The sequence below is a fragment of the Coffea eugenioides genome, chromosome 5, assembly GCF_003713205.1.
Source record: "Coffea eugenioides isolate CCC68of chromosome 5, Ceug_1.0, whole genome shotgun sequence".
NCBI lineage: Eukaryota > Viridiplantae > Streptophyta > Magnoliopsida > Gentianales > Rubiaceae > Coffea > Coffea eugenioides.
In genome coordinates, this window is record NC_040039.1 from 52527177 (window position 1) to 52590270 (window position 63094).

The 63094-nt window shown below is 36.2% G+C and overlaps 2 protein-coding genes across 2 annotated transcripts in view; one reads left to right on the forward strand and one right to left on the reverse strand.

Moving 5' to 3' along the window:
- LOC113770651 (protein FORGETTER 1) overlaps positions 1-23767 on the reverse strand; it is a 25302-nt gene extending 1535 nt beyond the window's left edge. The window contains 32 exon segments of the mRNA XM_027315178.1: positions 694-805; positions 1744-1872; positions 4873-4975; positions 5093-5146; positions 5872-5990; positions 6084-6161; positions 6228-6351; positions 6431-6542; positions 8097-8217; positions 8301-8388; positions 8496-8591; positions 8885-8991; positions 9144-9279; positions 9364-9461; positions 9606-9699; positions 9830-10002; positions 10082-10152; positions 10256-10381; positions 10507-10606; positions 10689-10832; positions 10929-11057; positions 12016-12097; positions 12178-12238; positions 12807-12939; positions 18189-18266; positions 18463-18644; positions 20934-21010; positions 21174-21304; positions 21382-21555; positions 21697-21762; positions 22969-23307; positions 23310-23767. Coding sequence (XP_027170979.1) covers positions 694-805; positions 1744-1872; positions 4873-4975; positions 5093-5146; positions 5872-5990; positions 6084-6161; positions 6228-6351; positions 6431-6542; positions 8097-8217; positions 8301-8388; positions 8496-8591; positions 8885-8991; positions 9144-9279; positions 9364-9461; positions 9606-9699; positions 9830-10002; positions 10082-10152; positions 10256-10381; positions 10507-10606; positions 10689-10832; positions 10929-11057; positions 12016-12097; positions 12178-12238; positions 12807-12939; positions 18189-18266; positions 18463-18644; positions 20934-21010; positions 21174-21304; positions 21382-21555; positions 21697-21762; positions 22969-23307; positions 23310-23441 — 3769 coding nt within the window. The 5' untranslated portion in view covers positions 23442-23767.
- A 7939-nt stretch (positions 23768-31706) lies between these two features.
- On the forward strand, positions 31707-59697 carry LOC113770055 (nuclear-pore anchor). Its single transcript, XM_027314407.1, has 48 exons — positions 31707-32158; positions 32286-32432; positions 32859-32957; positions 34261-34389; positions 34473-34565; positions 34653-34718; positions 35507-35596; positions 35688-35765; positions 37160-37269; positions 37616-37736; positions 37865-37957; positions 39540-39588; positions 41144-41247; positions 41319-41387; positions 42115-42258; positions 42461-42565; positions 42652-42765; positions 42891-42969; positions 44859-44902; positions 44994-45067; positions 45725-45827; positions 45927-46061; positions 48077-48175; positions 48274-48315; positions 48455-48508; positions 48726-48905; positions 49029-49076; positions 49607-49657; positions 50085-50168; positions 50240-50314; positions 50392-50576; positions 50864-50966; positions 51658-51774; positions 52768-52860; positions 53093-53251; positions 53331-53384; positions 54108-54221; positions 54453-54530; positions 54633-54782; positions 54866-54937; positions 55597-55752; positions 55861-55914; positions 56121-56208; positions 56398-56501; positions 56587-56715; positions 56941-57045; positions 57682-57856; positions 57988-59697. Exons 1-48 carry the CDS (start codon positions 31853-31855, stop codon positions 59337-59339), a joined length of 6273 nt encoding a protein of 2090 aa, XP_027170208.1. The 5' UTR covers positions 31707-31852; the 3' UTR covers positions 59340-59697.
- The last annotated feature ends 3397 nt before the right edge of the window (positions 59698-63094 follow it).

The following is a 63094-nucleotide window of genomic DNA, read 5'->3' on the forward strand; positions in this document are numbered from 1 at the left end:
AATTACAGAGTGCCATCATATAAAATACTTGACTCCAGCAAAATATGGTAGACATTGCAGATAGAAAGCTAGTATTTGAAAAAAGTAGATTTATGATATTTCAAATTGAGTGCTAATAGTTTCTTTATTTTCAGGTGCAACTCGAGATAACAAGGAAACTAAAAAAATAAACCCGAGACTCTGCAGTTGGGTATCAGCCATCCTTTACGCAACTTTTTGGATACTTTCCAAATACCCAATCTGAGACTAAAGCCAGATGGCTTACTGATTATCAGAACCATAATGAAACATATAAAATGATCTATGGCTTGATAAAAGAAACAAAGAATGACAAAAGTAGAAACTATAAATTCAAATTTCTCAACGAAATCACATACAGAGAGCCGAGTGGTGTTTGATGATACTAAACTAAATTCAGAAGGGGAAAGCATCACATCATCCCCTGACATCCTATAGAAACCCTACCAAATCCAAAATTTATTCATATGACTCATTTGGTAATACAAGTGACAATTCACAAAAGCATCAAAGCTTGAAAAATGTGCAAAACTATTAATATTGCAGTTCATAGAAAATAACAGGATTAATGAAATACAAGTTTTTGCATGGTTTCAAAGATGCGCTAAAGCTTTCTCATTTCACATACTTTCATTAGCACAAAATACAAATCAGAGACAGATGAAGAGAACAGACCTTGAAGCACAGACTCAACTGCAGCATTTGGGATTAGTAATCCAACAATCCGCTGATTGTCAGTGGTAGTTTCAATCCGGACAACTCTGATCCGTTTATGGCTTTGCCGGGCCTGGAGAGAAATGTAATGGGGCTTCACTCACTGGATATGTCTTTCCTCTTTAATCACGTGTTTAAAAAAGGAACAGAAAAATGAAGGGCCACATTTTTGCTTAAATTTAGAGTCACAAGCAGCTTATTGCTTCAGAAGATGTATACACGCCCTATGAGCCTACCCAAAACACAGAGAGAGAGAGAGAGAGGGAGAGAGAGAAGCACTCAGCCAAAGAAACAGAGAATTAGGCAACTGACAATCTAAATTAAAAAGCATAGATGCTAACAAATTTAAACAGAATAATGCATGCAGCTCAGAACCGAAAACAATGAAAATGAGAATTCCTTTCCTAGGCCCCTAACTCTATCTTAGTGCTGGTAATTACAGGAAGAAAAAAATGTCAAGGATCAAGGGGAGACTAGGATGAGCTCTTGTGTAACTAGTCTGCAATACTCAGAAGCTTTCATCAACTATAACTAGGCTGCAAACTAATCGACGCTCAGTCAAAGCTCGACTCAAGCTCGAACTGGCTTGCCGAGCCAATCAAGTCGAGCTGAGTACGGAGATATTCAGCTCTTTAGCTCGTCAAGCCAGCTTGAATTGATATATTTTTAATATTCTTTATAATTAGTAGTGAACTTACATATATATCCCCAATATTTTTATTGTTTCAAAAGGTCAATCGTCTATTTTATGTACTTTAAAAAACATGAAAATCATTATTTTTTATTTTTATTTGAGCTCAATTAGGCTTGAACTTGAGCTTGACTAGGCTTGAATTTGAGTTCGAGCTCGAGTTCTACATTGAGAGCTTTTCAAGTTTGAACTCGAGTTCAAGCTTGGTGGAATTCAGTCAAGCTCGGCTTGATTAAGCCAAAGGTCAACTCGACTCAACTCAACTCAGCTCATTTGCAGCCCTAAATTTAACATGCCCTGAAAATCATGAAAAAGAATACCTGCTTGGAGAGAGCCTTCTCAATAGTTCCCCAGATGGGAAGAATAAGGCCACCCAACACATTTACCTCCTGCAATCTTCTGCCCACTGTACAGAAGCTCCCAAGCTTACAATTGGGTCCATGCATACACTGAACAGAAAAGTTGCAGAGACTCATATTAGAACTGTAACCAGTATATGTGCACACAAGACACGCATTACATAAAACAAGTACATAATACATATGCATATACACATTATGTGCTAGTGTAAAAAGATTTTTACATTCATAGAGTAGGAAAGATTAATCAAACATATATGTTTACAAATATATTATAGAACAACATGAGAAGTCATATTTGGAGCAGCAAATCATGCAACTGTTATGAACCACACCCTTAATGATCATAAGAAGAACTTGAAGTATATGAACCAAAAAATCACATGTAGGCTTTCCAAATACTTATGCATAGGATCTTCTTCTTCTGAAAGACTCACCAGATTACTAAAAGAAGCTGAAGTCCTATCCTTTAAGATGCTGCATGGCACAGCTTGAAAGTTGCCATTTCGGAATTAACGTTCACAGGGTACTGTAGCAGTGTGCTGCTTTAGTTATTCCAGGACTGTTTTACCAGTTCCTTGGTTATTCAATTACTTAAATGATTATTTCCTTTCCATAGTTGACTCAAGATCCTAAACTTACTTGCATTCCTATTATATTTGTTTATTGAAGAGCAAGAAATTACTAGTCTAGAATGAGGATTGGGCATTAAACATCTAGCCTTCTGGCAAATGAAATCCTCTTCTTTGACTTCATCTCATCGAACTTCAGCGCTGGTGCTAATTAGCCCCCAAATCAAGGTTTCTATTGGTTTTGCCTGAAAACCTAGACTTCGTTCATGAATTGAAGTACCCCCTTTTCACAGCTTTTGGTATCAAAGTGATCCACAGATTGTTAAACTTACATGCAGCATGGGTTAAGAGAGATAGAAGGACGTCTTGAGTGGATATCCAAACAGTTGGATATGCTCATGCATTTAGAAGCCAGGGAACTTCAGGATAAGAAGCAATTCAGCTATAACATATCAGAAACACTTGAAGGTAGTCTGAAAGTGAATTATGAGTCTACCAGTGATAAGTAATCACGAATTATCCACCAATCTATGACGTTTAACCGCATGATGGTCCAAGTGTTAGATCTGGAGATTCTACAACAATCATCAAAGCCTCTACATAAAAATCTTCACCAAGTCTATGACACAAGACCAAAGACAGCTCAACCAGTTGGATCTAAAAATGTTCTATGGTTCCAGATACAAAGCTAGACTATCACAATCCAAAAACAAGTTTGTCCTTCTGAACATTCATTCACTTCAAAATTATTCTCAATTTCCACTATTAGAAGTGAATAGATGTCTTCCTCACCAGTCAGTGCTTTTTAGCTGATAAAAATTTGAGTTATGGAGATTGTAACGATTTGAAATGGAGAAACTTCATGGAGGATACAAAAGTTCAACATTCAAACACGTCGATTTTACTCATTTCAAGGAGCTGTATGGTGTCCTTTGATGTTGACAGAGCATCCCAAGAAATACTTTTACCGCTTGGTTCAGCACTTCAAAGACACAATGAGGGAGTTTGGAACAACTCCAGTACTTCGCTACTGGCAGATTTTAAAGTAGAAGAAGGCATGAAAAAGCCTGTCAGGGCATCCTTTTGATCATGGAAAGCATACAAAACTCAGGGACAAGTTTTCCTCCAACCAGAGGAGAATTGATGCAGCATTTACGAATTAAAAGTTTCTATTCCCAAGTTTCTATATTCCAGGTTCTGTTGTAGAGTGGCCTTTAGTACTATAGGACTTAAATGATTATTTCCTTTCCTTGATTTAGGATCTTAGATTTATTTAGTTTCCTTTTATAGTGATTCTTGGAGAGCAAGAATTCCAATCAGTCCATAGTGGGGGTGGACAACCAGAGATCTAGCTTTCTTTTGTATTTTAATGAAATTATCTCCCATGAGTTGATCTCGTAGAACTTTAGATTTGGAGAAAAGTTTAATTTTTCATTCTAATTACTTTATTATTATTGCTATTCCCCAATGGGTCAGGTATTATCTAAACCCAACTAAGATTCATCATGTTTGTTTTGGGTTTTGGGTCCAAATTTTCAAACCCAAACCCTACTCAGATCCAGACCCTGTGAAAGAGATATGGGTCTAGGTATGGTCTGATTTTCCATGATTCAGATCCAAACCCAAATCCAAGTCCTACCCAAACCCATACAAATAAAAATGTTGAGCACGTGCAAGTTTAAATGTCAAATACAAATTAAAATTTTCAAGCAAATAGAATTACTTGATAATATTTCATGTTGTTCGTTCTTTATTACACCCAACATTCTTGATTTTTTTTTGGTTATTTGAAATTAGTAATTAGATTGTATTTTTGTTATCTTTGAATTCCATATGTTTTTATTGTTTTTTAACTTAATATTCAAAAAATTCACGTGGATGCCCATTGGGGTACCTAGACTCGGGAGGCTGGATCTAGATTTTCTTTTCCAAACCCATAAGGGTCTGGATCTGGGCCGATCCATTGACATGCATATGTATCACTTTTGAGTCACCGTTTCTGCAAGAAGGTTATCATCAATTTCAAGCGGACAAGTTTAGATCATATTGGGTGAGTAGGCATTGCTCCGTTGTCGAATTGATTTTACTTACTTGAGTTCTAACTACAAACTCTTCAGTTGTCACAGTGAAGTAATCCCAATCAACCAATACGGCGTAAATATCCACTTGTGAAAATACATGAGTTCCTCAAAAAAGAGGTAATTTTGGAAATTTATTGATTGTTACTAAGTGTGGTTCCTAGCACAGATGCACAGATGTACTCTTAGTGCTAGATATGGTCCATCCCAAATTCAACAATCAGAAGCAACTCCAATCTATTACTTACACACACAACCATCTAACAAGCAAAGGACTTCTGACAGTTATCAAATAATGGATGTTCTCCTTCATGTACTGGTCATATCACTTGTACCAATATCACCAAATCCTTTAATCAAACAAGAAAACAATAACAGATAACCAGCATGATAACTGTTCTGAAGACAAATATACAGTAACAAGGTCGGAATTTGATTACCTGCTTGGATGAAACATCATATTCATCTTCCCAACCAGTACAAGCCTTCTCTGATGAAGAAATCTTCCGGTACTTATCCTTTAACTCTGTAAGTGGCATCTCCCTGGAAGATGAAAGAACCAACAAGAGAGGGAGCAAGAAGAGAGAAGAGATATGCAGCTGATAATAAGAAATGTATATTGATCTGGAAAGTTATCGAAGAGAAAATTATTATTGTTACCTTAATGCCTCCCCAACAGCAGGACGGAAGATTTTATACAAACCAGAGGCAGAACTGAAACACAATAACAAGGCCATCAAATTGAGTTTCACTATGTCATTTTGATGGAGGATGTAAGTAAAGAAAAAATAAAGCCTTAATAAATAACCATAATCAGATTCTGAATAAATAAAAGGGCACCAAGGACTACAACTGCAAAGTGCTACATCGAAAAAAAATCAGACAAAACAAAGGCCTGGCCTTTTCCTAATCACACATTAAGTTCCCCCTGGGTTGAAGTGATCCCACGTGTATGCAACTCAAATAAATGGAGCAATCTAGTGGGCACACCTAATGGTAACTACCACAAAAATTTGTAACTTGTCCAGAAGCTTTAGTTATAAAAAAATTTCTTCTACTTAACACCAAATACAGCTGCAATCAAGCTGATCTGAGCACTCTTTTGATGATTTTGACAATTTTGTTTGCTCGATTTGAATCTGCCTTGGGCTCAATTATGAACCTGTCAAATTTGTGATACATTCATAAGGTGAAGTTCAAATTTTAACTATATCTACCAAGCTAGGGGAAGGCTTGAAAGTTTCTAGCTCTTTTCCTTTCTTGGATGTCTACATTGTAAAGGACACGCACTTACAAACCCAAACTTTCGTCTGTAAGCTACATTAACCCAAAATCGGTTAAGGAAATATGTGACAACTTGATTCAGAAAATGATGGACCACAATTATCAACCAAAAGTTAAGGAAATCCATAACTTCATAACAATGGGTCAAGGCGTACCCTTCCAATGCTAATAGAAAGTGTCGTCTTCCCAACCACTCCCTCTTAGATTCATAAAATCCATTGTTAGTCAGACCACATCCATCCTGTTGTCTCTCTTCCAGCAGTTTAGACGCAGACTGCAGTAAGACAAAATAAGACAATCAAACAAAATTCATATTGTATTTCAGAGAAGTATGCAGTATAAAATGGTTTCTGTATAAAAGTACTACCTCCCATGTGATCCCACGATCTAATGTAAAAGTAAACAATATAGTAGACGCCCCCGACATACTGTCAACATGAACAGTCTGCAAGATTATGGATGTTAAGACATGGTTAACGTTAAGCAATAATACTAGTAGGAGGAGGATAACCTTTGGATGCCCTTGTAACTCAACAGCATTGGCTTTCATATCAACAATGCCAGAGTCCAAATGTCCCTCAACACGTGCATTCTGAATGAGAAGATCAAGGATGCTAGCAAATAACTCAAACAGCCTGTACCCGCATCAAATTTACACCATTATAACAGCACATAAGGACATCGTGTTCCCAACTTGACCAGTCAACTACAAACCTATTTTGGATCTCAGGTGGAAGGCCTAAAAGGCGGTTGAGGAAGCGCCCAACATCATGCATATCTGAATCAACTATACGCCCAGAAATCTTCGCGCCATCCTTTCCATTACCTTAAAGCAAATGCAAGATATAACACTTCAAAAGGTTCTCACTGCCTACCTTACAAATTTTCTCATATTGATTAACTAAATAACTTAATAATTCAAAGAAAAAGGATAGAATAAGGTAGTGGGATAGACCAAAGATGAAAGAAACTCCTAGACTCAGACAACAGTTTGCTTAAACATTATAATTGATTTCTCTGCCGGAAAAAAAATGTGCACACAAACACAGAAAAAATTTCCATAAGAGGATTCTTAACAGGAAAAAAGAGGAATGTTAACAGTCTCAGATGCTGTAGTTCCTAACAAATGTCACCACATCATAGCCTGAGGAATTAGTTGCCAACTTTTGCTCCATTACAGCTTCTGGTAGTAAAAGAAAAGCTTTCCTGCAATTTTCCCCCATTGGACGCTAAAGTGCTTTCCAGGATTGCTTATGTTCTCCATTTCGTTCCATATTTTCATCAGTGGTAAATGATAATAGATACTTGGCAAATAAGCCACCTATAGACTCTTTCCATATCACACTTTCTTCAAATCATACTCTCTCTGTCTAACATGAAATCTCATACAAAACCGTGAATTTTTGCCACATTAAGTTGTCTTCTTCTATATCAGTGTCAGAAAACCTCCACAATATTGCTCATCCTAGATGTATTGGTATAGTTTCAAATCATGCATGCATCCTCCAAAAAATCACGTAGTTCTATAACCCAATGATTGCTCCTTTCCTCAAGTCAGCTGCAGTAGCAATAACCACATAAATCTATGGAAAATGATCTCTAAAGGTTTTTTTCCATATAAAAAATTCCCCAAACCTTTTCCCAGTAAACTGCCAAGCTTGTACACTCTGCAACTCTAAGTTTCCAAATCATCCTTCACTTCCCTGCACATCGCCATACCTTAAATAAATCAGCTGTTTTTGCTCCCCAAATACCACATTTTGAATCCATACCTACTCCCTGCACATCCCCAAATACAGTGTTTTAAGAAAAAAACACAGTAACAACCACCTCCCTTCCCTGAAATGACCTCATGGAACACCCTTGCTTTCCTGATACTCTCAATTATTAATAGGAGATTCAACCCTTATACAATTAACCAGATAGCACTTCTTTCCAACCCATTCCTGTAAGAATCTAGATTAAAGTCGCATAGCTTTTGCCTGCTAATTGCAGGAAGACTGAATTTTTTTTCTTTTGTTTATTATGAAATAAAAAAGTTTCTTCCCAGATGAAAGCGGAGCAGACAAGCAGCATCCTATTGGTCTTCCCATGAAATCCAACCAACAAAGAAACCTCGAACCTTCAAGGATCGGTTTTTTAACCAGGTATGGAATATATCATCAAAACCTAACATGACGACATGAACCACAACAGAGGGGTGCCTGGTTTACCAATTCATTTTCATCCCACTTAAGGAATGGAAACTCACTTGCTACTTGTGCAGAGACCGAAAAACAAACAAGACAAAGGAGAAGACCTGTTTGTTATGGTAGAAGTAGGTGAAAGTTTCATGCTTATTTGCAACCAATTTGACAGGGCTATAGGGCTGAAATCTTACCAAGAACTGAGTCTCTTATTATTCCAACAGAAACAAGAGCAGCTTTCCCCTGCAAAACAAAATCTTGGATTGCATCTGGTTTTCCAGACGAGCATCCAGGTGGTACAACTGGCAAAGAGTCCTGAAAAGCAGAAAAAAAATTCAATAGTTACTTGAAATTTCCAACTACCCCAAAATAATACTATGAAATAAACTACAAAAAACCTGCTCCATGATTCCTCTGTACAGCATCATCAGAGCTCTCTTTCCATATGCACTATCATAATTATAAGCACTTAGAGTTGGGCCAGCCCTATGAATTTTCAGCAGCATCAGTGCTAATAGTTTGATAGAAACATGTATCCAACATATTAGTTTCTTAGCCTATTAAACATCCGTTAAGGACAAAACAAGAGTTACCTGCGGTCTCCCTGAGTAAGTGCTCCAAGAGATTCCAGTCTCTTGGCAACAATGGATGCAAACCTCCGTTCACCACCAAGATTCGTAAACAGTAGCCTGAAAGGTAAAAGGGGAAGTGGCTACCAGATAGTTCTTGTACGTGAAAGGAAACCAATTTGAAAGGGAAATGGAAAAGAATGAAGACTTGAAAGCACAAAAAGAATTAGAGGCCATGTTAAACCATGCATCATACACCACATTGGCCATGCCATTGCGGTATATCAAACTGGTGCAGTCATTCACCATGTTGTTTGGTGCTGTTGAGCAATGCACTATGCACATTTAAGCAAACTGTGTAGCTATACGGAGTGCTATCATACTGCGAGTTAGATTTAGAATCTGATATGTACCTATACTCAGGTGCAGAAGCTTGATTTGATCGGTGAGTCCTGCCAAACTGTTGAATTGCACGGTCAGCACTCCATGGTAGTTCCAAAGTTAAATGGACCCTTCGTTTCTGTTGGAAAAAAGACCAACAGGCTTGTACACATGAAGACAAAAGAACAAGCAAAATTCAACTGAAGATAATGAACCATGATGTGGTTCAGTGATAGCAGAATTCTAATACTGGAAAATGTCCACAGAATCAATGAAAACTTGAAAATGAACCTGATTTAGGGCCCTTCTATCTGCTTGCAAAGAAACACCAGCTGACCCAGCTTCTGAAATAATAGCCACCAACTTTTTCCCATTCATAAACAGTTGCTTCTCATGCATATTAACCATTTCCATTGTGACATCCTTACTGAAGTAATATAAATTCACATAGAACCAATTCAGCAACCACAAGATGAAAAGCACTGAAAAGCAAAACCAAATCAATACTGACGTGTTTCGAGCCTGATAAGTAACACCCTTTCCACCAGAGGCCCTAATAAGCATGCCACGCCTTCCTGTAATTTCGGCAACTTTATCAGGGCCACCAAGCTGCATAAGAATTAGAGGTCACAGGAAGAACTGAAGGACAAGATGAAGAGAAAATTAACCCAAAAAAGGAAAAGGACAGAAGATAAGAGTGGATGAACTCATGGTGTTGGTTATACCAATGGGAATTAGCATCTTTTATCTAACCTGATCAATAATATCATCCAATGGATTATTTGGAAGATCCAAAGAACGAATTAATTCCAATATCTTTGTTCTACGCTCCACAGCTCCCTCATACCTGAAATCATTTTTATCAGCACGTTGAAAAACCTATAATATCGGGAAATAAAAAAATACAAGATATTGTTTACATGCAAGGGAAACAAAGAGAAAATGGATATTTGGAGTCATTTCACAAACATGAAAACCTTTTCAGCAGTTCTGCAAGATAGGCGTGTCTTGCTTGGAGATATTCCTCTGTTTTTTCCTTGCATGAATGACAAGACCAATCACTGGAAACTGTTTCCATAACAGGTGGAACTAAGCAGGCAGGATGCACAAGCTGGCCACAACAGGAACACTGTAGCAACTTCTTCCTTTCCTACAACAAAAATGAGGATGGCTATGTAGCATAAGAAGAGACATTATTGAGATAAAGAAGAGAATGAATGAATGTACACCTCTTCTGAATTGCAGATATCACAGATCTGAAACTCATCATCAGATTCAGTAGATTCTTCTTCAGAGTCAACTACAATAGTAATCATGAATCAGTCATACGAAATATAGCGTATGAACAATAAAGTAAGCACAATGCATAGAATATGAAATATGTAACATTTTAATTAGCTTACTTTCTGATTCTTCGCTTTCAGCATCACTTGCAGATTGCCACTTAGCAACTTTCCTTACTCTCCCTCTGAAAGAAACTCCAGGAGTTGCTGAATGCCTCTTCCTTTGGAGCTCCTTCACACTTTCCTCTAACATCATTAAAAGTCAATCGCATAGGCAACAAAAGGTGCAAAATATTCCAATAACCTATTGAAGCAAGCAACATTTTGTAAAGATCTGATAAACAATAGCCGTACAGAAATACTATTCATACCTGGGAGTGGTTCAGGCTTTTCAGGTAATGGATAATTTTCTTCCACAAATTTTAGCAACAACTCTCGAGGCCCAGAAATAAAATCATCAAGTTCAAGACCCTGTATAAGCACATATTTGAACAATGGGAAAATCGTGAACATGGTCAGGCTAATTGTAAATTGCATTGAAGAAATGACGCACATATTTTGAAACGGCTTCTTCAGTTCGAGCCTCTCCAGTACTCTGCAGGCCTATGACCACACACTTCTTCTCTGCTAATGCTTGCTTAGCTAGTCTTACCACCGCAGGCACCTTAGCTGACATACACACGTGCCTAAAGAAACGCTATGACAATGCAGAAACTTTCCTTCAACAAAAGTCCACAAGTGAAACTAATCTTTATGAACTATATTATTAGCCAAAATTCAAGATACTCAGTACCTGATGGTTTGCCCAATATAATCTCCATAATTGACTTGAGTTGGGCTTCTCAGTAGTCAGAAAGGCACTAGCTGACATCAATTCCACTCTCAGCTCTGCCCAGAACTCAGCCGCTTTCTTATACATTTCCTAGGAAAGTGACAAGTGAGAAAACCAAGGTCATGCAAAGCCTAGTCAAAGAACAAAAAGACCTTCTTCATACAAAGAAAAGCTATTTTCAGTTGGTGATGTTTGTTCACACAGATCACGAAATGTCCATTGGTCGTTAAAAATTATCCATACTAATCTGCACATGTCAAAAGCATGGTCACATAATTGGGTAAAGAAGCAGCAACTATGACTGAAATAATCAGTGTTTTTCATGAATTTCTTCCAACAACAATAAGGGTAACATAGAAGGAAAGTATAAGCTTTAAAGAGATTCCAAAGACATTTCAAAAATTGTTAATTTGTATCGTCCCATACATATAATATCAGTTGAACTGGCACTTTTTGTAATTAGCAGATGTAATTGCACTCCATTTAGTGGATCAGGTGGAACTTCCAGTGAATTTACATATGGAATAAAATTGTCCCTCCAAATACACATCTATACAAGTCTTGCCTCCTCAAGTCCAAGTGTCTGTGAAAAGAAAGGCCAGATCCAAGTTGTTCAAGAATTTCAAGTGCCCTGTCATCTTAAAGGCCGGTGACAATAATTGGTCTTCTATGTGGTTTAATAACAGTGATAGACAATAGACCTTTATATAGTATCATTAAGCATCTGGCAACAGAATAATCCTAGTCTCAGTCAAGCTCCAGTGTTAAGACACCAGAAAAACTCCCCATGCATCAAGGACAGACTGAATAGTAGGTATGACAAGCAATAAATGTGACCTTCCCGTTGAGCAAAATATAGCTACCAAGGAAATGAAATTACCAGCTAAACTGTTCAGTAGAGATAATCATATAATTTACTTTCAATATTTAGCAGCAAAGGCATAGGGTTACCATTCTGATATCAAGATGGCAAAATAGTACTACTAAGCAACATTAACATGTAGGATGTAAACGAAGGGCTCTAATTCTGCTGAAAAATGCACAGTACCATCATTTTCGCCTCTAATGGTACTTCAACAACTTCAATCTCGGCACCGTTGTAGCTCAGTGTACGACAAACATACATACCCCTAGAAAGTTTACAACAAGGAATCAAATCCCCTCGTAGTTTGAAATGTAAGTCATCCACAAGAAAATTTGAAGTCCAAACCTTGCTTTCATGTCCATTGCAACAAGCTCAAGTGCCCCAACTCCCCCTTTCTCCATAGCACCTGAACAGAAACCAACTGAAACTTCAGCAAATATTACACATGCATGAAGGATTGTACATTATTAGCACGAGCTTTTTCCTATATTAAAAAATTTCTCTAATAGCTGATATCTAAATTATGGCCTTTCTCATCCCTTGGAAAGTGACTAATTTACGTGCTTCCAATTTCACAAATCTTCCAATATGAAATACAGAGACATCGCAAATGATCCCTCAAAACTTCAAGGATGCAGTCTAGAATCAATCGGTAAATGTGAAGGGTTAATCTTTACCACCATATAATGTGATGTAGACAGACGACAACTTAACATTTATAAGCTAAATAAACGACAAAACTTAGAGAAGGGATCCGGTTTTGATGACTCCAATGGATGATTTGACGAACTCCAATGGATCAACTACTTGTGTGACTTGAACATGAATCATTGGATCCTATGTTCGCATCATAATGCTTTGACTACAACATTCCATCGATCCCTCTCTGTGCATATCTTCAATCACAAGCAGTTCGATAATATACAGCATAGGATTCTTTAAAAATTGTCTGTTTCAGCAAACAAAAATCGCACCTAGAAAATCACGGAAGCTAAGAAAAGAAGTTCCAGCTCCCCAAAGACCCAAGCGAACCATATAGCCCATATTGCGAGGTTCTGAAGCACCGGTTGCTGAACAATAAATGACACGAGCTTGAAGAAGCCGAGCCTGTAATATATGGTTAAGACAACAAATTAGAAGTCAATTTAGCTCTAGTGGCTCATTAGAGAATCTTTACACTGACAATGTATTTAAAAAAATTATCTAATAATTTTTGTGCCCGAGGTGCACAAATTATTGTCTGCAGCAGGAAACATTCATGATTACACGTGGGTGATAATACACCTGAATTAGCGAGAGCAAATTCTCTAAAATGCAGATAACCAGGAGATGAAGCATTGTAGACATGCAATCTTAATATCTCATGAGATGCAAAAGAGAAGACAAACATAAAAGTAGTCCCACTGGTTCTCTTTGTTAGATCTTTCAATTCCCCTTTGGATGGCAACCTAGAGAAAAAATATCTTTCATATTTGAAATCACAATGATAAAGTACAAATTACTTCACTACATTAATAGAAATCAAGGTTGCATTGCTAGATTTCAGTCTTTAGTAATTGTAAACCTGGAGCCAATAAAAAATGGATTTAAAAACAAAAATCAAATCTCATATACTGGGAATAGGGGATCAACATGATCATGATTAAAGAAACAGAAAAATAATTTAAAGCATCACAACTTCTTTTTAAATCCATTATTAACAATTCAGCACCACTTCTCCAACAAAAAATCAATTAGCGGAAGTTTGAGAAACCCACTTGCACATCAAAGATTCTGTTAGATTATTTTAACACCAGTACTCCTGGAATGCTCGATGTGTGTACAATTATCATCTTAATCAACATGAAGACAGCAGCTGTTTTAAGTTCAATAAGTGAAACCCAAATTGGAAGTGAGAATTGAGAGCAAAGAATCAACTCTGGTGCATAGTCTGTTTTGTTTTCCAGGAAGGCGAAATCGAAATGGAAATGAGATGCAAGATGGAAAGTGATGTATTGAAGTACACCTGATTAGGAGGTTATTGAATAGTGGAAGCCTGGCTATGGAAAGAGTAAAATGGAGGCAGTTATGTAGGGTTGGGAAGTTTGGCAAATAACATGTGGATGTATGATGCTGAATCTTGAAATGGTATATTTGGAATAATAAATAATGACACAATTTTGTAACACCAAACCCATGGCTCATGCATTATATGTAGAGAGAGATTTTTTCCCTTCTTCTGGATGGTACTCGAAAGACTGCACGTAGCAAAAGAAACGACATGCAACCAAATTTGGATCCTCTTTAGTTTAAATTGAATGGAGCCTGGCAGCATTCAACACCCCCATTGGCATTTAAACCAATACTAAAGTCAGCTAGTAAACTAATGTTTCCCTCCTCCACACATCACATAAATGATTATCTCTAGCTCCTTTTACACCTATTACCGTTTGTGTTCTAGTATTCCATCTAGTCCACTTACTATTAGAAGCATTGTCCATCTTTTCTGCAAAGGAACCAATTTCAAATATGACCTTGAGTAAAGCATATAATATGTAGATAAACTGATTCAAAGAGAAAAGAGGGAACAAAAAACATATAAAATAATTCTTTAAGTTGTTACTTGAACTTTCAATGAAAAATCTACTACAGTTTGTTATGACTTCGCAAGACCCAAAAAGTATAATGTGGCAAGCGTCACTTCTCAAACAAGAACATCAACATAGAAATTTTGTAACTTGCCTCGCACCTTAAAACCAGCACCTCCATATTCATAAGTTCGAAACCCCTAAGCTCAGTCTTCTTACTAAAATTTCTTATAATTCGAAATGCTGGTGAAAATATCTTCTAATCTAAAGTATTTAACTCAATGCAACTCGTTAAGAGAACTTTCACACAATATGAAAGTTTGCAAGTGTCAGCTTCTAATCATGAATGCAAATCAGTTAGATAAGGCTTCTAAGATGCTCAACCTGAAACTGCTGCTTTAGTTCATTGTCGATTTGACCTAATTTATCAGTTCCAAACCTGACCTTCAACATTAGCTATCATCAGTAGCATTTAACAACCATGCTCTTAGCAACTGCACCCAGCAATCAGTCATCTTCAAACCTAACTGAAGTAACCTCATCGCAATTCAGGACTTAAAGTGCAATGGCTTTAACTACCTCCATGTATCTGCAGAAGTTGTTTCAACTTTTCTACTTACAGCTGATAGTAGCTAACCCATGTGGCTTCAGAACAAGTGAGGAGAAACAATTATACGCCAAAAATAACAATATAATAAGTGTAAAATATAGAAAAGCGCCCTGCAATTAAGCAAACCTACAGAAAAGCCCCCTAGAGTTTCAAAACATACACTCCGGTACCTCGTGGTCTGAACTAATTTAAAAAAGCTACAGAAATCATCTAAATTAACGGGTTTGAAATACACACGCCTCTTTTGCGAGTATTTGTACAGAAAAAGCCCCCTATGGTTATAAATCATACAATCTGGTACCTCATGGTTTGAACTAAAGTGAAAAATCAACAAAAAACATTTAAATTAACGAGTTTAAGGGTGCTTTACCAGGAAACATAGGCTCCATTTGGATTAGCTATTTTTGGGGGTGTTTTTAAAAAAAAATTACTGTAGCAGACTTTTTAGAGTATATTTTGGAATATTTTTAGAATATATTTTGGAATATTTAAGAGTAGTAGAGTTTTTAGAATATATTTAGGATATTTTTTAAACATTAAAAAAAATTAAGACTACTTTTTAGAGCACCTTTTAGAATACTTTTTAAAAATTTTTAGATATTTTGTCCTCAGACTTGACAATGACAATTGACAATGACACACAGCACTAGCTGGTGATGGAAATGGGCGTACGGTACAACTCCAGAAATTCATGGCTGTGGTCTACACTGGGCCCGCCACCGTTCTGGTCCAACGCCAAACGGGTTAACCACGCCTCCTTCTTTCTTCTTTTTTGTTTTGTCCGATTTCTTCTAATACTACTTACTACCATTCTTGTTCACGGTTCCCGTTTCATGCCAGTGACCCTACCCACTCTACAGCTACCACCATGTATTTCCTATGGCTCAGTTTTGAGTCCTATGACACCTGCCCATATTATTTATTTATTTATAATAATAGAAAAAAAAAAAAAGACACCGTCAATTCAACTGCTCCCCCTCTCTGATCACACCGGCCACCACCAGAGCAGGAAGGAAGGGGGTTGGGGAAGGGAGGGGGGCAAGGGAGGAGGGAGGAGGAGAGAGTACGGAGGGGCTACAGTGGATAGTGATAAAAAATATTAATAAATTTTAAAATTACTTTAAAATATATTACAAAACAAAAAACACTACATGTATAATGAAAAGTTTTTGAAATACACTAATAATGTTGTAGTAGTATAATGTTTCAAAAACATCATTAAAATTTAAAAGTACCTAATCCATACTACTCCGAAAGTTTTGGTAAGCACGCTAAAATACTACTAGGTTTGTTTGGATAGAGTATTATTTGGAATAATTACTGTAACACTTTTTATGATGTGATGTACGTGAAATACAAAAATGATTGAACATACAAAAGGGTTAGTTGAAAAATGTGTTTATAATATAAGTAAAATATTATTTAAAAAATTTTGATATTCAAACAAACCCAGCTAGCTAGTAAATAATTTTTTTAATCAAACTTTTAGCTGATATACCTATTAAACACCTTAGAACTCATAAAATTCTCAAAAACAACCCAAAACTCCCAAATGCAACTCACCTTTTTTTTATACACAAAATAAATAAATAAAAGCTCCTAAATAAACTCGCCTTATTTCTATACAAAAAATGAATAAACAAAAATAAAATAACACCCTCATCTCTTCCTCCACCACAACCCCCACCTCTTGCCACCACCATTCTCCACCTTCCACTGCCATCTTCCCTTCCATCACCACCCCCTTCCTCTCCTTCTTCCTCCTCTCCCTTCTCCCTCCCCTCCCCTACACCCTGCTCCCTCTCCTCCCCTCATGGCCACTTACCCGCATCCTCTCTCCTTCCAGCGACCATAGCTAGTCACGGGAGAGAGGGAAAGGGGTGCCGAGAAGGGGTCACGACCAGATTGCCCGTTCCCCACAACCTCTCCCCTCTCTCATGTGACAGATCTGGTCACGGGAAGGAGGTAAGGAGATGTGGAAAGGGGGCCGCAACAAGAGGGGGTGGGGGTGCAGGGGAGGGAAAGGAGGAAGAGGAGGGGGAAGAGAGTGAAGGAAAAGGGAAAGGAATGGGGGTTGTGATGGAGGGGAGGGTGGCAGCAGAAGGTGGAGAATGGTGGTGGCAGCAATAGGTAACCATAGGGACCTTTTCTGTAGGTTGGCCTAACCTCAAGGTTTTCTGTAGGTTTGCTTAAGCATGATAGTTGTTAGAAGGTCTTTTTTTGCTTATATATATTAGGGTAATTGTGTCATTTCGTCCACCTCCATTAGTTTTGACGATTTCCGTTGCTGTTTCGGTAAGGAGATGTGGAAAGGGGGCAGCAACGAGAGAGGGTGGGAGTGCAGGGGAGGGAAAGGAGGAAGAGGAGGGGGAAGAGAGAGAAGGAAAAAGGAAAGGAATGGGGGTTGTGATGGAGGGGAGGGTGGCAGCAGAAGGTGGAGAATGGTGGTGGCAGCAATAGGTAACCATAGGGACCTTTTCTGTAGGTTGGCCTAACCTCAAGGGGTTTTTCTGTAGGTTTGCTTAAGCAGGATAGTTGTTAGAAGGTCTTTTTTTGCTTATACATATTAGGGTAATTGTGTCATTTTGTCCACCTCCATTAGTTTTGACGATTTCCGTTGCCGTTTCAAATTAGTTCAGACCACAAGGGGCTGGAACATATGGTTGGCTTTTCCATAGCACAGCTTAATCACAGGGGAATTTTCCGTATTTACCCTAGTAATAATAAACAGCTTTCAAGCAAGCGAAACCTAAAACTGGGAACAAGGATAGGCAGCGAATGTTATGCATTATATACTGCAAAGATGAGAAATCTAAAACTTCAAAGTAGCTCAATTAAAAGCAGCTGGCAGAAATTGCATGTAGGTACAAGGAAGAACACTCCGTATAACATCTTCTGCTTTTAAACAAGAAGATCTGAACCACAAGAAGCAGAAAAGAAGGGTGTGGGATATTTGGGTGGATATGTATGTGTTTTTTGCAAGCATTGTGAACATGTGTGACAGACTGCGCCACAGAGAAATACAGCTTGCAGTGCCGGAATTTCCTTTTTGACCAAGACATAGGACAATATAATTACAAAGCCAATATCTACAGTATATAGAGTTTGATTATAAAAGGTTAGCACATAAACCATTGCAAGAAATACATGATTTCAGTCACTTAGTTTCAAGGATAAACCTGAATCTCGAGAACAGCCTCCCCCGTGCGTGTTGGCTGGCCTCCTGCTTCAGGGACCAAATTTTTCGCTTTGTGACACTGCAATAAGGTGGTTAAACCAGATAGCATAAGACAAACCGGACATGACATTTTTATCTTGCATGATTCACAACAACTGCCCCACATTTATGTCCTGAATATGCAACAATTGTACACTAACTAAAACTAAGATAAGCATATAAACTTCAAACTGGAAACATTCATTTTTTTCTGCATTACATGGAATGCTTTGTACCTCATCAAAAATAATCAGACCATCATAGTCTGGTCCACACCATTGTACAAGCTGCTGCAAACGAGTACGACCTTTTTCCGATGATGCAATGAGGCTGCTGTATGTCAAGAATACAACTCCTTCCCTAATGCCAACAGACTTTGAATCAAGCTTAGAGTAAGGCAGCTTGTTCAAGGCGTGCACTACAAAAGTCAAATGAATGAAACTTAGCTTAGAAATACTTAAAATGTCAGCCAAAAACAGAAAAAAGGATCATCTTGAGACTTCTTCCTACTTATCAAGTATGGGACAACATCACAAAACCGATTAAGTTTGCAGGTCAATAAACTTAGTCTCCGAGCAGCATAGAAGAGCGATAAAAATCCGTTACAATTCAGATACATAAGTTGTGCATTTATATAAATAGATAAATTCATATATACATACATTATAGGCCAGCAACTGCCTTAAAGCATGTTGATCAGGTAAGTGGTCCATGTTTTTGGAACATGTGAGATCTAGAAGGAAACCCTACTAAGCCAACTCAATGTGCTATCTTGATCGAGCAAATTGACCTTGGAAGCAAGACTGCATCAATGACTCTAGCAGCCTTGACATGCCCCATTCCAACTTAATGAACTTCTCTACCGTTCAGTCCTCATGCAACAGATAGTAAAGCAGTGCCAGATACACTCGTAACTCCCATCATATGAAACGGGTTCACTTCTGGCAATACATGGTAGATGTGCAATAACTTTTCTATCCCCAAAAGCTAGTTCAGTCAATTCCAGGTAAAGGCCTGCATGTTCCCCAAGGGAAGAGGTCCATGAATATCTTAGAAAGGGGCACGAAAGGGGCGTGAAAATCATATGAAACGGGTTCACTTCTGGCAAGATATGGTAGATGTGCGATAGCTTTTTATTCCCCAAAAGCTAGTTCAGTCAATTCCAGGTAAAGGCCTGCATCTTCCCCATGGGAAGAGGGGCATGAATATCTTAGAAAGGGGCACGAAATGGCCGCAGCCACCCTCACCCCCCCTCTCTCCTCCCCTTTCTCCCTCCTCTCACCACAGTCACACAGCCAACCCCTCCCTACTCCTTTCCCTTCCCCTCCTCCTCCTTCCCCCTCTTTCCCCCACCACCCCCTCCTCTCTCTTCCCCCTGCCGCCCCTCCTCCTCCCTCAGTCTGGTCGCTCGACAGGATCTGATCTGAGGGGGAGGGCGAGTGGGGGCAAGGGAAAAAGAGAGGAGGGGGTGGCGAAGGAAAGGGGAAGGAAGGGAGGGGGATAAGAGTAAGTGGTGGGGTGGCAGCAGGTGGAAGTGGAAGGGCAAAGAAGGCAGTGGAAGTGGAGATGGCAGATGGAGTGGAAATGATTAGGGAGGTGGTGGTGGAAGAGGGAACGGGGTGTGTGTTTTTGGGCATTTTGGGGTCACTTAATGTGTTTTAACAACTGTTGCTAAAATTTTAACAAAACTTAGTCTACTAAAAACAGGCAAAAAACACACCTACCAAACGCACCCTGAGAAACCACCACAGCTTTCTACTTAACAGAGTTCACAAACTTTGAATTAAAAATAAAAAAAAAGGTCTATTTAAGTGTAATGTTTCTATAAGTTGCCTTTTACGGAAGGCATTAGACTAGTGTAGCACAAACTTTTAAAGTTATGCAAGAGCATAAAGAGGAGGCAGATAAAATTAGTCATAAATCAGGACTACTGATACAACACCCTCAAAAAAAAATCTACATAAGTCCAACCTTAAAGTAGAACCCCAATACTATTATCTGAGCAATCAAACAAAAATGAATATAGTATAATTCCAAACCATTACAGTAACTCAAGAACTGTAACCCATAAACAGCACTTCTGTGCCGGAATCAATTCTTTAAAAGTTGATATAAAAATTCAGCAGATGTTTTGTTTCCTATGATCAAATGGATGCCCTAACAAGAATTTCAAATTCTTTTTTTTTTCTTGGCATCTTTAATAAATAACATAAACTAAAGAAATTCCAATTCAAGCTTAATTCCTGCAAGCTGAATAAAGCACTGAAATCTATCGGAAGATGTTCCAGTATTTAAAAAAAAAAAAACTGCCTCTTCCAGAGGAATACACTGATAGATTAAATTCAGCCTTTTTTGACATCTATTGTGTCTTTTCGATGGGGCTTCTCCACATCAAACCATACACCCTCACAATCTGCAATGACCTAAAGTTGCATCAATGACAAAGCATCTCACTGCTAACAAATTTTCATTCAGAACTGAATTGTGTATCTTCAAAGATGCTCTCAGCACTGGCAAACTGACCAAATGCATCTTTAGATTGACAACTACCCCCATTAAGCATGATACAAAGTGGTGGGGGAATGGCCTAAAGGCAGAATTATATCTTCAAAATCCAGAGTTTCAGGTTATAACTAGCAGGATTATAACTAGCACATTCTTTGCTTCCAAAAAAAAAAGAACTGATACTATGACAGTAACTTCCTACCTTCAACGCAGGATGCCCCCACATCGTCTAAGTCTCTCCTTGCATCGAATTTCAAGTCTGAACCAACAGAAATCCACCTGTATGCAATCATTTGAAACAGGGACTACACCGTGTGAGTTTCAACTATATGGCAGCATTGACTATCCACTGATGAGATTATAAAACAGGGAAAAAAATGAACACAATCTACAGCACATTGAGGCATGATATGTGAAAGAATTGCTTAAAATAAAAGCTTACAGTGCCTTCCTTCTCTGGTGGTGCCAATTCTCCCATATTAACCCAGCTACTGTCCTCCCTTTGCCCACTCCAGCACCATCTCCAACAAAAAAGCCTGCCCTGGAGCCACTTGGAAGGTGCTGAAGATGTCTCTGTTATGAAATTACCATTATATGGCAGGTGACATTTAAATGAAATTTTGATTCCAAATGATGAACTGACAACAAACCTGACAGGCATAAACCAAAGTCTCAATCTGCAAACATGATAATGCTTTTGAGTTTTCCAGGTCATCCTTGATTGTGAGATCATAAGTTGGTTCAGGAGGCTGAACTGCAGATAATGATGATGTCTCCACCACAGGATCAGGATGGGGTGGACCAATTGACAGTTTTGGAGGCCGCTGCACAGAACTCAAAGTTGAAAGAATATTGAAAATGGAAATCTTAAGACTGTTCTTCCTAGTTTCCAAATACCAAAACATACAGGTGAATGCTAAAATGATTGAGGCACAAAGACGTATGAGAAGGATGAGAATAATTACATAGTCGGTGAATGTTTCCCCAACCATACCACCTTCATCTTCTTCTCGTTCCACCTCAATTGCAACCTGAAAGGTTTTACCATGGAAAGGAGATAACAAAGTATGAAAATCTTCAACTCTCCAATTTTAAAACATTCTCCATGCATAGACTATGCAGTGTCACTTCTATGGAAGTAAACGGTATCTCATTTTACATTCCAATTAAACCCTAACCTAGGGCATAAACTAATGACCTTTTCTTTCATTCTTTCCAGTGGCCTATCAGCCATAATCTAGAATGACAACATTTAACAACAAGAGGGAATACATTTTTTCAAGTGCAAACTAGCTGGCAGATCATTCCCGAAGACCTTTTCATGCCAAATCTGCAACTACTTGGGTGGCATACCAAGCTAACAACTTTTTGATTTAAGCCACTGGTCTAAACTAATGAACCAAGTCGTTACTCTCATTGCATCCAAGTAATAGAAACTATTCAAATTGTCAAAAAGCATTCAACATGGGAAGCATTGGGAGTTGCAAATACAACCACAACCACCTTGCTAGTCCTGATCCAAGCAGTTCAAAATCAGACCTAAGCAAGAAATGTAGAATTCTAGAGGTTGCTCCATGGGCTCTAGATGTGTTTCCCACCCTTTATGGACATAGCATAAAGACCTCTTAGCATTTAGTTCCTACGTTTGAGGTTAGCTACCATTCTGATACCATGACAAATGAAGCGGCCAACTTGGTGCTACTCTTCAACTTAACTTCAGTAGCAATTTATCTAAAGGTCTTATTGAAACATGTTTACTAAATTCAAGCATTGCTTAGGTATCCCAAGACAGACACTTTAACACCTTTCTAGCTCTGTCACATTTTACAAGCAAAATTCTCTCCATATAGATAAAAAGCATCAAAGATATACTAGGCAATACAAATAATGAGAAGGTAATATGTGATTAAATGGCTGCAACATGTCTCCTAAATTGCTAAACTTACAAGCACTAAGTTCAAATGGACTTGGATGCACTAGAGTTAAACAATGAATATATTCGGAGCATGTGTTTATCTAGATTTCATATCAACGTGTTGGAAAATGATATGGGGAGCAAAATTAGGCTGAAGCAAAGGTCTAGCATCTGGAAATTAAAATACGGGTGCTTCAGAGTGGAATAGTAACATCACACATCAGCATCAGTTTTGTACTCCACACCATCTGCTCATCGCTGTTGCCAGAGAACCAACAAAGTTTCAAAATGCCAGAGAAAATAGGAGAGGAAAAAATAAAACCTCGTTGACTTCTTCAGGGGGGGGCGGTGTAGGCAAAGGAGGAGCGCCCGGGAGAGGCGGAGCAAAGAACTGCCTAATCTTGGAGAGATCAACAGCAAGGTCGACCCCGCATTGAGGGCAATTGAAGCGGGAAAGACCGTGGGGGACGTTGAGTATGGCTTTGCAGTGAGCGCAGGGGAGCTGGATCTTTGTGGGATCAATGCCGTGGGCAGCGGCAGCGCGCTGCTGTTGCTGTTGCTGTGTAGTTCGCAACAGCTCCGGGGGCAGCATCTGCGGCAAATTGCACTTAGGGCATACGAACTCGGTCAGGCCGGCACCCACCGTTAAGATCATCTTGCATCACCCGCGCACCGCACTTGACAACCGGCGTCATTGGCACCAGCCTGGATGACAGGCAACGGTGGTAGGGATGGCGGAGGGGGAGGCGGAGGGGGGGAAGGAATTAGGGGAGGCGGCCCGGACGGCTGCCCCATTTCCCAATCTTTCAGCTAGTGCTCTAAACTGCAATTGATTCAGTAATCACTATCAAATAAAAGGCTCGCGATTAGCAATAATCATACGCGTTACTAATCCACGGCAGACGCCAAAAAATGGTGAAGAAGGTACTAGGATTGGATTTTGGGTTGTTGAAGCTCCCGGTACTGTATCAATTATGATAACTGAACCAGGACCAGACCAGTGGACTCCAGTTTAACGCGGACAGAGGGCCACGCCCATACGAGACCGAGCTGTTGTTTGGGTTGGAGCGAGCGGCAAAACGGGAAAATCATACGCGGCGCTAATGTCGTATGGACAAAATTTTTGATCTTCGGGTATCATGTTCAAAATCAGGCGCCAGACCTCGTAACTCCCAGTGCTTCTGCATCTCCATCTTTTTTTTTTTTTTAGCAAATTGTACAAAATATCACTAAACTATTTACTTTGATAGCTTTTGATTACTTAAACTTATTTTAAGCCAAAAATATCACTTAACTCTTAGAGCAGTAATTTTTATGTCATTCCATCCAAATTTAGGGCTCCGTTTGGCACCTGAGTTTTTTTTAAGTTTGTCTAAAATTTTACTGGAGATCACTGTAGAAATTATAGAAAAACTTTTGGCTCCGTTTGGATTAGCTGTTTTTTGAGTTGTTTTTTAAAAATAGCATCGTAGCATTTCGTTTTTGAAATACAAGTCCGTTTGGATTAGTTGTTTTTGGGGTTTTTTTTCAAAAACTATATGAAAGATTTTTACTGTAAATGTTTTTTGGATTATTTTTAGAGGTATTTTTAAAACATATTTTTGAGTATTTTTATAATTTATAATTTTTATATTTTTATATTTGTATACATTTATGCATTTATAATACATTTATAAATATTTATAAATAAATATATTTATATATTTATATAAAAATATATAAATGTATTATATTATATATAACACATAATATAAATATATTTATAAATGTATATTATTATAAATGTATAAATTATAAATGAATATTATATAAATGTATAAATTAATATATTATAAATATATCTTAATATTATGTATAAATGTATTAATATAATTAATATAAATGTATAAATGTATTAATATTATGTATAAATGTAAAATTAATATTATGTATATTAATATAAATGTATAAATGTATTATATTATATACAATACATAATATAAATGTATATTATAAATATACATTAATATATATTATGCATAAATGTACATTTATTTAAATGTATAATATATATAATATATTATATATATTATATATTATATAATTTATATAATATATAATATTTATATAAATATATACAAATATTTTTTAAATAAAATAAAATATTTATAATATGTATAAATAAATATTTAATAATTAAATATTTAATATATATAATATACATTAATATTAATTATAAATATTATAATATTATAAATACGGTGTTTATATAATATTTCAATTTGTAATATTTATTGTATATTTCATTATATAAATATTTACATAATATATAATTTATAAATAAATAATATATAATTTTCAATTTGTATAATATACATAATACTGTATATATATAATATAATATATTATACATAACCGGAGATTCAGGGCTTTTTCCCGGCGGAGATTGAAATGAGAGAAATGAGAGGGAAAATTGGGAACAAAGAAATGACCCCGATGCGATCTGGTCTCGCGACTAGATCGGCCAGAGGGGAAGGGGAAGGGTGGTGGGGGAAAGGGAGAAAGGGAAAAAAAAAAAACTGGCACCGGAAGACGGTGATCGGCACGGGAACCGGCGACGGTGGTGGTGGTGGGTTGGGGTGGGGGAGGAAGAAGAAAAAAATGGGAAGGCAATTTATTTTTTTTTGTACTTTGGGTATTTTGAAATGTGTAGGTAAAAAAATTTCTTAAATTTTTGATAAAAAACTAGTATAAGACAAACTTGAGTAAAAACTCAAGTTCCAAATAGGCCCTAGGTGTTTCTAACAGACGAAGGGTCGTGCACATGACATGTACCAAGATTTTTGAAGGGAAATGCCTTAAAAAAATCTTTGTGGGGCAATTTTAATAGATAAAAAATATTTGGGGTCAATATGATTACTTCAAAAATTAGGGACTTTAATCAAATTATGAACAATTCCCTAACCCATGCTATCACACCAAAGGCCAAAACTATGACAAGTACCATTACCAAATACCAATCACTAGCAAATTCCCATTTGGCAAATGAGTTATTTTAGGCATTGTAAGATGTGTATTTTTAAAATTTTGTAGAGTTTTTTTATATTATCATAACTAAAGATGTTAAAAAATTTGTAGGAGAAAATTTTGACAAAAAATTTGTTTGCCAAACAGGACCTAAGTCTGAACAACACCAATCGTACACCAAAATGTACTTACTTATCAAAGGGGAGAACAACGAGTAAGCATCAATTACACAAGAAATGGAACTTGAAGATGGCTCCGAGTCATTGACTATAGCCTCACCATCATTGCCTCCACTACTCAATAGAGTTGATTTCGTCAAAGGAAATGAGATCTCAAAGCCAAATCTCTTCAAAAACAGGTTCTCGTGATTCACAACTAGCAAGTTTTAGTCCCTCTTCTGTGCTTGCTCTTTTAAAATATTGGGCACATCATTTCTCTCTTGATTTCTCAACCATGGCTTTTCAAGTCGTCGGTATTCCCCATCATACGACCTTATGCTAAAAAATGTTATTATCGGACTCTATTTAGATTGTTACATTGTTGTCTCTTTCATACTCTTAAAGGAAAATGCAAACAATTATCCAAACTCAAACCCATAAAGGTGTTGCACCAAGCAACGTCTCCATCTTTTTCGACATTGAATCTAGTATATTGATACTATAACTATTTTTATTATTTTACCGTTAGATCAGTTTGATGATTCTACTTTTGAAACTTACCCACGTAGTTCATATACCTAATTTTCTTTCATCTTTAATGCCAAATTGAATGAGATGACAAACAATTACAATTTAAAGTGATGCTTTTTGGTAAAGAAAAAATTTAAGTGACCAAAAGCATTTCAACTTGATAATTTGATGACATTTGGTGCCATTTGCTCTCCATTTTTTTTCTATTTGTTTTGACTAGGCATGTTAATTGGATAGGATCTGGCCAAATCCACTTGATTCAGACACAACCCCATTAAATTTAGAGTAAATCGTGAGAATGATCACTCAACTATTAGTAGTAGCACGATCTAGTTATCGATTTTTATTTTTGACCAAAAAGGTCACTCAAATATTTAAAAGGGTAAATTACATTTTACCCCCCTATGATTTAGTATTTTTTACATAACCCCCTATATTTTTAAAAACTATACATAACCTCCTCATGGTTTGGATTAAAGTGTCAAAATGATGGAAATAGTCATTTGTAACGGAACTTCTAAAAATGTCGAAATTACCTTTATAAATATATGACACACTAACCCCGTATGATTTTTATATTTTACCATATAATCCATTTATGATTTAATACTTTACTATATAACCCCCTTATGGTTTTCAAAATATACACATAACCCCCCTTGGTTAATAAATAATTTTTAACTTTACATAAGAGTATTTTTGACATTTTAGGTGACTCCGTTATGAATGATCATTCCTGTCACTTTGACACTTTAATCTAAACCATGAAGGAGTTATGTGTAACTTTTGAAACCATACGGGATTATGTTAAAAAAAGGCTAAACCATAATGGGGTAAAGTGGAATTTGCCCTATTTAAAATAAAGAAGGGTTTGAAGAATGAGTTGGGTGGTATTGAAGGAAATAGTGTAAGTAAAAGATTTCGAATTAGAGTCCTCCCATCTACACCAAAAAAACATATCTAAGATGGGCATTTTGGGTCATTCTCTACTAAATTAACCAAAGCCGACCTGCAACTTAGGACATTTGCCTTTGATGTACAATAACAAGTCACATGTATATTTTTTTTCTTGATTGACTCACTATCTAAATTGACTAATATGACCCAAAAGACCTGTTTAAAAGAGTTGATTTACTTTTATGGCAAAAAAAATGTAGTTATCAAACCATACGATTTTAGATAGTTTAGTGATCATTTTTGCTATTTATTTTCAAATTTATTAGTACTTAAATTAAAACTCAAACCCTTATTAATATAGAAAAGAAATTATAGACAGGGATATTTGTAAGTTTGACTTTCCAATGAGTATTTGTTTAGTGTGCAATTAAAAATTAATCTAAAAAATGATAAGAATATGTGAAATTTTAAAATTAGTAAAATACAACTTATTGCTCCAATTTTTTTAACTAAAATAAGCAACCCCAAATAAAGTTGTGTGCAAGAAATCATTGAATTGAAAGCATGAAATATTGTCAAACAATTCTATTTGCTTTTTTTTTTATTGGTACTTAACATTGAAACTTGCATATATTTAAATTTCCTATATTTTTTTCTCATATATACATGTTAGTTTAGTTAGAATCTAGGTTTAGATTCTTTCACAACCATACCATAACCAAATCGATGATTCTTTCATAGGGTCTGGATTGAATACGGTATGAATTTGAAATTTTGAATCCTAACCTAAGAAAAAAATGTGTTAAATTTGTGTTAGGTCTAAGATAATATCTAATCCATTGATATCCTTTATTTTGGCAATACACTATGATTCTCTAATGATGTTAGGTTTCCAATTCTACTTCTATAATAACTTACAAATGCATTTGATTTATTTTTCACAAGATTATCGAATTCCAATTCTCACATATAAATGCATATGCAGTTTCTCTTGCTCAATCAATTTTCATTGCACTCAATTTGCTTTACTTGTTAATTCATCATTAACTCCAAATTTTTAATTGATAACTTATAAAGATGGAATTAGTCAATCTAATTGAGAATTTATGAAAATTTTCAACATTTAGCAAGCATGAATAAGTAACCCTGAAAAAACATAAGCATGTACTACTTTAGTTTCTCGTTCCATTCATAACACAAATAATTTTAAGGGTCCATTTGATTCATAGAATGGCGTATGTTCGGAGAGATCATTTTGTGTTATTCCATGTTTGATTGCATTTTATATATGCCATGACACATCCGAATACATGGAAGAAGTGGTATTCGTCAACTTGAAGTGACTAATTGATAGGATGATAAAATTTTAAACTAATTTATCCTTAGAAATAATACAAATTTATGTTCTCATAATTATATAATCCTACTCCCACATGATAACAAAACATGAATAGGTGAATTTGCCCCTACTAATTAATTTTAAATTTTTGGATTAATTTACCCTTATGAATGATACAAATTCATAATGACTATTATGTAACAACATTCTCACATAATAATATGACAATAAACGGAGCAATTAGCCACTACTAATTATATTTAAGTTTTTTACTAAATTACCTCTATTAATTGATTTAAATTTTTTGACTAGTTTGCCCATACTTTCATCATAATAAAAAAACTATATTGCCCTTGCTAAACTTATTTTCTCAACCAAATTCTATATAAATACATAATCCTATCAATTGGGGTTTGTGAATAAATAGTTCAATAAGCTCCAATTTGACTTAAAGAAAAATTTTCTATATTAGCTTGAACTCAACTCATATAAAACTCTTATGAACTCAACTCATTTAAAACTCATAAATGATTTAAGTTTTAATCGATTTAACTGTAATTTAGCTAAAACTTGACCTATTATTTAATTGAATTTTAAATTTAGGTTCAAAAACTTGGTCAAAATCTATTTTTAGGCGCTTGACTGAGCTAAGTTTGAATGAACACAAATTTTTATATAGCAAAACTCTTGATTTACTTTATATATCTAAAATTTCAAACTACTCTATTTTAATAAAAGTTATAACTATTAACTTTTTTATTAAATTAAATTATTAATATTTTATAAATTATTAAATTATTTTTATTAAAAAGGATATGCAAATTAAGAGGTACTTTGGTCATTAAAATAGTAATTCTAACTCATCAAATCTTTAATCAAACACATAATAGAATTATTTTTCAACACATCCTATCCAATCCAAAACCAGCCAAACACTAGATAATTTGGATTATTAATTCAAAGATGACTCAACTTATGATTAATAATCCGAAGATGAGTCATTCCGTCTCATCCCGTCCGTGAACCAAACAAACCCTAACGGATTAAGTTACATTTTAAACAAACCATATGTAAACTACACAAATTAGTTAAATTAACATATTCCCTAATTTACTCAATGCTTCAAGACTAGTTTATGAAAACAACAATATATGCTTGGTGGAAGCTTTGCATATTTATCTTGATTAACAGTTATTACCAAATATTCCCCTAGAAATATTAGAAGTGGCCCAAACTCACAGTAAACTTAATTCTTGATCTTTTTATTACTTTGCAAAATGAAGAATCAAAGAACAATTGTATCAAATTTAAGCAAAAGCAACACTGAAAAAAAAAAAACCAAATTTGTCTTTGGATCTATGTAATCAATAAGAAAAAACATATAATGATTTGCACACAATTTAGAATAAAAGATAATAGGTTACGCCAAAGGTTACTAAATTATTTAAAATTACATGGTATGATCACTAATATTTTTTAGTCAAAAAAATCACTCAACTCTTTAAAACGTAATTTTTTTAATCAACCCATCAAATTCAAGTATAGAGATGATGAAAAGTCACTAATGTGACATGAATTAGCACTTTTTAAGGATAAAAAATATATAATTTTTTGAGGAATAATTATTCAAGCATTAGGGATGATAACTCATGTGGCATACATGAGCTCTTTTTATAGGGGAATATATATATATAATTTTTCGTGGAACAATTTGAAAAGAAAAATCAATATCTTAGGGACAAAATAATAATATAAGAGAATTAAAAACTTTAACTAAATTACATGCTAGTCCCTAATCTATGTTTTTTTAGGACATTGTTTTGATACCTCTTCTTACCTCTGTGGCATGCATCTCTACTGTCTCCCCCTTCACACTATAATTCCCTCATTTTCTATCACAGTTTCCTCTTTCCACCATCCCCACTTCTCCATTCCTTATAAGCACTTGCAGCCCTCTCTTCTTTTTCCTAGATCCCTTATGTCAATCCCATCAATTTCTTTCCTATGAAACCTCTCACCATCCCTCCTCTTTGACCATGTCTATCTAAATTCCTTTTATAGTTGGGAACTACTTGATAATCCAAATAAATCGATACCTATTTGTTCTTCACTTGATCTAATTCAAAACTTCCAATACTACTAAAAACAAGAGAAAGTACGGGCTCACAATCTATCAATTGTGAAGTCTTTAACAAATTTTGTATGATTTTTAGTCGAATTCATGAATGGTCCTATAGAATATATGGTTGACACTGCTGATGTATAAGAAGATTGCATTGAAAAATGATCAACACATAGACAAATCATGAGTATATTCCAATAGTATATGTCATGAAATTGTTAAACTGGTTGTGTTTAAAGAAAGGGAGGAGAAAGAAAATTGATAGTGAAAAAGAGGTGCAAGAAGAGTAGTGTGAAAACTTCATTCCGCTTTTCACTAAATTTATTTTCAGACTTTGTTGACAATTATATCCTTGAGATCCTACTATTATTCACTATTTTTACCCTGAGATCCTACTATTATTCACTATTTGTTGACAATTATTCACTATTATTCGCGTAGGTCATATAAGCAACTTTCCATTCTAAATAGTCGAATATCTTATTTAACTAAAAAACAGCCAAACAGTTAGCACTCGTATGAGTTTAAATAATTTAATGACCTTTTATGTCATTCATTCTACATATTAGATTCTTTTTGCTGTGTTTGAATTAAAGATTTAGGAGAAAGATTTGAAATCCATCAAAATCACTCTAGTTGTTTTGATTATTTAAAAGATATTTGGATTTGTAATTCATCAATTATTAAAATACATTTTATGTATTAACATAATTGATTATTTACAAATTCAATTACCTCATAAGTATTTGAGAGAATTTCAAATTCTAAGTAGTCTTTAATATTTCTTCTTTGTGAACAAACTATGATGCCATCAGAGTGACTTTATGCCTTTATTACAATTTGTTCCAACCAAAGGGGTTTTAGTGTTAGAAAGATAATAACGGGGGTAAAGTAAAATCGACCTCAAACAACAAGGAGTTTTTACCTAAATAACCGAAGATCAATTACTCTGTATAAATTGTTCTTGGCATCCAATTCTTAATTCTGCATCCAGTTCGTCTCTTCCATTTCAATTCACCCTTGTCAGTTTTGTATAGTTAGGGCTATTCTTACGCATGCATAGCGTGGGAGAACACAGAAACGAACTATAATCCCAAATTCAGGCCACAGAATCTCGTCGCCATCAGTTGGAAGAGGACGGAAGGAAATTGATATGCCGCTATTCTTGTCGTCAGAGGAGTTCCAGAGCTGCTCGAATGACGCAGCTCTGGTGGCGGAGAAGGCGGACGCTTTCATCCAGGAACTTATGAACCAACTGGAGACGGTGAAAGCCAAAGCTGATGCCGCGTCCATTACTGCCGAACAAACTTGCTCTCTCCTCGAGCAGAAGTACGTCTCCCTCTCCTCCGAGTTCTCCAGCCTCCAGTCCCAGCACTCTCAGCTGAACGCCTCTCTGGAAGAGCGCCTCACCGAAATAACTGAACTCCGAGCCCAAAACCACCAAATTCATTTGCTATCCGTAAACTCTTTCGCTCTCTTGGCTATTAATTTTTTTTTTTATTTCATCTTTCCGGGGACTGATGCTAAACTTGTTTCCTCTCTATGTCTATTATCCTCTCTTCACCCCGAAATCATAATCCAAAAAGACTGGCAAGGATGGGGATATTGAACGGCTGTCGACTGAGGCATCAGAGCTTCATAAATCCAAGAGACAGTTGATAGAGTTATTGCAGCAGAAAGAATTAGAGATCAGTGAGAAGAGTTCGATAATCAAGAGCTATCTTGATAAGATTGTATGGCGCTATTTATTTGTTTCCCTCCTTGATTGTATTATTTGCACAATCCCTTTTAGTTCAGGTTCTCTTGACCTAATTGCATGTATAAGAATCTATTCTTGCTACACTACTGTTTTAGTTAGTACGCATATGCTTTACATGAGCATTCTCTACCACCGAAAGAAAAGTACATAAATGAAATGAACAAATTTTGAGTGATGTCCATAACGTTTAGCCAGTATTCTTGTGGTTTGGAATCTAGGGCTACACTTCTAAATGAAGTTATCTATTATACAGGGAAAAAGTGCATTCTGGAAAATGTTTGTGATGTATCTGCTACTATATTAGAGATTGTTGGTGTTGAAGAAACATTCGAGGTTATGCATGATTGAGATTAGTCATAGGGAAAATGCTGCTGATATTTTCTGTTTCTATGTTGTAAAGGTCTACTTGACTGAGAATGCTGCTTCTAAGGAAGCACGAGTCAGTGAGTTGGAGACTGAACTTGCACGATCTCAGGCTTCTTGTACTCGCATTTGTCAGGTAGGTTGAAATGCTGCTGCATTGATTACTTGTTTCTCTAGAATGTGAAACAATGTATAGTAAAACTTCGTTCGTCTGTGTCAGTGTCAGTTGTTCTTTATTTTTCCTAGATAAAGGGCAAGAGAATGAAATAGAAATTAGTCGAAGCATATCGTGGAAACAGAGCTACTTATTGCTTGTTTACCCTTTTCCTTTTTCAACATTTTGACTAGTAAATAATCTATGTTACCTACTGAAGTTACTGTACATAAATTATTGGAAAGTCGACTCCGTCTCAGCCCCCCTTTCCCTTTGAAAATTTTGAATTGTCTTTTTTTCTTTATTTTGTCCTATATTGGTTCGATGTGGTTGTTGAGATTTCAGTAAATCAGAGACACCAAGCCAATTAGTTAGTATAGTATCTTTTTCTGTTGTTTCATCAGTTGCAGAGTTATTGTTCTTCATGTATATGCATCTGCTTTGTACCAAAATTCTTTATATAACAAAGCATTTAGAATAGGATGATGATTCTTTTCTTTTAATGCCAAGTAGTAAAGCATCTGTAAGAGATGGTACTTATTTTTTTGGGATCAAAACTTAATTTATCAGCTTAAAGATTACAAAGAGGTTCATGTTTTACTGACCCGGTCTCTGATTTAATTCTGACAAGGAATAGCTATTAAGAGTCCTCCTTCACTTCAATATCTCCTTTTCAATGGGATTGAAAGAAGTAAGGGAAAAGTAGATACTTAGAATCTATTATCGGCATCGTCTTTTAAAATTTCAATGTGTTTAAGGGTAGCATCAATACTTATTTCATTTCAGTGCCTTCAATTATTTGTTTTATCAGCAGCATGAATTAGAATCTCATAGCTTATTGTCAGCTCACATCATTTCTCATGTTTAGTACATTGACTTCGTACTGGTACAGTGTCATTCTAAGGCAGGACTTGACTTTGACTATGTTTATTAGATAGTAGTAACTTCTTAACATAGTGAGGGAATCTGTGTCTTCCTTTTTGGATTTTTATTTTCCTTAGTTTTAAAGTGATCTAAAGCAATTTATGATGAATTTGCTGACATATAAGAGCAGAAATGCGTGCTTAACTGAGTTAGTACAATTAACTGGGCTATGAGCATATGTTGATTGATGGTTTCTCCCATACTGTTTTAGACTTTTGTCTATACTCATATCTGACTTAGTCCTTTTTCTTGTATTATTTAGAATGATGCAAATGTGTCTAAATAATTGGATTTTGGCGTCTTTCTGTTTTCTGTTATAAAGCTCATCCAATTTTGAGTATGAATGTTTGCTCTTTGGCAGGAGAAAGAGCTCATAGAGAGGCATAACTCATGGCTTAATGATGAGTTAAAAGTCAAAGTTGATAATCTTATTGAGCTGCGGAAAGCACATAGTGAACTTGAAGCCGAAATGTCTGCTAAGCTTGCAGATGTGAGTCTTCCTAATAAATTGTTCATGCATTTGCTGTCGAACTGCTGATTTATAAATTTGGTGAAACTTTGTGTTTGATTTAGGTTGAGAAAAATTGGAACGAGACATCTAGCTCTTTGAAGTGGAATAAAGATAGGGTGAAAGAATTGGAATCAAAGTTAGCCTCCTTAGAGCAGGTGTGCAGAATTGTGTCCCTCTGTGAGCTTTGTTTATGTCTCAAAACATCTGTTTTGTTATGTAAATATTCATTTTTGCTTTTGAAGGAGTTACTGTCAGGTAAGGATGCAGCTGCCACTATTGAGAAGCAGTTCTCTTCGGAAATCTCAACAGTAAGTAATTGTAAAGATGTATATTGATATTTGATTTTCTTCCAGGTCATGTTTAAAAATATAAAAGTCCCGGTGCACCCATAAACAATGTTAAGGAATTTGATGTTTTTTCTTGCATATTTCTAATGATGCTTATTGTTTTTGTGCATGTGTTTGTGTGCCTTTGTGTGTGTGGGAGGGAGGGCTTTTGACCTCGTCTCTTGGTTTTTATGTGGGAGTTGCATCGAATGAAGATTTGAACATTTGAAGAGTTTAGTAACTGTAATTTCATGCGTTATCCCAAAGAAAATCAAATGGCTTGATTAAGGAGTAAATATAAATGTCCTGAATGAAGATTATGACGCTGTATAGACTTGACTGGAGAATAAGAGTTCTTAAACTTGAAGTGTTGCACTGAGTGTACCTTTGAATCACGATGCAAATAATGTCTGTGTAGTAGTATGATGATAATTTTGAGGTAGTGCTTGCATGACTCATAATGGTATAGGCTTGAGGTTTGGAGGGTTGGAAAGTTTTTGTGAAACTTGAAACAAAAGACAAGAATTGGTTGCTGCTGTTAGTATCTATAGAATGTTTGTTATTGATGTATTGGGCTCTTGCTGCTCAGTTGCCTTTCTAATGCTGAAGTCATCAACCAGGAGCCAGCTTAAATAAAATAACCACTTCTTTTTCACTCCATCAACATATATGCATAGCTGATAAATTCTCTATTCTTCTGTTAAATTTTAATGTTAATTTCAGATTGCCTTATTGACAAGTATGTTCTTTTTTCTTCTCTACTTGTAAAGTGGAAAAAGCTCGTGGACCTATACAAGGAGAGCTCTGAGGAATGGTCCAAAAAGGCTGGGGAGCTTGAGGGAGTGGTCAAGGCTTTGGAGGTAAGCTTCTTGAAATTGAGTTTCGTGTGTATTCATTCACTAGAACCCTTTTATATATGCATGTATAATTTTCATGTTTGGTTTGTTGCAGACTCATTTAGTTCAAGTTGAAGATGACTATAAGCAGAGGCTTGAGAGTGAAGCATCAGCAAGAAAGGAAATTGAAAAGGTTTTGTGTTTTTTCCCCTCTCCTCCTTTTGCTTATGTGGTCCTTTTTTGTAATTACCTTGGGCTTGTTCTGATAAATATCTTGAGTCTCATTATCCAACATTAACTTCGATTACTAGATTCTCCAATGGAACCACTTCTTTCTCAGGAATGGACTTTTCTAGTTCTAGCTTGTTATGTGCATTTATCTAGTTTTTGTATGTCACTGGAAACAATTCTTTCCATGAGTTATTGTGCCTTCAACTTCTTTTTAGATGGTTATGTACTCTATGTTATGTAGGTTACCATGTAGAACATAAACTGGTTGCCTTTCAGAGTAGTTTTAAGCTTTTCATAGAGCAACAATGTTAAAGTACAAGAAGTGTTAATGATTCTCAACAGGTTGATAAAGTGTTAGCCAAACATGTTAATTGCAAACTTAGTGATCCATAGGCCGTTGAAGTACTTTACTTTCTCGTCTACTGAAATCACTTCCAGATGTATCTTTGTGATTTATTAGTGTTCTTTATGATTTAATTGCATCTTGGTCTTTGATGGCAAGGATTTGATTCCAGTTAAAAGGTGAATAGTTGTGAATAACTTTTGTCCATGTGCAACTTGTGCACGTGGAGTATGTGCATAATTTATAAGGTCTAGGATGGTTTGCTTGTGATTGCTGGATTTGAGGTTTATAGTTGCATAAATAAGTTGATGGGTTTGTCCTGTACTGGGCCCAGAATTTGTGAATTAATATTTATGTGTCTTAGGTGTTTTTAATAGGTAGGGAAAGTTAATGCAGTTTGTGATTATGGGTTTAGGTTTTCCCTTTTTGTGGTTACTAGTTGAATTACCCGTTGAGTCTTATTTTACTGTATCATTTCAATTCTTGTTTTGTAATATTGTTTCAGTAATTTATGTCAAATTAACAGACTATGGACAATTTGGGTGTAATAAATGTATTTTCTATTATTTGAAGCAATTGTGCTGCAAACTTTTTCCGACCTTATGTGTAAATTGGTGACTTTCTACTTTAGCATGAGAAAATATTAACATCAATCTTAATTCATTTCTCAGCTGTCCTCTTTTTAATCTGGTAGGTTTTGTTTCGTTGGAGGTAAATATTGTCTATCTAGTGATCCTTTTGTTGAATGATTTGGGGAAAAGAATGAGATGTTAGCCAATTAGTTTTTAGTAGAGCCTTTTATATGTTTTAGAGTAACAATTTTTATCTTGACTCTCAATAATGAAATTTGAGTTGGAGATTTTCCCACCATGTTACAACCTTCTAGTACTTGCATTTCATTGATTTATAGAGTCATTTTATTTTGGTTTGATTAATTGTGATGCCCATGATTATAATTCATACTGCAGCCATTGCTGTTTTTAATTTCATACTTTCTCCTTTTGAATATTTAGGAGGCTGATTGTTTGAAGGAAAATTTTGAAAAGTGTGCAGCCGAGTTGGAAAGTTTTAAGAGGAAGGACGAGCTAAAACCACTTCCCCTGAGTAGTTTTACTTCTGAATTGTAAGTCTAACAGACATATTTTGCAATGCAGGTCCATGTGACTTGTTCCTTGTTACCTTCATCTCTTGATGTAAATGACTTTTTGTTTGAAAGACACCTTTTGTAATTGAAATTGCTTTAGAATTTGCATATGATGCATCTACGACTCTGTTTTCCTACCTTTCCCTCTAAAACCCTTTTTAAGTGAGGACTTGAACTCTATTCATGACAACCATTTGTACTTTTGGCTTTATTACCTGCATAAAGCTCACCTCTACGTGTGCGATTGGTTGCTTCTTTAGTCTTTGACTGTGAGTGGCCACAAAGTAAATTTTTTGTTCTCTATTTTTGCTGTGGATAATTGCAGATGGGTGGACCCAAGGGAAGGTACAAACACTGTTGAGGATAATCGGATGCTTTTGCCGAGTATTCCTGTTGGTGTCTCTGGAACTGCATTAGCAGCTTCCCTTCTTCGAGATGGTTGGAGTGTAAGTTAGAAATTTCCTGTGTCTTTAGTCCATTTCTGAGGAGAAATTCAAATCTTGTCGAGTTCATGACCTCATTCGGCTGTTTATCTGTTTTTTCCACCCGTCTAATATCTTTCTATCTTGTTAAGTTGGCTCAATTGTACACCAAATATCAAGAAGCTGTTGATGCGTTGCGGCATGAGCAATTGGGAAGAAAACAATCTCAAGCGATTCTGGAGCGTGTATGTTTTTGAACTCTTCTTTATATCTAGTATGTGTAGCATGTTGTGTAGAACTTCCAACTTCTCACGTTATGATACATTCACAATGTGCCTGACTTAGGTCTTCAGATGAGATGCTTTAACCAGATGTCTCAATGTTCATAAATTATTTATGTTTTGTGAATTGAAAGGGAAAGTTTCTGTTCCAAACATTCTGTAGTGGGTTATTGTTTTTGAGGGGGTGTATGAATTGGCTGCTTTTTGGGTGTGTTTGCTCACATTCTGTTAAGGGAATTGTTTGTTCTCTTCTGTTTTGTCTTTTCTACTCTCTTACATCTAGTGCATAGTGTGTCAGTTCCTTTTTCAATTTATCAATGTTGCTTTTTTTTTCTACAATAATGAATATGCACATTAACAAGTTTCCCTGAATAGCCTGGAGAAGGAAAATACAGTTTCCAGGAACTTTTTCGAACTTTGCCTGTGGATATGCATATTGATATGATTTTAGAAATGCTGTAAAAAGTTAATTTTAGAAATGCGGCTCTGTTTGGATCTACTAGTTTTTCAAAAACTAATTTTTCAAATACTATAAAAATTTTTAAAAAGTATTCTAAAAGGTACTCTAAAAAGTAATCTAAATTTTTTTTAATTTTTAAAAAATATTTTAAAAACTCTACTACTCTTAAATATTTCAAAATATTTTGTAAAAATATCCTAATATATATTTTAAAAACTCTACTACAGTAAAATTTTTCAAAAATACCCCCAAAAACAGCTAATTCAAACGGAGTTTCCCGAGCAGAGAAATGTTTGTCCTGCTGCTGATTCACTAAATGCCATGTTTAACAACTCTCTGTACATTGGATGCCTTAAGATTGTGTCCAATGTGAAAATGCTTTTGCAATTATTAACTAATGGGGTTGAATCGAGTTGACTTTGAGCTGGCACTGGTTGAAATTCAACTTGAACTTCACCATAAGCTGCTGTCCTACTATAGCTTTCTGGCTAGAAATGAATTTGTGAGAAATCCTCAACTTTTTTGCATCAGCATTTTTTGTTTTATCTAGCCCTCATTGACTAATTAAGTGATGACATGCACCCATAAAAGTCAAATTCTTATAGCTGTAATTGAAAATTTGGAAATTGGGTTCACTTTACTACTTGGTGACACTTCTCTATGGGGTAGCAAAGGACTTTGGAAAGCAATTACTTTTAGTTGGAGCTGATGTGTTGCAATGTTCATACTGTTGCACCCACTGCTATTCAAGTAAGTTTGTTTACAGGTGGTGTTATAGGAAGTGAGAAAAAGAGGAGAGCGGTGAATGAGACACAAGCTGGGAGTAGATACCAAGTTTAGAAGAAGCAGGGAATAGGAGAAGTATGAAATCCCCAAAAATTATAGCCAAATGATATTATTCACGGTTTTCTGTGTGGGCATGTATTGACGAGCTTGTAAATTGTAAATTTGTTGATATAGATATGCGTCACAAGTTTTCATTAGCTAAAGCTTTACTCGTGGCACTGGATTAATATGTATGTGCCGCTATATGATCTTAATCCAGTCTTAATTTTGTACTTTTCTGAATCGAATATCATTTTTTAGGTACTTTATGAGATAGAGGAGAAAGCAGGTGTCATCTTGGATGAGCGAGGTTTGTCCTTGATTTCAAGAAACTTCTGTTTACTTCTGTTCTTTTACCTCTTATTCTTTTTTTTTTTTGGCTTGTTCTTATGTGAACATTGATCTGGAGGTCATCGTTTAACTTATATTTGTGGGGTATTTGGGATTGGAAGAAAAATTGAAATTAATTTCTTCATATGAATTAGCATTCTTCTTTTTTAAGTCAGTAATGATGTTTTTAACATTCACTCAAACATGGAAATCACTTTCCACAATTTTGTGACAGACTGTTAAAATGTGGTTCATGAGGTCACTACTTCACAAGAAATTAACTAATTTTGTTTGATCAAAATTTCCTTTTCTGTGTATTCGTTCATCAAACCCTGAGTAATAAGATCTTCCTTCGTTCACTACTTCACAAGAAATTAACTAATTTTGTTTGATCTAAATTTCCTTTTCTGTGTATTCGGTCATCAACCCCTGAGTAATAAGATCTTCCTTGGCTTAGGAATTGTGCTGGTATAAAATTGTTCTTACAGTTAGATAATTTTTTTCCCAAAAGCATTCAGTTTAAGTATTACGGACTCAATTTTGGTGGATGCTTTCCGATATGTATCCACCTTTAGTTAGCGGTTTTAGTGGTTAACATGGTTACTAAAATCACTATTCTTTATTATTCTTTTATTGTACTCTGTCGTTTTTGCCTTCTTCTTCTCCTCCTCGTCCTCCTCTCCCTCTCTCTCTCTCACACACACACACACAAAACTATCTTCTTCTTGAATGCTAAATCCTCAATAAGGAAAGGCCTCTTCGAGGTATGCAGGAGCACGAAGTATGAAGGTTTCTTGTTCTCTGTGTGTGTTTCACTCAACTATGTTCTTGTTAAATGATGATTCCCTCAGAAAAACAATTCTGCTTGTAGTTATGTAGGAGTACTGAGTACAGCAGTAGAGCCATGTTTAGCTGTGGGTGGGCAATTGCCCCCTTAAACTTTGAAAAATTCATGATGTCAGCACGAAAAAGCTGAAAGTTTTTAATTTTGTCCTACATTTGCATTGCTTCTTATTATGTCTCTTTGACCGTAGAAGCTTCAGAAAATTAGTCAGATCATGTTTGATATTGTTTGTGAGTATATGCAACTTATGTTCGTCATATTATTGATTTGATGGGTGAACATCCATTCAATAAGGTTCTGAAAGCATCTAGAATATGAAAATTCTGTTGGTTTAATATCTTGCTCTTTTAAATTGTAGTTTGTAATGGCCTAAATTGTAGTTTGTAATGGTGGAAGTTGGCCAGTTGGCTGCTGAATATTATAACTTGTGAGAAGAAGTGTTTGAACTAAGTACGGGGCAATTCTAGTATTTTCTATGCTTGCACTAGCCCATGCTCTGCTTACTATATGGATGCAACGAGCACATTTGATTTGTCTATCTCCTTTCTTCAAGACAATAATTTTTAGTGGGGATACAGCATTATTGATGCAGAGTATACTTGTCCCTCCATAAAAAGTATACTGTAGAAGCTTCTTTGCTTGATTTCTTCTTCTTCATGGACATGTCATGGGGTTAATTGCCTTTTTGCAGCTGAACATGAGAGAATGGTTGAGGCGTACTCTTCACTTAACCAAAAATTGCAACATTCTCTTTCTGAACAAACTGCTCTACAGAGTCACACCCAAGAACTAAAGGTTTAGACATTTTTTAGTTTTAAGAATAATGCTTTTCAGTTTTGATAATGAATTTACATAATTGGTTTCAGGCCGACTTGAGGAGGCATGAACGCGAGTATGCTGCAGCCCAAAAGGAGGTTGTTGATCTCCAAAAGCAGGTTACATATGAGGATGTAAAAGCTCATTATTTTTTCATCTTTAGCCAGTCTTTCATTTACTTGAGAGCTTCTGAAGCTAGCATTGCATCAGCTGCTCTCTTGTGGTTATTTTTATCAAGTAAAAAATGATTGAAACGTTAAGTCTTTGAATCGTATTATAGGTTTTAGATATCCCTGTGGTAAAGCAAACATCCATGCTACTAGTGGTTTTCGACCCACTCGTTACCTCCTTGTGCTTTTGACTGAAGTAAAACGTGGTTGGAAAACTTCAAAACTAAGAGATACCTGTTACTTTGTTGTAGATGTAGCCATGTAGCTTAAACAACTCCAAAGAATACTTGTCGGGTAATTATGTTTCTGTGAGAATAAAAGAATGCCTACTTATTTTTGGATAGGAAAATTTTTGGATTTTTTTTTTGCATCATAAACACATTCAAATCACCTTTTTTTATTCAACCTTTTTTTAATCTCACGTATATCACATCGCAAAAAGTGCAAAATTATTATTCTAAAAAAAAATCCAGATGATCTTTGATCCAAACAGGATGTTTTCCATCCATCTGAGTAATTATTTTACTGATTAGATAATTAATTCGTTTGGCAACTTTTGTTGCCTATGCTGGAAAGTTTGGTAAGGAATCCCTGGCAAGTTTTGGCAGCGTTGCAGATACAATGGGCAATAATCTCATTCTTGCTATTAAGCCTCACTTGTCAATCTTGTTCTTAGGTTTCTGTTCTTCTAAAGGAATGCCGGGACATACAACTGCGTGGTGGATCTGTTTGTCATGATTATGGTGATACTTTTATGGCTGGTTCTGGTGTGTCAACTGAAGATGCTTATAATGCTGCTGATGTTATTCCTGAGCAGTTGGTATGGTCTGTTGCCTGTCTGCATCCCACCACATTCACCAAAAATAGAAATATAAAGAAGAAAAAAGGAATCCATCCTCTGTCTAGTGTACATTAATGATGTGCTTTTTAAATAAAATGTGTGCAGCTGGCTTTCGATGCAAGGAACCCATCCTCTGTCTAATGTACACTAATGATGTGCTTTTTACCTAAAATGTGTGCAGCTGGCTTTCAAAGATATTTCTGGATTGGTTGAACAGAATGTCCAGCTCAGACGCCTTGTTCATAGCCTCTCTGAGGATATTGCATCTCGAGAAACTGAGTTAAAGGTTTTCGGAAATATCTACATTTAACTAGTGCAGTTAATTATTTTCAACGCCTTATGTAGCCTTACCTGCATTACTGTAAGTTGCAGGAGAAGTATGAAAAAGAGCTTCAGAGGCATACCGATGAAGCTGGCTCTAAAGTTAATGCTGTATTAGCTCGAGCTGAAGAGCAGGCATGCATGATTGAATCACTTCACACCTCTGTAAGCTTCTTCAGGGACTATGGCTTTTGGAACAGCGCATTCTTGTTTTGTTCTGATTGACAGAATTAGTGGTAAAAAGTATTAGCGCTCATTCACTGTTTGTCTGGCATTTCCTCCATACATAGGTAGCAATGTACAAGAGGTTGTATGAAGAAGCTCATAAACCTCGTTCTCCGAATCCTCTACTTCAAGAAGCTGTGCCAGGTTTCTGCTTGTTTCTTTTTGTTTCTTTAATTTAGTTATTTTCTTCTGATGTTTACATGCTATGCTCTGTCCTCCTCCATTCGTGCTGGATGCTATTTTTAAGGCAAGGTATATTAAAGGTTCTATTATGCATTTGTTGTTTTTTTTGTCCTTTCATCAATGAATCGATCCCTTTGTCCTTCTACCAATAATCACTTGCAAACCTGATAGTCTATGTAGACCAGGCCTACCTAATTTTTCTCCTCCTCATAATGAGTTGTTTTATGACAAGTGTACCAAATCAATTGCAATTCTTGGTGCTTCAATGGTTGAAGATACAGAGCTTTTCTCTGGTACTTTCCTTGAACAATTCACTTGCATTCCAATTCATGGTTGCTGGCAGGGGATTGGGTTGTAATGCTGCATGATATCTTGGAATTTGGTCTATGATTAATGGCTAAAGTTTGTACAGGAATCCTTTGACGTGCATTTAGAAGGATATTGAGATGAAGAAAAAGTAGTTGGAAATAAGATATGTAGTTGATTTATGACCATTTGGGAATTGTCCTTATTAACTTTTTCATGTTAAGTGGAGGCATGACTTGCGGCTTTGCTGTTGTTATTTGGGCATGGTTAAGTTTCTTTTTTCAGCAAACAGATCCTAAACACACACCAATTCAGCAACTATAACATAAAATTGAGGGAGGCTACGTTGATCATAACTTTCTCATTCCATTATACCACAACAATAAAGACAAAATAGTTAAGCAATGACCTTCAGTCTTATGTATAAAAAGAGTTTCATCTGAAAAGACATTATTGTTAAAATAAATACAGAGCCAACTAAGATTGTGTACAACAGATGTTTATTCAGGAATAATGCCTCGATATCTTTGTGAAAAGTGTCACATATTATAATCAAACATTCTTCTGATGTCTCAGGCTTATTAATCAGTTAATTTACGTTTATTTCCTCACGCTTCATCTTTATTTTTTTTTGGTGTTTTCTTTTTGAGTGCTACAGAGAGGGATAACAACTGCTGGTATCCTTCTTGGAAGTATGGATAGATACGTATTATACATGAACTATCTAATTTCTCATGTCTGGAAGTTGAGCAATCATGAATTTTGCTTCAGCTGATATGTTAGTCAGATATTCTTGACGGTTATCATAGATCCTGAGATAGCCCATTTGTTTTCTAATTATAATGAGTTTCCTTCAGGGTTCATATCTTGTTACACATACCTTCCCTAAAAAGTAATGTCTACGTAGGATGTGCTTGGAGTTCAAGAATTACCCTTATCCATGCCATGTCAAAGGTCACTAAAGTTTTGCAGGGGCAAAATAGTTAACGTTACTGAACCAAGTAAAGTTATTGTGATTTGAAAAGCCAAATGGGAAGTCTTTGTTTTCATGCCAAATTTAGGTAGGGGTCAATGTATTTTACCCGATCTAATTCCAATTTTTATTATAATTTTGGTCTTCCTGGATTATTAGCCAAAATAAAAAACTATCCCTAATTTATTACATATTAGTTTTTAATTGATATTGCTTTTGAAGAATTATGCTTGGATTTTTTCCCTTTTGGAAATAGTCAGCTCAATAAGTTCTGTTCATTGTATCACTAATCCTTCTTTTCCTTAGCACAAATATGCCTGCGAACCTTATGCCTTGGCAGCATCTAATTTCAAGTAAGGTCCTTTCTATGTTTTGAAACAAAGAAAGGAAACGGAAGATAGAAGTAAGAAGGTTCATATTGGCACTGACGGGATAGAATTCGTATTTACTCCTCTATATGTTGTTCAAAGTTTCATGTTGACATCTTAACATTGCTTTATAGATTGGATGACCAAAATTTTGTGGAATATCCTTTTTGCATGATGATTACTAATAATAGTGCTTATTGCAGTGGAGCGAGGGAAGGCTATCATTGGCCTAGCTGACGATTCTTATGTATGGTTCTGAAACACTTGAGGAATATAAATTTTATCTCTCAGAGTAATATGAGTGATCACTTTTGTCTTATTGGTTTAACATAATCCAGGAATCTTTGAAGAAGGCACAAGAAAAGGCTCATAAGCAGGTGAAATATCTTGATGAAGAATTAGGGAAGTCAAGGTAAATGGTTGGCAGTTCATACAAGTTTACCTCAGCTTCTGCCCTCTTGTGCATACTGGTATTGTTTGTTTGAGAATGGGTTACACCCAGCCACTTAACGGTGTATTTTATGACTTTTGGCGGAGGGTATGCATGCATTCGGTAAAATTGAGCATGACCATGAGATGTTAGGGAGTTAGGTGTCTTCAAGAAGCTTATTAGGTGCTGATTATAAGACATATGCGTTGCACTGCACAATCTTTTACAGATGCCTTTAGATGATGTGCTGCTTTCTCTTGTCATGTTGCTTTCGTTTCTATTATACATATCTTGTCTGGATACTCATACAGTGCTTACTGTTTTGTATTTATTCTTTTCTTGTTTGGTTCTCTATTATTTTCATGTTTAAATGGGGAAGCAAGGGGTGGAGGGAGGTGGGCAAGAAAGGGAAGGATGGTCTCTAATTTATTTGTGATCCTTGTGTCTGAGAGCTTGAAATGGTTTCCTGTTGAATATACATATTAGATGGTTAGTATTATTGCCTAGGTGAAGGAACTAAGACGGTGGTCAATTAGGATTGATTTGGTCCTTTCCTATTGATCTTGGCATTGTCAGTTTGATTGCTTGTTATCTTCTTCTCATGGTAACTAGGTCATATTAATATGTCCTTTATTGCAGGTGTGAGATCATATCCTTGCGATCAGAATGTGACAAGTTAGCTCTAGAAGCACAACTAGCACGAGAAAAACTTGAAAGGTTTATGGCAGAATATGAACACCAGGTCAAAATCTTATTTATGGAATATTTGGGTATTGTATGTTAATATCTTTAATTGCATGGTTTATCTTAATACATTTGTTCTTGTGGTTTGATACATCAGAGAGATGAATATAATGGCTTGCTAGCAAGAAATGTTGAGTTCTCACAGTTGATAATTGACTACCAAAGAAAGCTACGTGATAGCTCGGACTCGCAGAGGGCTGCTGAGGAGCTTTCACGAAAATTAACCATGGAGGTGATTGCCATATCTGTTTGTTCTACCATGCTAAGAATTTATTTTGAGTGACAGTTTTACTTTTTATTCACAATATTTCAACATAGCGCTAGCTTCTTTATGAAGAGGAACAAAGGGGGTGGTACCTGCCTCTTGACAAAAGAAAGCATCACATTAAATTTTAAAATTTTCTTAGAGAAAAATACTCAGTTAATTATTTCAATGTTGTAGTATGACATTCTTGGTCAATGTAACATTTCCCAAAACTCGATAAACAAACAGAGAATTGGACAATCCTATGTTTATCCTCAATTTCAGTACATTTTGAAGCTTAGATTTCAGCTGTTCACGACCTTTCCTTTTCACACAGCAGTTTTTTCTTTAAGATCCAAATGTGGAGCTTAGAGTTGTAATTATTACAGGCTTCTTCCTTCATTGTTCACACAAAATCCGGCTTAACAATAGGTCTTTTGTTGTGGCTAATGTGGTCCAGCATTAACTGGAGGCAGCAAAGAGCCGTGCTGGAACAAATGAATGTATTCTCCTCCAACTTTTTGCAAGTCTGTTAACAAAACAATTTAATTTGCTAAAGGAGTATGCTATCTCCTGTTAAAGTACTTGGGATACTTGTCATGCAAAAGATGCCACCCTCTTGGCTAAAAGTCCTTATTTGTGTCAAGCAGAGCAGTTGGTCTTCAAATCATTGAGAAGATCTTTAAAAGAAAAACATCCATTTTCCTTTGTTTCACAACTGCTTTGTAACCTTAATCTCTGATTGTAAAAGTTTGCCAAATGTTTTCTGATATTCTGGCTTCTTTGTTCCACAATCTCATCTTAAAATTGACTGTCATGCAACCCCTTTATACCTTCTAGGCACATATATGTGACTTTCTTCGTTTTCTGTTTTTTTAACTATTAGTGATGGAAATTTGCTTTCCTCCACTGCCAAATGTTATATCTAATTACATTTTAATGTCTTGCGCTTTGTCTGTGTGCTTTTCTGGCTTTTGAGCTTTCTAGCCTCTTTGGGTCCCTGTTTTGTTAATTATGTTGATTTATTAAATAAAACAAAATCGATGAGATCTCAGTGTGGTTAATTCACCCATCATTCTTTCCCTATATCTATAGAGTTTTCAAAGTGCAGCCACATAATTCTAAAACAAAAGGGAAATTTCATGTTCTTATTCCCCAAAATTTCAATCAGATGCGTGCACTATCAGATTAGCCACGGTCTTAAATACCATCTGGAATCAATTTTCTATACCACATGAAGTGAGGGACATAGCAATTTTTGACACACAAGGCTTTCTTGTACTAAACCAATTGTATTATCCTTCTGCTGGTGTAATATCAATGAACTCTGCCTGATCAATAATGTCACTTAACTCCCTTATTGCTGCAGCAGATCTGGGACAACCCAGTGTTGACTCCTTCATCAATATTTTCCATTTCAGAAATGAGCACCTACCATCATCTTCTGCTTACGAGGATTGTGATTTTAAAATAGGCTCCTCGGTCACTTGTGGACATAGAGATGGAAAGACTCTTTTCCAGAACTTCCTAGGACAAATTGATGTTGAGAATAAAACCCATTTTTTAATGCCTGAACTAGCTTCTGCAAAATAAATGTTCCCATAACTTGAAGCTCAAAGACTTATTCAGATTTTGTAGATGGTTCTGTCCTTTCTCACCCAAAGAATTCTCTCACGACTTTTTTAATGCAGCTAGCTCTTCCTTGTATGTACTCCTGAGAACACATAATAATATTATTTTCCACGATCACAGAATAACTGAAAGTCGCAACTTCTTGTTGCTGTATTTACAAGCTTTGCTTTGAGAGTCCCGGAGTATTTCGTGCAGAGAATGCCCAACAGCTTAAGTATTCAGATAAAGTTTAAGTTCAGCTTGTATCTGCAGAATCAACTTTTCATGAGATGATATCCAATTAATCTTAAGAATGTGTTTTTTGGGGTTTATCTTTGTCATTACTAATTTTTGTCCTATTCATGACTTGAAACAAGTATATTACCTTATAGGTCTCTCTTGTCAAGCAAGAAAAGGAAATGTTGTTGAATGCTGAGAGGAGAGCTGCTGATGAAATTCGTAGCTTGTCAGAGAGGGCTCATCGTCTGCAGGTATTTATCTTAAAGGCATTTTTATTCTTCTCTACTTTCTGCGAGGGCGAATTATGATTATAGATTGTGCTTTCTGTTACTTGTGTGAATTTCTTCAGGCTAGTTTGAATACTATAGAGAGCACGGAAGAAGTTCGAGAGGTACCCCCCCTTTTTTTAATTATTTTTAAAATTTTTTCTCCAACATGTTGGTTTTCACTGTTGTAGTTGTTTTGTCAAAATAATATGAGCTTTGTTAAGGGGTTTTATTTATTTATTTATTTATTTTTGGTGGAAGCAGGAGGCCAGATGTGCTGAAAGAAAAAAGCAGGAGCTATATATTAATCAAATTGAGGTTTGTTTCCAGTTTCGGACATGCTTCATCCCTAGCCTCTTTTTAATTAATAGGTTGAGCTATTACTGGACTTGTAAACAGATGCAGAAGGGTAGAAAGATTTATTTTCTTTTCCCGTGTTTTCTCCAATGCTTCCATGATCTGCTACTCTTTTCAATTATGTTGTGTGTTCTGCTTTTTATTTTTTTATTTTTTTATTTTTTATTGATGGATGCAGAGAGAATGGGCTGAGGCGAAAAAAGAGCTTAATGAAGAGCGTGACAGGGTCCGAAATCTTACACTAGAGCGGGAAAGTTCCCTGAACAATGCATTGAAACAAGTTGAAGAAATTGGAAAAGAATTGAGTAAAGCCTTACATGCACTTGCTGCAGCTGAGGCTAGGGCGTCTATTGCCGAGGTCTCTGTTATTTAGAATATTTGGCCAATAATATCTCCTAGTTCATGCTTGTGTTTAGTTGGTGCTTGGTAACATAGTGAATAGGTTATAGACTTTGCTTCTCATATGGTTAATTTAATCCAGGCCCGATGCTCTGAGTTGGAGGAGAAGATGAAGTTGGCCAATTTTGAGGTGATTTTTCCACCTTGCATTTGTTGTGAAATATCTTAATGTAGGCTTTTTAATTGGTTGTAAAAGGGCCACTTGCATCTGTTGTTCTGAAGAATTGTGGCACTTTATCCATGACATTTACTTGGTCTTTCGGCTGATTTTTATGGGTTTACTCTGCTTCGTTGATAATGAAATTACTTGGTTGATAACTGACTTTTATGCTTTTCTAAGATAGTTGCTAAAAAGTTTGTTTCTCTTTTCAGTTTTCCCCTGCTCCATATTCTGAGCCTTTTTACACTTTTTCACTGAATTAAGATATTTGTGATGTTTTTCCCTGCTTCATTTTCTGAGCATTTTTGCACTCTTCCCAACCTTCATATTGCTTTCTCTAGTGCAGCGATCTTGTGATGTTTTAAATGACTTTTCAGATATATCCTCTGTTGTCTGATGAAATTTTGGTCCTGTTTGAATGCCTTTTTTCAAATTCTTAATTTTTCTTATTTTCCATGGTTATTGTGATACTGAATTATACTTTACTGCTTATAATTCAGGCTTCTGAGAAATATGGAAAAGGTGGACCTAACTCTACTGCTAATAATGAGGTAACCTTGTTTTACCTACAGCATTCTGGCTTCTGTGCGTATTTCTTCATTTCGAACAATGTCCGGTTGGCACACATGCTCCCCTTGTGGGGTTGAGGGTTTACAGTTAGGATTTAGTGGGGTTGATGTGTGCTTTATTGGGTAGAAAGAGAACAAGAATAAGTTCCAATGTTTTACCTTTAGGGCATGTCCTAGCAGTGGGGGCAAACTTGAGACCTGGGAAGTTGTAAGGTTCGATTCCTGCTGCTTGGGGCCCCTAGCCCACTGCTTGCTGCAGCTTTCCCAGTTAGTGCAGCCCAAGTTTGGTATAGTAAATATGAAAAAGGGAAAAAATAGGAATTTCGATTTTTTCAGTAGGACAATAAATTTGTATGAAGTTTGATCTCTGTTCATTGACCTTTTGCGTTTGTAAATAATTGGATTCAAGATTGTATTGGATTTGCACACTGCTGAACATGAAATTGCAAAATTGAGAGAGGAAGCACGAATCAACAAGGAACACATGCTTCAGGTAATTTCAATGCTTCTGCGGTTACTACTTAAAATGAATGATATGCTAATCTCTTTTGGCTATTGTGGCAGTATAAAAACATTGCTCAGGCTAGTGAAGAAGCTCTTAAACAGCTGGAAGTTGCCCATGAGAACTCAAAAGCAGAGGTTGTCCGAAAGCTTTGTTGTTTTCTAAATTAGTGAATTTTTCTCATTCACATGTTGGTATTGCATGTTTTCCACAGGCGGAGAATTTCAAGAAGTCGCTCGAGGCAGAACTTTTATCTCTCAGACAAAGGGTTACTGAACTTGAAGAAGAATGCAACTTGAAAAATAAGGAAGTGGAATTTGCAACTGTCAGGAAAGAAGAAGCTCTTGCTGCTGCTTTATCAGAAATTGCATTTCTAAAAGAGGATTGCTCGGTTAAGACGTCAGTGTTTGACTACCAATATCTTTGTTGGTTCAGTTTGACTTGTGCAGAAACTGCTATGCTGTCTAAACTGATCTTTTTCTGAAATTGGCATATCCAAAATTGAAAAATGTGACTCAACCTCCCAATTCCCAATTCAAAAAGCATAATGCATCAAATGATCTGCAACAGCCACCAGATCCCATGTGTTCTGCTTTTGCCCCCCAAGGCTCACTTCAAATGATATGACTTCAAATGATATCTTTGTTTTTGCTGCCTTGAATGGCTAATCATTGTATTATTTGCAGGTCTCAAGTTGCAGTTTTGGAAACACAAATTTCTTCTTTAAAAGATGATTTAGAGAAAGAGCATCAAAAAGCACGTGCTGCTCAAGCTAATTACGAAAGACAGGTTGCCATGATTGTTATAACTGCATTTTACTCTATTGTTTGCTCATTTTTAGATCACCAAAAGTTTTTGGGACTGTATGCCTATGTTCAGTAAGTTGAAGCAGTTTATGTTAAAAGATGCGCGCTGCCAAAATTCCTGTCCAAACTAGACTTCATAAGAGGATTTGGTTTCAAATGGTAACTGATTGTTTTTATCTTCTGGCATTTGCTCTTAATTCTGTATGTATCAATGAAAAAAGGTGAAAAATTTTCTTTTCACCTTGTATATTATGGTTTTTGCTGTCTAAAGACCAGCTAAGAAGATCTGAGAAAATGACTATACAGTGTTTTCTAAGCATGGACTGGTGAATGGCTTAGTATTCTCATAAACATGTGCTTTCCATCTTTCCTTTGCTTTAACTCCATGAAGAGTTCTTGATCGACATTCACCATGGAAGGTTGAACTTTCACTTGACAACACGGCTATGCAAAACATATGGTATCCAGTATCCACTGAACGTTTTTATTGGTCTGCATTAGAATTTGAAACATTTCGTATTGTGGGGAAATTATTGAAATGGAACTGAAGAGTGGCTTTCCGTTCTGTTATCTTTTGGTGTTCTTCAGATGCATAATATTACTCTCATTTCATTGGTGATGGTGTAATTTATTTTTTATACTTAATATGCATATTTTTTTTGTGATTTTGGTAGGTTATTCTACAGTCTGATACGATTCAGGAGTTGACTAGAACTTCACAAGCTTTAGCTACACTGCAAGAAGAAGCATCCGAGCTTCGCAAATTGTCAGATGCACTGAAAACAGAAAATGTATCTTCCTTTTCTGTGACAAATTGTTGTTCCTTTTCTCTCACTGTTTTCCAGTTAATTTGTACTGTTGTCGATCTTGCATTTTTGGATTTAAATCCATTGCGTTTATTATGATTCTTTTCGATTTGATATAATCATGATCGTTTCAAGTCATTCTGTAAATTTGAAATTTCTACTCTGAGAGCCAATTTTGTGTCACCTGAGGAACCTCTTCTGTGGCCTACATGGTCACAGGTATTGCATCTTTAGTTTTCTTACAACTCCCAGCTCTTATGAAAGTCTGACAGTGTAGGGCAATTCCCCGTGCACTACAATTACTAAGAATAGCATATTGCATAGTTTGTCAGTTTTGAAGTTCCTTTGTTTCCTAATCCTTCACAAACAAACAATTTCATATGAACAGAATTTGGCTGAAATACTCAGTTTATGAACTGTCCACCTAATGCCTTCACGTTTTCAAAATCTTTTCCATTTAATTCAGCAGTTAAATGGTGATCTTGTTCTTCTGGATTTAATTAATCTGAGAGTAAGACTGCACCTTTCGCAGTCATATGTATGGTCAGCTTTTTCTTTGATGGAAGTTTCATTACTGCTGCTTTTTTTTTCAGTTTTATGTTGACCAACCTGTAGATGGAAAGATGATAGGGTATCATAGATTGTTTTCGTTCTGGATTTGTAATGGTTCTGCCCAATTCTTGTAACATTTCCTTGTTTTGTACACAATCTCATAAACAGTTAACTGAAGAATGGTTCCTTCCTCTTAGTTTGATAGTCACCATGTGGTAATTATCTTCCTAACTGGCTCTGTCCTGTTAAATTGAAGATCAAACTCAGAACTTATTTGTGTCCTTTAATTTCGTTACCTCAGTAATATGTATGTTAGAGTTAATGTAAGTTCTGGGCTATTGTTTTAGAGTGCTTATATCTGAGGTTTGACTACTTGATTCTTGTATCGGTTTGTACTAACTCCTATGATTTTGCTGTGATTCATAGATTGAACTCAAGGCCAAGTGGGAAACTGAGAAGTCAGTGCTTGAAGTTCTGAAGAACGATGCAGATGCAAAGTATAATGAGGTTAATGAACTGGTAAATGATTACTTATTTTTATATAATTTTGTTTTCGTGCTTATATGTCTCTGCGATTTTCCCTTTTTCTTTTTTCCCCTTTCACATGTATCTTACATTTAATATCATTATTTCTATTTTATTGGTTTCTTGAATTCTTTTTGAAGGACTGTCACTGGTTTTTATTTAATTATTTATTTTTTGCCTTCCATTTTGATTTTTTTACTCCCTTCTGAACCCATGCATCTCTCAGAACAAGTTATTACATAGCAAGTTAGAGGCTTTACACATCAAATTGGCCGAGAAGGACCGTCATTCTTCCTGTGTTTCTGGAAGCTCTTCTCATGATTCTCTTGATGATGATAATGGTTTGGGACATATTGTAAATTACCTCCGACGCTCGAAAGAAATTGTATGCATGCCCCATCTTCTTCTTGTGCCTTCCACCGACTCTCATTTATTTAGCATCTAACTAAATTGGACTTCTACAGGCAGAAACAGAAATTTCTTTGCTAAAACAGGAAAAACGGCGACTTCAATCACAGGTAGCTCGACGTACCATTTTGATTTGCCTACACATAATTATTTATTTTCATGTTTCCGTTTTGTCCTATCTTGTATCTTTGGGGGCTTAGGTTATCATGTAGGGCAATCATTTGTTGCCAGTTTGCTTAGTTTTACTAAATAGGACTGTATTAAACTTAACTAAGTCTTGAATGCCTCACTGGTAAAGTAAATTGGGGTGTCGTATATATATATGTATGTATATATGTGTGTGTGTGTGTGTGTGTGTTACTAGCTGTGCTTCTCCTTGATCTATATGCTTTGATTTTTGGGCTTGGTGCTTCCCTATAAGGTTTTGAAGAGCATGACATGTTAACCCTCATTGGCATTTTGTGGCTTCCCTGCAACCTCAGTCATCTTATATGTCTTTATCTGCTCACATTTGGGGTTGGTTTTCCTGATAGGGTTGTGCATGGGAAGTCCTGTTGTTCAATTGAATAGACACTGGTCTTCTGGATTAAGTAATGTTAACCTGCATGGAACCTTAATGGATATCTGTTGTGTGGGCTTGTTGCAAACTGAGTTTTTTAAGCACAAGCATTTTGCATAACTTTGCAATAAGTGGCTGGTTGATATCCATAGGATTTAGTTTCTTCACGCACTATTGATACTTCAAGATTTTGAAATTTTAGCGGCGCTATTGATACTTCAAGATTTTAGTTAAGTTTACTTCTAATGTATTTTTCTTCTTTTTGCTCTTCCAGCTTGAAACTGCTCTGAAGGCAGCAGAGTCAGCTCAAGCGTCACTTAATGCTGAGCGAGCAAATTTAAAGACATCGCTGTTCACTGAGGAAGAGTTCAAATCTCTACAGCTTCAGGTTAAAGTTATACCTTGCGTCTTCTTTCGATCCTTGCAATCGTTGTTTGTCTTCTGTACATGACATTCTGTTGTTGTCTTTTTTTTTTTAATAAATTTTTTTGGTTGAATTTACTTTTTAGATGTTCACTTTTTTCTTGCTATTTTTTTTTTCCTTGTTTTGGCTTTTCCCCAATGTGACATGGACAATGTCATCTGGGGACCTGAAATTCTGCTGTTTAAACCACTGCAGGTTCGAGAAATAAGTTTGCTTCGGGAAAGTAACATTCAACTCAGAGGGGAAAACAGGCATAATTTTGAGGAATGTCAGGTTTGAATGAAGACAGTATACTTCTGTGGAATTGTGAGTTGATGTATTACGTTTGCTTTTAGGTAGCTTCTCTAACAAGAAAAAATTGTTGCTTTGTCCTAGAAACTTCGTGAAGCTCTTCAAAAAATTAGTATTGAAATGGAAATTAAGGAGAGAAGTCTTGAGGAGAGGCAAAATGAGGTTGAAGCTTGTAGGAGAGATATTGAAAAACAGATGATGGAGAAAGAAGATTTTAAACGGAAGGTTGATGAGGTATTGTCTTGAACCAGATTTTACCTTTCAATCCCTAAATCACTTTGGTTTGTCTTCTCATGGTTCTTTTCCCTCATCCTAAGTTATTGGAGAAGTCGAAGAGTTTTGATGTGGAAGATTATGACCGTTTGAGAGAATCAGTTCAGCAGATGCAGGTGGGTTGTATATTATCCTGAATTGGTCATTATGATCTCTGTTCCATTTTTGGTGATGATTGTGGAAATAATTTTATGTTCTCTTTGAAGTTATCTTCAGATTTGATCAAATCCTTGAATGATTTTACATTCGTCATTTGAGCTTTTTGATTAAACATGATTGGTGAGGACCAAGGTTTTTTGTTTTACCAGCACTTGGATTGACAAGTTTTCTGTGTTAAGCGTGGTTGTTAACATAGTAGCCAGTTGGTTTTTTGTCCTTAACCCTTGAAAACTTGTAGACCATTCTTTTGGGTTTTCATTATTGACTTTCTTGATTGATTTTGGAGGAAATTGGAAGAGGATTTTGTGACGGCCATTTGCCAGTCGCAAGTGGAAATCCTTGAATAGAAAATTATTTAAAAGATGGTGTTTTGCTTCTTCTGGCTTACTATAAGTTTTATTTGGTTTCTCCAAGGAATACAATTAAATTTAGAAACAGGATCCACGAATGTAACTCATAATATTGATTACAGGGAGAGAATATGTTGAAGATGGATTAGAAAGGAAACATGAAAAATGGACAGGCATAATAAGGATATAACATGGCTTCTGATTTCTGAATTTGTTGGTAAACCTTAGATCCTTACCAACATGGCTTCCAATTTCTTCGTCTGTAGGTAAACCTTAGAGAAAAGGAAGCTCAATTAGAAGAAATGAAGGTGGTATTATCTGAGAGGCAAAGTGTGATATCACGTTTGGAGCAGGATGTTTCAAGGAGTAAAATAGAAAGGAATGAAAAGGAGTCCAGGATAAATGAAATATCTCAAGTTGAGGTACTCCTATTTGCATTCAATATGTAAATTTCACCTCAATTTCTTGATTTCTCTTTGCCTCGAGTTTTAGATCACAACTAATAGATTCTTGCATATGTTGTGATTCAGGCTTCTTTGAGATCAGATCTTGAAAAGCAGAGGAGGGTGATAGCTCAATTAAAGGTCAGCAGCGTGTTCATGGATATACCTGGTCTTTGTTTACTTCTTGAAAAAATACCTTGGACGTTGTTCCTTGTAATAATTGAGTGTCTGATGATCTTCCATTCTTCTGATACTGCTTTCACTAAATAAGACCTTGGATGTTGTTTGTTGTAATAATGGGGTGTCTGATTACCTTACATTCTTGTGATGCGGCTTTTACTTTGCAGAAGAAATCTGAAACCTTGTCAAAAGAAAAGGAAGACATGAGCAAAGAGAACCTTGTTCTTTCCAAACAATTAGAAGATGCTAAGCAAGGTGTGGGTTCCTTACCATACTTTCCGGAATTAAATGAGCTAGAATGCTTATCTGTTAGAGCATGGGGGCCAAAAAAAAAAAAAAACTTTTGGTTTCTTATGGCAAGATGCATCACTTACTTTCAGTTCTTATGATAGCATTATAGCACTACAAAATTATCTTTCTCAGCTATTTAGTTGTCTTTTATAGTGAAAAGGAGTCTTGGAGATGCTGCAGGTGAGCATGCTATGAAGGAGAAGGAGAAGGAGAAGGAGAAGGAGAAGGAGAAGGAGGAGAAAGACACCAGAATACAGGTTCACACAACGACTCGATATTTTGTTGCTCTTTTGTTTTCCTCTTATAATGATTTAGCTGATATTTTCTTGCAATATATGAAAGATTCTGGAAAAAACTGTGGAGAGGTTGAGAGAGGAATTGAAGAAGGAAAAGGATGAACATAAAACAGAGAAAGCAAAGCGACTGAAGACGCAGAAGACAATTAGTGACTCATATGAGACTGTTTCTCAGGTGTGCTTGCTCGTTGAACTGGCTTTTTTATTTTTTAGACTTGTGAAGTGGATTGCTTGTTGTATTTGGATTAATAGTCATCAAAATTATAGTTTTATAGCACAGCTCATGCGTGTAAATGAAAATTAAGGATGCATGAAAATAAATTTAGTTTGTCTTTTAAAAGGTTTACAGAAGAAATATTTGCAGGCTTGAATTTATTAATTTTTTCCTGTAATAATCCAGCATCGGGTGAAGTTGTTAGATGAACTGGAGAAGCATAAACAGGCTCTGAGAATGCTTGTAGATGAAGTTGAAAAGCTAAAGCAGTCTAGGGGAAATCAATCAGAGGTAACAATTCAAGGTTTTTTGCTGTATTGCACATTTTTGTTTCATCATATCCCATTTCCCCTGCTTCGTGACATACACACCTTCTGTACTTGTACATTTCATGTTTTAGTGACAGAGATTACCAAGCGCTTGAAATTGATGTCTAGGAATCATGCGAACTTGTAAAAGTATTGGAAAAATGCCAATACAACGTTTTGAAGGCTTTCTGTTTTGGCAAATCCCCTCTTTCCTGCCATAATATGTTACCAGTACAATATATGCTAATTGAAACTTAAGATCATCTGGAATACATCTTCAAATAAAGCTGTGGATCTTCTTCTTGAATTTCTCAAGTCATGCAGAGTTCTCCAGCGTTTTTTTTCCTTTGCTATACTTGTTGAAGTGAACCTTAGTGAAACTGTGGACAAGTTTGTGGATGGTATGATTTTGTGGCACTGTATGATTTTGTGGCACTGTCTGTGGTCCAAATCTTTGTCTATGGAATTATTTGTGCAAACTGTAATATATACTGCTTATTGTCTCACATTTGTTTATTACCCCTGCTTGCGAAATTATGTCAGTCATAAGATATCTGTAAATCCATGTATATCGGATGATGGCTTCCTACGGGATTCATGTATATATGCTTGTTCTTAGGGAACCACCGAAATTAATTTCCTATCTGGTAGTCTCTTGGAGGACCTTGCTACTGCATATCATCTGGCTGTAGAAAGTTTTCATCGGTCTGCTCAACCAGTATCTGTTGAACCTGGGGCCTCTGCTGTGGTTTCATCAGCGGCTTCGGATACCACTTCTGCAGGGCCTACCATAGGTATGTATCCTCAAGCACTTCATGTTTCCTTTACCATTATCATCAAGGTTGCTTTTAATCTTTATTAGTGTTCCACTTTCTTGGAAATTTGTTCTTATAAATGATGTTTTTGTCATCTGATATTCAAATAGTTGCTGCAATGGCTCCAGCAATCTCGTCTCCCGCCCCCTCTACCGCAAATGTTCCTTCTGCCAAAACAGTGCATGAAAAAGAGAAGAAATCTGTTTTAGTGAAGCCAAGTCTGGAGACACGCAAGACAGGAAGGAAGCTGGTCCGACCTCGTATTATAAAACCTGAAGAATCCCAGCCTGATATATTGATGTCAGAACTTGAAGGGTCTGATAAGCCTTCATCATCTAATGATTTGGAAAATCAGGGAAATCTTGATATACCTACATCAGCACCTGGTCGTAAGCGCCCATCTGCATTATCAACTCCAGAGTTATGTGAAGAATTGCTTGTGACGGACGAAACAGGCGCAGATGTTGCTGAACCAACACTGAAGAGGTCCAGAAATTCAGAGACCCCACAAGAAGGTGGTGAAGGACTGCCACCAGAGGGCAGCGATTCCCAAGCTGCTGGGAAATTGGAGGATTCTTCTGAAGTTTTGCCTGCTAGTGAAGAATCTATGGAAGATATTCCAGATCTTCCACATGTCTCCAAGGGTATCTCTGTTAATGTTGACAAGGACGAGGGTGAGACTGCTGCTAAGCAGGCTGAAGAGCCAACTGCAGAGATGAAGATGCAGGAAGAATTTCAGAATGACAAAGGTGATGTTGCTGATGCGTGCTCAAACAAGCTGAATGGTGCATTATTATCTGATGTTCCATTAAAACAGCAGGCTGATCAGGAGATTCAGCATCCAGCAGCAGAATCCGAAAGTGAGCGGGAGGAAGGAGAACTGGTTACAGACGTTGCTGATCTAGAGGGTAGTCTTAATATGTCCACTACACTGGGAAGCTCGGAACCTGAATTTCTGTCTGAGCATGGAACAGCTTCTGAAATTCCACCTGGAGTTGATGATGATCCTGTGGATCAGGCAACAGTGGAAGCGGGGGATGCAGAAGTTTCCCAAGCTCTGGATGATGTAAAAAATGATGAGGGTATCATAACTGAAGACATTGGTGAGACTTCTCACAAGTTGAATAATGATATTGAGCAGGCTGCAGCTGAGACAGACGAGGTCTCTGAAGCTGCTACAACTAATCCTGAGAAAACACCACCTAGCACTGGCGTAGAAATTGGTGTTTCTAAACAAGGTGGAGCAAGTGCCATAAATGATACAGAAGAAGGGAAACAGGCGTCACCTATTTATAGGAGTTCAACAACGATTAATTTGTCCGAGAGGGCGAAGGAAAGGGCTTCTATTAGACAAGGTGGTATGCTTTCTTCCTTGACAAGTAGAGGTCGTGGAAGGGCACCTCGAGGTCGGGGTGGACGTAGTGCCCGCGGCCGTGGCCAAACATCTGGTAAGCAGGGTTAGGTATGGCAGGTTAATGGGCTGGGGGCTACTGTTGCTCTTCTAGGTCTTTTTTTGCTTGGTCGTCCTATTTCTTGGCGATGCCAGTTACTATCAAGATGCATATCTGGATCGTTCATGGATGGATATGTCATGACTTTTGATCAATCTTGGCCTCTTTTGCTCTCTCAAGCTCAACTATTTAAGTTTTGGTTTGCCGGAGGAGAGTTCTCGTTCGGAGAAGAACTAAACTTTATATTATTTCACTAACTTTTATAGTTGTCAGCCACTGTTATTAAATTCTCTCGCCTGGAAACTCTTGCAAAAATTGCTTCGAACATGTTCTTATTAAAAGTGCTCGAGGAGAAAAATGTTTCGCATATATAGTATACTGAAATACACTAAGATTCATGTTTACACGAGGAAAAGATACCTAGGTATAACGAGTGTCTTTAAAGTTGGGCTATCGAATTGTGAACCGGCCAGGGTTCTAGTTTGGTTTACTAGTCAACCTAGCAAATCAATTAAACTAGTTAAGGAGAGGTTGAATTGGTAAAATAATGGACTTTCGAGTAGGCCTGTCAACAGTTCGGGTTTAGATCCGGGCCCGGCCTGGATCCGTGAAATTATTGCGGGTATGGGTAGGGATTTAATTGTGTTATCTGGACCCGGATTCAGATCCGTTTTGTCAAACAAAAAAATGGGTCGGATACGGAATATAGTATTCCGATTCGTATTAGACTCGGATCCGGATATAAATGGATTAATAATTTAAAATATGTATATTTATCAATATAATTTGATTAGGGCGATGTATTTGAGTAAAGTCAATTTGATTTATTTTTTTATTTGGTTTTTTTTTTGTATTAGTTAGAAATTAGTGTACAAATATAATTTTTTCTCATTTTTATTAAAAATTGTAAATTTTCATAATTTTTTTCGGGTAGACCCGGACCCGGATTCGAGACCCGTCGGATCCGGATCCGGAACATAGAGTAGAAGATCCGTCGAGTAAACGGGTCGAATCCGGATCCGATTTGGTATGTCGAGTCCGGGTCCGGGTCAGGAATAATGAATTCCGACCCGGATTCGGCCCCGTTGACAAGCCTACTTTCGAGTTGGTTCATACAATTTTTTTTAAAAAATTTTGAAGTAATTCGATTTAAATAATAAATAAATGCATAAAAAAGAGAATGATTTGAATTGGGTTGAATCGTGAAGAAGTTTGCTTAAAACGGTTCGGATTTAAAAAATATTGGATATGGCGTGATGGTATTTAGAGTCATTAGTCATAAATTGTGTACTCGGTGGTGTAGGTGCACCTATGAATGTAGATGCACGTGACCTTTTAGGAGCAAAGCGGGGGTGATTGATAGTGTTTGAATATCAGATTTTGGTGTTAATTATTTTTATATACAGAAACATAGGTTATTATTTATCAACAATTAAACATAGTTATAAAAATATAATTCCAAATTTTAGTGATTTTTTAGAAAAGTTTAAATAGTAGATGTGCAATCAAAAAATGGCGGTGGTATCATTATTTTTGAAAAAAAATTATAATTTGACTCCAATTTGTGGTATAATTATTTTTGACCCTTAATTTTGGGAAAATTACATTTTGACTCACATTTTTATATAATTAAAATTGGACCACTATTTGTATAATAATTATTGACCTCTTGAAGTTTTCGTAAAATTGCATTTTTAATCCCTAAATTTTTTATTTTTTGAATTAGGCCTTAATTAAATTTCATTTTAGTTTCTTAATTTTTTGCAATCTTATTTTGAGCTACATATTTTTAGGGAATTAAAATTTGGCTCTTAAAAAGTTCCTTATTAGGGTTTAGGGTTTAGGGCCTTAGTGCAATTAAACCAAAATCGGAGAGGGGGGCAAAATGCAAATATTCATTATCATCCTCCAAACTCATGCAGAATCAGCAAACTAATGAAGAATCTTAAGTGTGCAACCAGCCAAGAAAACATGGAAATGAAACACCAAAAATAAATATTCAATCTTGCATGAAAGGGAAAAACCAAAAAAATTTTTTTTTTTTGGCCAAACACAAGTACAAGATCATGCAATCCCAAACACCAACACAAGATTCAAACGTCCAAAGGCAAGATTGTGGAACCCAATACAAGATTATGTAACATGAAGAGAAAAATGAAACATGCACAACAAAAACAAGACTTTGGATCTCACATTGAATGGATTTAAATACAGATCTAAGCTTGTATCCAAAGGAAAGTATGAATAAAGGTTATCTCTGATGCTTATTGAGCGTTGCAAAGTCCTAGAAAAGTGTGTAGATGTCGAAACGAAGCAAGATCCAGTGGTTGCCGTTGGTGCCAAGAATTGCCAAGCAAGCAACTTCAAGCTCTGATTTGAGGGTCTTGAAGCTGTTTTTCTTGATACCTCTCAACACAAAAGTTTCTCTAATACGATCCTAGAAGACGCAGAAACATAGAAATTGCCACAAAGATCTCAATAAAAGCAAGAAAATGATGATGAACACGACTGGTCGATCAGTCTGTTCTCTGTTTTTGCAGAAAACTTTTTTAGGAAGGTAGTTTCGAGCTTCGATTTGAGGGGTTTGTAATGGTTATCGGCGAAATATTTCAACACACAATTTATTCCTCTATATCCTTAGAAGGTGCATACAAAAAAGAATAAATACACTGATAGTGTATACATTATCACCGTTTGATTCATGACATGTGTAAAAAAATTAAATTTCAAATTCAAATTCTGCATAGTTGTCATTCATTCAACGCTGAAAGTGTAGTGTATGAAAGATTAATCCAAAAAATAATCACTGGATCAATAAAGAAAGAGAAAATCGAATTGGAAGAGAGCTGGTCCACCAGCTTGTTTTCAAATTCTGTAAAAAAAGCTGATTTTGTTTTCTTGCTTTTTCTCTCTCCCCACACTCCTAGATCTTGTGCAACCGCCCCATCACTCGTTTCCATCTCTTAGAAATCCTAAAATCTCTCTTTGCTCACTATTTAAATAGAATACGAATATCTCCTGCCATCCCTCGCCAATACGAATATCTTTCACGAAAGGTCCCAGCATCCCGCTAGGAAGCACCTGAGGATTCAGAACCATCTTCAAGTAATGATCACCGACCTCCGCTATGCGTGTTTTTTTTTTTTAATACCTCATCGCAGACAGATCTATTGTGCGAGATTGCTGTCCGATCAGCAGCTGAGGTTCAACTGATAACAGAAAAAGGTAAATTTAATTTTAAAATATTATGACATAACTCTGTAAAAAATGCATATATTATAAAATTAAACCATGCTCTTAAATATAAAAGAAAAAAAATGAGCTTAATTTAATTACACTGGGCAGAAAACTAACTGAATAAGTGCTGTGTAAATATGCCTTTACACTATGTAGCATCTTTCCTTTTCAGTTGAAGTGTTTCATACAAAAAAAAATGTTTAGGGTTTAGGGTTTAGGGTTTAGGGTTTTAGGGTTTAGGGTTTAGGGTTTAGGGTTTAGGGTGGTTTAGGGCTTGGGGTTTTTAAGGGCTTGGGCGTTTAGGGTTTGGGGTTTGGGGTTTAGGGTTTTGGGTTTAGGGTTTAGGGTTTAGGGTTTAGGGTTTAGGGTTTAGGGTTTAGGGTTTAGGGTTTAGGGTTTAGGGTTTAGGGTTTAGGGTTTAGGGTTTAGGGTTTAGGGTTTAGGGTTTAGGGTTTAGGGTTTAGGGTTTAGGGTTTAGGGTTTAGGGGTTAGGGTTTAGGGTTTAGGGTTTAGGGTTTAGGGTTTAGGG

Excerpts from the sequence above, each read along its gene's own strand:
- LOC113770055 (XM_027314407.1), top strand. The coding sequence starts at position 31,853 with ATGCCGCTATTCTTGTCGTCAGAGGAGTTCCAGAGCTGCTCGAATGAC. Across the intron at positions 45,828-45,926 it reads TGGCAGAATATGAACACCAG|AGAGATGAATATAATGGCTT; the intron begins GTCAAAATCTTA and ends TTGATACATCAG. Across the intron at positions 54,222-54,452 it reads TCAAATCTCTACAGCTTCAG|GTTCGAGAAATAAGTTTGCT; the intron begins GTTAAAGTTATA and ends AAACCACTGCAG.